The following is a 62,167-nucleotide window of genomic DNA, read 5'->3' on the forward strand; positions in this document are numbered from 1 at the left end:
TTTAACTTTGGTCACTTCACCTGGAAGCAGATCATCATTATAAGAAACTTTGGCTAAAATTAACACGCCAACCGAATTCCTCCAATGTTCCTTTGTTTCTGTCCCTTAACTCCTTTGTAGGAGTTCCCAGCTAACACGGTTGGGTTTCAGCCTTGATTCATCACTATTGGGCTTGATGAGATTTGCAGTGATCACATACAGAAAACAAATCGAATAAACATACAAATCTCTCTAATTCTGAGGTCCACACAACCGTAGTATTCCAAACAACAGTTGTCAGAACCCTGACAGAAGTCAATAAGGAATTAGAAAGGTGTGACTAATTCAACGACTTGGGGATTATACTCTCTAGTAGTGCTAAATTTGATGTCATGTCCTTAACAGCACTAGCAAAGAATTCGAAACACTAGGATTTATCAAAAGGAACACCTATAAGTTTAAAAACTATAGATATGGTGCTATCTTATATAAAACCATAGTACTGACAATCCAGGAATTCAGCTCACCCATCTGGAATCCTTATACCAAGAGTCTACTTAACAAAACTGAAGCAGCTCAAAAATCAACTTTCATGCTCCTTCTAGACAAGTCAGGAATCTCACAGAGTGAAAAAAAACCCATTAAAGTTCCTCGCGTCATCGACGGGATTCGAACCTGAGCTTTTTGTGGGGAAGACAGTGACGATACCACTGCTACGGCGCTAACTGACTATTTTGACCATTCTCAACCCTTGATGTACTCCATGCAGAAGTATGCCTCATCTCCTGGACTGAGGCCCTGGTGAGTTGGTAAAACACAGTTGGTAGAATCGCCGTCCTCCCCACATGGGGTGGAAAAGACCGAGTTCGAGTCCCGTCGATGATATGAGGAATTTTTATGGGCCTTTTTCACAACGTAGCTGAATTATTCAGTCTCAGGCGAGGGTAGCATGGTTTTTTCTCCCGGAAACTCTGGTTTTTCGTCCTGCAAACAAAAAGTCGACCACAGAACACACGCAATTTACAGATAATAGGAGCAATATGACTGATGCTCCTAAAATCCTACAACAACAACAACTTCCTGGACTGGAAAATGATTAATTCTCATTCAATCGTTGTGGTTTATTATTTATTTATTTAATTTTTTTAAATTTTTTATGTTTTTCTTTTATTTTCTTTTATTTTATTTCCATATTTTTTTCTTCTACCGGTAATTAAACTTTCTGTAGACGTCTTTTTGTTCATATGATTTTAATGAACAATATGATGGAATATAATTTGTATATATGTATTACAAATCATACATATTTTGTATGTATGATTTGAATCTATTTTAATGGTTTATTTTACTTTTGGATTTCCCTGTTATGATTGCTTTCAAGTCTGTTGTTCTATTCTCAGATACACTGTAAATGTATTTGAGAATAGAATGTTTATATTTAATTTAAAATTAAATTTTAAATTAAATATAATTAGAAATTATATTTAATTTCCTAGGTTGGGTTTCCTACAATATAATTAAGAAGGCTGGCTTAATGAAATTATAACAAGCATCTAATCTTTCTCAAAAAAGTAAATCTGAAAACCAGAGAACAGTAAAAACTGAAATCCAAAAAGTCGTTTTTCGAAAAGTCAGTAACTTAAGTGAAAAAGCAATCGTAAGATAATTGTATAGAGTGAGATGTAATTTTGGGAGAAAGGTCCAGCACGTGATGCAAGAGGGCTAACATGGGGCAACGTGTTCAATCATCGGTTTTGCAATTTGCTGTCCCTGTAGAGAGAAAGACTCGATCATGAAGGATATATATATGATGTCAGAGACAGAAATCCAACCCGCGACCTTGGGAAAGGAGTCTTCTTTTGCAAGAAATAACAGCGGTTCAAAAGTACTGTAAGTTTGTCTAAATAATTTGATTAATTATTCTGTATCTTTTGGCTACAGACATTATTTATTTTTAACTAAAATCTCCGTAAGATAAAATTCAATTGCTTGAAGACAATAAAATTCTACGAGGAAAAATTTCTCACATACACCCGGAAAACGTCCCTAATATGGCGACTTCAAGTACAATCTTGTATACGCACGCCTGCTCACAGGTCAGTTCAGAGAAACCGCTTTCTCCGAATGGATGGACGTAAATAATTGGCTAAACCACCTTGCTGAAACCAAACGCACCATAAATTTTCTTTATATATTTAAGCTTATACATGGTAGAAGCTACAATAAGAATAATCTATTATTAGTTCGATACCAAAAGACACTTGACTTTTGCTTTTTGTGGCAACATATTTCTTGCAGGAAGTTTGGCATCTTAATGTCACTTACAAGGAATGCTGCCTAGCCTGTTTTCGTACTGAAATAACACATCCTCTTACTGCAAATGGCATGTATTCTTTGATAGCCTTGTTTTTTTAAGGGATATAAACTGAGTTGGTTTTCTATAATCAAACCCCTCTTGTGTAAGAATGGGCTGGTCTGTGACGCTGGTGAAGACTCAAAGTCAAGAACGGCTGATATATTTTAGTTCGCACACAGTTTTCGAGTGTCTGGGAGAAAGAATGGGTCGGCATTCGAATTCGGTATTCGAACGTGGAATGATTGTGGGAGCAAGACATACAGGTGCCAGTATCTCACTCCTCCAGTTGTGTGGTGTCACGAGTCTACCGGGACTGGATCAACAGCGGTCAAACAACCAGCTAAAGATCACACATGAGACGTTCAGCGTGGAACAGCCACGTATGGTCGCCGCCCGTGGCGCATCATAGTGTGTTTTGTCTCGTTAGCATTAGCAAGGACACAGGATGCAAGAAAGCAAGCTTATATAGCATCAGCCAAAAAAAAAAAACCTTATTTCACCCATCCCCTCGCTCCAAATGTTTGTCAAGTTCTGCTTTGAATCTATTTAAGCTATCAACTTCTACAACGACAGATGGAAGTTTGTTCCAGCAATCAACCACCCGCTGGCTAAAGGCAAACTTCTGCACATCTATCCTACAACCGTCTTTCCTCAATTTGAATTTATGCCCTCTCATGCGATTATTCTGAGCAAGAGGAAGAATCCCATCAGCATTGAACATGCTTAAACCATTCAAGGCTTTATACACCTCAATCAGATCATTTCGTAACAGAGCAATGACGCGTTACAGTATCCCAGCTAACCGCCCAGTACAACGTACGAATATCAAGACCAATATCCACATGGACCATACGCAGGACATTAGCTCGTATAGGCTGTGGCAGCCGAAGAGTATCCATGCTCACTGCTAGACACAAGAAACTGCGACTGGCATGGGCACGTCAGTACTAACTCTGGACCACTGACATCTGGAAATCTGTCGCCTGGTCTGATGAATCCCTTTTCCAACCGTATTATGCTGATGGGCCTATCCTCATTTGAAGAAAGCTACATGAGGCCATGTACCTGAATGCACTGTTGGCGTTGGGAAGGCTGTAGACGGTGGCGCTGTAATTTAGGAACTGATTTCGTGGCATGCCCTGGGTACTCTGATCACCGTTAATCAACAACTCGATGAACACCTATCGTATTCTATCGTCGCCGACCAAGTACACCCCTTCATGATTACAGCATGTCCAGACAACTCCGTCTCTTGTTGTTTTAATGTTTTAGGCCATATTACTATTTACGCAATTTATATTACCTGTAAAATTGCGTGTGTTCTTTGGTCTATTGCTGTTGTGGACGAGAAACCCGAGTTTCCGGGAGAAAAAAACATGTTGTGAAAAGGCCTATAAAAATTCCTCACCTTATCGACAGGATGCGAACAGATCTTTTCCACCCGGTATGGGAAGGAAAAGACTGTACTACCAACTGCTATATGCTACATACCAACTATATGCACAGTTGATAGCACAGTGACAATGAATTCACTGTCCTCCCATGCCTGCCCAACTCACCCAACTGAGTACGTTTGGGACCTACTGGAAAAGGATAGTTGATGTTACGACCAGTCACCTGACAATGTGGGTGTATTACTGGGCATATTAATCTAGAAATAACTCCATGGGTAGCACTACTACAGGACACTCTCCCTATGGAGTCCATGACTTATACGAGCTGAATTACGAGCAAAAGGTGGCCCCGCGAGATATTAGATCAGTGTTGCTAATGCAAAGACAACTTAGTGTAAATCCCGGACTAGCTTTTCCTTAGAAAAATCCAAGTAGCTGTTGCCCAAGACAAATTACCTTGTTTAACCTCGCAATTTAAATATTTATTGCCTACAAAGGCAGATCATTGATTGGCTTAATCATTGATTTCTAATTCTTTTATTTCACTTGAAGTAATTTTAGAGGTTGCCAAAAAACAGTGGGATCCAATGCATCGTAGTCGAAGTACGATGCCTCGGATCCATTATTGAAACGGACTGAAGTTATCTTAAAATTGATCTTTTAAATGCAATGGAATAAAATCACTACTTTTTTTTCACTGCTGCATGGTTTTTATTTCGTGAACAAGAGCAGAATTAAATTGAAATAAATCAATGCTGTATCTCAAGCGTAATTCCATTCGAAGGTTTCAAGTGGACTCTGTTGCTCTGATTTAATCAGCCTATACATGATCATGGTGGAGTCGCCATTCTCTCTCTCTCTCTCTCTCTCTCTCTCTCTCTCTCTCTCTCTCTCTCTCTCTCTCTCTCTCCACAACGTGGTAGGGTTAGTCGGTCTCAGGCGAGAACAGGATTGTTTTTTCTCCCGGAAACTTGGGTTTTTCGTCCAGCAAACAGAAAATCGACCACAGCACACACACGCAGTTTATAGACAGTATACACGAAGCAATATGGCCTCAGTCGCTGATGCTCCTAAAACCCTACAACAACAACAACTTTGCTTAAAAGTATATTTCGTCGACCGCTGCTTAGTTTAAACAGCCCTTGAAGCGAAATTGGTGAGAAGAAGATGAGCTCTTACATTCCTTTGGCATCAAATAATCGAAAATAAGTTGAGAATTGATACCATACCTAGAAACCACAATGTTTCAAAAATAAATAATACTAGCATTATGCACAAAAAACAAAAATGTCCTCTACAGTATATGTTAATAATGATCTAATGCAGACTTTTCCAGGAAAACTTAAAGTGCACTGTACTCTTAATACAAGGAATTATTAAATCCTGTTAGAAATGTCCAGATGCAATTCTTTGTAATGCGCACAAAACAGACAGCTCAGATTTAAATCACGTGGATGTGACGTTATGATAAATGTTGAAAGATCATGACATCACGCTTGTGTTTCTAAACAATTTGAAGTGGAATAAAGCATGCAAGGATCCCCCGTCCCTTGATAACAAGCATCGCTGGAAATTTTCAAGTCTACGTATAGTTCACGTGGTATAGTGAGTCTGAACTATTTTTAATTTTTAAAAATAGTTCAGACTCATTGAATCCAACTAAATTTCTTTTGTCATTTAAAGACTATTGATGTAATACGAGGACTGAATTAATGATGAGGCTTCTGGCTCCTTGGATGGATATTCTTCGAAATTCTCTCCTTGAGGCAGTATACACCGATTCTATCACTTTAGCAACTTTTGGAAGAATTACGTTGGAACTGTTAACAGTTACTGTGTCGCGTTCTGAATAAATTACCACGAATCATTGCAAATCTGTGACATTTCAAAGGGAAACAAAAACTATCACAGGAAGCTAAATCTGGTGAGTATTGCTGATGGGAAACAACAGTGATTGCACCGAGAGTGTAGGAGCGTTGTCACAAACCTTCGTGGGTAGCATAGTTGATAGGATCGCCGTCCACCCCCACACCGGATGGAAAATACCTGAGTTCGAGTCCCATCGATGACAAGAGGAATTTTTATGGGCCTTTTTCACAAAGTGGCTGAGTTAGCCGGTCTAGGCGAGTGTAGCGTGGTCTTTTTCTCCCGGAAACTCAGGTTTTTCGTCCAGCAGAACAGAACAGAAAATTGACTATAGAACATACGAAATTTATAGCCAATATATATGGAGTAATATGACCTTAGTCGTTGATGTTCCAAAAAACATAACTAAACAACAACAACAACGTTGTTATAAACCCCGAAGCTCACTTCGCTGGCAACTTTCTCCGCAATCGCCATTGAACTGTTTTTCAATGTTCCTGATTCACTGTTTGAACCAGGAACACTGCAATTGGACAAATGCGGAACAAATTCAAAATGATCAGCAGTAGCACATTGAGTCTGTGTGGTAGCATTGTGATATCGTCACCCTCCTCCCCACACCGGGTGGAAAAGGCCCGGGTTCGATTCCCGTCGATGACACGAGGAATTTTGGTGGGCTTTTTCCACTCGGTGGCTGAGTTAGTCGGTCTAAGGCGTAGATAGCAAGGTTTTTTTGTCCAGCAAACAAACAAATCGACCATAGAACACACGCAATTAACAAACATGAGACACACAGCACGGCAGATTAATTTAATTATTCGGGTGGCCTAAAGATAATAATAGTACTGTAGTAGTACGTTTACGAAGATCCTAACAAGTGAGAACTAGCCGATCTTCTGTGATCATTAGTGTGGAGATGTAAAGTACAAATGTGGCTGAAATTCGACGCAATCCCAAATCTTACGTTAAGATTGGTTGACGTGTCCCTAAGAAATGACTTGCCCCAATTTCTCTAGCAACTTCACGGTTAGTAAACTCCTCTGATCAGATCGCGAATCCGAAAGACTGAATCATTAGATTTTGCAATTAAAGAGTGGCCAGAGTGAGGATCATATTCGATAGACAAGTACTCTTTAAATTTTACGAACCACTGGAAATTTTACGGAACTCTCAACATATTTTCCATTTCATGCGTTTCTGTTGCACATTTCCTAAATCTGAAACAAAATTTAATCAAAATTTCATATTCAGATTGACTGCAGATAAATGGATTATTTGTATGTATCTAGATGAATCACCAAACATGTTACTATAAGTCGCAACTCGGTATGACGCGCAGTTTCAAGATACAAAGGCCGTCCCCGAATGTTTTGGTCATACCTCATACTATACGCTAATTCATAGTGGATTCGCATTGCATTAGCATTTATCGAAGATGAGAAAAAATCTTTTAAATAAATTATTTTAAATCATTAAAATCATGAAAAACATTAAAGTCTATTTAAATTATTAAATATAATCATGTGCCAAACCGTTGGACTACGTGCTTAATAGCATATTGGACCGCTTTTCGCCGTGATGACACGTTTGCATCTTGCGTGGTATCGACTCCACGAGACCTCGGAAGTTGCCCTCAGGCATCGTGACTAGCTGGACAGAATGCCCCGGAATTCAGCAATGGAACAAGACACTGGCGTGGACTGGGGAATGCTACGTTCCATAGCACCCCACAAATGTTCGATGGGATTGATGTCGGGGAAATTTGGAGGCGAGGAGAGCATACGAAATGCTTGAACATAATCTTCGAACCATTCCTGCACAATGCGGGCTTTGTGGCATGGGCATTATTCTGTTGAAAGTGCCAGCTGGATATAAGGAAACCATTTAGGGCAAAACTTGGTCCGAAACAATGCCGATAGGATCTGGTCGTGCAGGTGTGTTCAATAGGCATGAGGAGACCCATAGATGTCCACGAATACATATCGAAACCGTGATACCACCGCTGCCGGCCTATTTTTGCCCGAAATGCTGTTTGGGTACAGATATTCATCTGCTCGCTGTCGAATACGCACCCGTACATTGGCATGATGAAGCTGGAACCTTCCTTCATCAGGCCAAGCAACTCTTTTTCAGTCAAATGTCCAGAACGGTTCTCTTGTGCCCACTGCAGACAGAGATGTTCATGTTGGTGCCCATGTTGATGTTAATATGGGCACATGAACAGGTCGTCTACTCGGTAGAGTATCCGCAAGGGAGTTCACTGGATGGTGTGTTCGGAAATTTTTCTATCTACTCCCTGATTGTAATCTGCCATTAATTGAGGGATCTTGGCCCGTCTGTTGTCCCCGACACCACATCCCAAGCGCCATTCACTTCGACTGCCAACTAGTGGTGGTCTCCCCTTCCCGGCACGTTGAGTGGTTATGTGTCCCTCATCGGACCATTCCGATGAGGGACACACTACGTTTTCCCTTAACTACGTTGGCCCTCGAGCAGCTGACAATGCCTGAGGTTGTTGTGATGCTAGCTCTCGCCTTCCTAGCGTCGCAAATCATTCTCCGCTCAAACTAAGTCAGGTCCTTCCCTTTTCCCATCGCATACGCTTCGTATTGACGAACTGATAGGCACCACCGTGCCGCCACTGTATATGCTTCGCCAGTCAGTGACGTCACTCATAGGGCTGTGCAGTGTGGTTACTCTTGGAGACAGGGTGGTCATGTTTTGGTTCATGAGTGTAGATAAAAATAAGTACTCAAGTACATTTAAGCATTATTCAGTGTTGCACTTGAAACAAACAACCCCTCAAGAGAGATGTATGTTTTTTAACGCGGTTCTATATCCCTGGTAGCCGTTCATCATTGCAATGGTTATTGCCTTCTCATCGGTTACTATCGTTTTATCTTTTAAGTGATCAGAGATCAGAATTTAGAATGAGGAAGCTTCAGAGACCTGATTTACCTTGTTGTATTTTTACAAACAGACATAATGGAGCTATGTGGAGGTTTTCATTTTAATAATGATGTAAAATTTCATTAGTTTCAAATTTATGTTTTTATTTAAATAGACAGAGATAATATGCCAGAGATGCGAGCCATTGTCATATCTGCTGGGTGTTGTTAGCGATTCTAATTGGTGAGCAAAGTTCAACTGGATTCCACTTAAGTCTTCAAAATTTCATCCAACAGGTGAACAGGAAGTCGTGTCATATTCATGCGGATATAATAAGCACTGAGTGAATGGGTGGGAAGAGAATGACATCATCATAAACACACATACTGTTATCTTCCTTTTCCAGCGAAAAGGCGGTAAATCAACTTTAAATAACACTTACTCCATCATTTGGTCATTGAAATAGTAGTACTTTCTCTTTCTGCTTCTCCACCTTGTAGAATGTCATTTCTCTTGCCTTTCGTCCCTGACCTTCAGGGGGGTAGCCCAGTAATCAGTGATCTGCATTGGCTCTCCTTTAAACTATGGATTTACCGCGATACGATGGTGCAAATAATCTCAGCCACCCCTCACGGCTAGTTTTCCAGAACCGGTTTAAAGCAAAGTCGTCTTCTAATATAAAAGATGAGCAGAGGGAGGAAGAAGTTCACTGTGTTTCGAGTTTTCTTAGTCACTATCATTAGGGTATTACCAGGAAGGTGAAATCGGGTATGTAATTCTACTTTCTTCTTCTTCTTCTTTAATTTGTTGTCATAAGTTCATTCGGTGTTTGTGATACTTTGCGACCTTTGTTTTCTATTTATTGAAGTATGAAGTTTTACTTCGGTTGACTTAGACCACAACAATTTAAACCTATTGGCGGTGAATCTCAACGAGGGCTGGAGCCTGCCGTACTCCACAAATACTCTCTCCACATTTTCAGTTGGCAGGCATATCGTAAGGAGCGAGTGATCATTCTGAGATTCGAACGACGAAAAATATGTGGCAGGTGCCCTTGTCCAATATTCGTTACTTCAGGTCAATGATTCCGAATGAGGATAGTTTGCATTTCTAAAATTAAATTAGTTAATTATACGCAGATGTTCTTTTTCTTTTTTTTTTTACAGTGGCATGGCTTAAAATAGAAGGACCCGTGGCAAAGTTTCACTAATGGGACTCATATCTTTGAAGAATATAGTTGTGGGGACCCAAAGTTATCCCAGTCTCATTTTGCCACGATTGCCACCCTATTGTTATGCTACTACCACCTTTCAAAAATTGGTCTTGGCGCATTATAGCCTTAGAAGCTAATGCGCCAATAAAATTCAATCAAACAACCAACCAACCAACCTTTCAAAAACTTAAAAAAAAAAAAAAAATTGAAGAATCACATGGATAAAATCATTACAGGTAAATGTAATATTTAAATATTCGTTATTCACGTCTGAGATTAATTCGTGAAATTTTCGACAAGATTTATTTTATTATTTTATTTTTTTCAAAGAATATAAGAAGACAGGATACTGAACCACAACTTTTTTTTAGAGTGCAGAGTACGCAGGATTTTTTTTTTTTTTTTTTTTTTTTTGGGGGGAAAAGCTAAAGATCAGAGCAGCTGCTGACCTTGAGAAAAGTGCTCGGTCTTTTTGTTTGTTTTTTCGTTTTAATCAAGAGGTGAGGCTGAAATGCAAAAGCCCACCCTTCCGGTGCACTCCCACTTTTAGAGGCCATTGCGTTTTAATTATAGGAGCATGAATACTTTCTCAATATCCATGATATGCGAGCGTGAAAAGCGAATCGCGCAAATTGCGACCCAATTGATCTACACGTCTGGCCAATTTATTAAGACCGTAAGCTAATAGCTCGTTGAACTGCCGTTGACTCCAGTTACTCCTTCGACACGATGTTACGTGTTGGAGTACTGATTCAGTTACTCTTGTCACTTTTAACACGGCGTTGAAAAATGACACGAGTAATACTGGAATTCATGTTACAAAACTGTCCTCAATTCCTGACGTGATGGGCACCTCTGTCATCACACCAGGAATTCAAGAGAGTTTTAATGAACATGCCTTCTAGTTCATAACACAGATGTTCAATTGGATTGAGATCCGAGAATTGGGCTAACCAGGGCAGATGCTTAAATTCTTCCTAATGGTCCTGAAATTACTCTTTCCAACCTTTGGCCACTATGGATCGCTGCAGTGTCATCTTGAAATTACCCATATCCACGATGTAAACATGAAAAATTATCGGGCGTACTTGATCCACAACGATGTTCACATATGCTCAGCCGTTCATCGGGCATTCCAGTAGAACATGAGAGAAAAGAGTGCTCCATGAAAACGCTCTGGAACATGGCAATTGATCCCGATGGTTGTTGTGCTAATAAAAAATAGTTCTCGATCCTTCAGAAAGTAAACGTTTCTCCAAATGCAGATTTCCTGATGAACGCAAATACAGCTCAGGTTTCTTTTTGTAAGTCAGTAACTGCTATTTAGATCTGGAGAATTCGTTGGATGTGGACTCAATGATTGCTTTCTTCAGTTCGCAGTTTCATTTCAGGGGAGGGGGGCAAGGTGATCTCAAGTGTATTCGGAGCTCTAGGCGAGTCGTGAGATGTGTGCTCCTGGTAAGTTTAATAAGTTCATTAGAAGTAATAAAGTGTTTTCTGAAAGGGTCTTCCCGGGTAGTACACTCGATGTAATCACCGTCCATCCCACACCGGATGAAACCTGCAAGTTGTTTTTCCTGCTATTTTCCACAGAGAAAATACTCAGATTGGTTTCTTGTCATTTCACTAGTTATCAGTTCTTCCACTTCCTATGTATTTTCCTCCATAACAACAGTTGCTGGATAGCCCAGAATTTCTGCATTATCCAAGCGGATAACAGATCTGTTCTCCACTTTGTCCTCTATTACAGTTCCATGTGTTAACAAACTTTAAGAAAATTTGAAGCAGCTACTATACTCTCAAGCCTTCCCCTGAAAATGGAAATTTTTCATCTTTGAAAAACCGACCATAAATTATAAATCACAATAAATTACAGGTATTCACCTTAAATTTATAAACCGTTGATGCCTGATAGCTTTAGTTGCTATTGGGTATAGTTTATGAACTATCTGAAAACATAAATAAATAATTTTTTACATTCATTCTTTCTGGGCAATATGGGTGTTTACTAAATAGTCTTCGTATACTGTTTTAAATAAACAAAAATTCATCTCAAAAAGGTGTAACCAATTTTAAATGTTTGTAACAAATGTAATTTTAATGATAGAAACACAAAACCTGCGCTAAATGTGAGAAAAACAGTTGAAGATTTTACTGACATTCAACATGAGCACTACTTGTCACACGAACAATATCTAATCGGTAATAAAGTTCATCCCATGTTTTTTCAAGGATGTCACGCTTAATCATGGTAATTGCATTTGTAATCCTGCGCTTTAAGTTTGCGATGGCTGCAACTGGGGTCTTGTAGACTGTGTCTTTGATGACTCCCCATAAGAAGAAATCACAAGGGAATAAATCTGGTGAACGTGGTGGCCACGCAATGGGAACATCACGTCCAATCCAACGGCCAGGAAACGTCATCAAGAGACCTCGTCACACTCAAAGCCCAATGTGGCGGCGCTCCATCCTGTTGGAAAATAACCCCATTTGACAGTTTCCAATTAAGGATACATATAAAGCTCAAGCATGTCCTGGTAATTATCTGCTCTCACAGTCGCTTCTTGAAAGAAAAAGGGTCCAATAACACGATCAACCATGATGCCACACCACACATTCACCTTTAGGCTATCTCGTTGATACTCCTGCGCGCAGTGTGAGTTTTCAGTCTCTCAAATTCTGACATTTTGCTTACTCACCTTTCCCGAAACATGAAATGTGCACTCGTCCGTGAAACAAATCTGTGTCATTACACGTTCATCTTGAATTTTCTCCAACATGTCTTCTGCGAATTGTTTACGTTTCACACGGTCATCCTGGGTTATGTGCTGGAGAATCTGCAGTTTACAAGGGTGCATTTTCAATTTTCTTTGCAACACTCTATGCACTGAAGTCTTGGGGATGGCCTGTTGCTATTCTGCTGTTCTAACGGATTTTCGAGGACTACGAACGAATGCGTCTCTCACAACTTCCACTCTTTCCTGCATCAATGCTGGTCGACCAGGGCTTTTCTTAGGATGGACGCTACCTGTTTCCTTGAATAGCTGATACCACTTTCTGATGCTGTTACGGGTTGGTGGCTTTATCCCGTATTTACTTCTCAAATTACGCTGAACCTGCGTTTCAAACCGGGTTTCAATAAACCACTCCACTACCTGTGCTTTGGTCACGGGATCCATTTGTTACCTCTCTACTTCAGGACAATCGTCACAATCTGCAAAAGAAAAGAACGGATTATTGGAACGGATTATTGAAGTAAAAACTTCAACTGTTTTTCTCACATTTAGCGCAGGTTTTGTATTTCTATCATTAAAATTACATTTGTTACAAACATTTAAAATTGGTTACACCTTTTTGGGACACCCTGTATTTTGTATGTTACATTCAAGGTTTACCTCTTACAAGTCAGACTTTTCAACAGGATTTGTGGTTTTTCCTTCTCGATGACCTTGCCATTTTGGCACGCTAAGACACGCAGTTTCCTGATAGAAACGTGTGACGTGAGAAGTTACTCCTTGTGTCAGGGTCAATAAACAAACTGCCTATCTTCGTTACAGTTGAAACCATGCCAGTTAAAACAATTTGGAACAGGACGTTCTAATATTATTTATACTTACCTTCCTTTTTTTTTTTTCTACAAGCCCAGTAGTGCTTTAGCTTCATTGAGGTTGTGAAGTTCTCGTGTAACAGAACTTTGAACGAAGTCTCCTTGCCATTCACTTCAATAAATTCATGTTCAGTGTTGCGCATAATACTGCGTAACACGAACACATTTTTGTAAACAGAGTGAACAACAGCTTGGAGAACAATAGTAACAGAGAAAAACTAAAAGGCAAAGTTTCACAGCTATTTTATTATTGTCTTGGCTATCACTGGGTCAGGGAACTAAATCGAAGGCATCAGTGAATCGTGTGTGTAAATAGATTGTATATATGGTCGGGTTTGTTTTACTGCATGAGAAAACCGTTTGAAGGGGAAAATCATGTGCTCCCTCTCCGAGACCGACTAACTCTGCCACGATGTGAAAGGCTAAGAGTTCTCTCAACCCCACGGTGTTGAGGGAACACCATCTAAAAGCTAAAAGTGAACAAAGTTGATAAAATCTACCAAATTTTATTAAAAATTCAGCAAAAGAGTTAGTTAAAATTTAACCCTAATAAGGAGAACATATTTAGATTCAAGAGAAGTCCCTATAAATTTGAGATTTGCAAAGCTTCTCATATTCTCCTATTCAAATTTCCATCATGCATATCCTACTCTCTTGTTCAAACTTTTGCATCATGCATCTCCTGTTCTCCAACTCAAATTTCTGCATCACCAACGCGGATAATTCTGCTCTTCACTTTTCCCTTGGTTACACTTCTCTATGTAAACAAACAATAGGCAAATAACCAAAACTTGCGCATCTATTACTATATATAAACTCTTACACCATCCCCTGAAAATCAGAATTTTTTCATCTATGAAAACAACTAAACCGACCATAAATTATAATAAATTGCAGGTATTCATCTGCAATTTACATTGGTTCAAAGGGCGAAATGGATAACTACAGATCTCTAAGTTTGACTTCTGTGCTATGGAAACTAATGAAATCTGTGGTTACAGAAAGAATGCAAGATCATCTTGATAGGATGTGTAACCACAAGGCAAATGCAGTGTGCATTTGTTAACAGTAGATCAATCTCATTAACTATCATGAAGTGTCACAGAAGAACTGAATGCAAAGAACAGTTTTGATAGCATATACTTAGATTTCAGAAAAGACCTAATGCTGTTCCACACGTACAGCTGTTGTCTAAATCGATGCAATGTAGCATCAGGGGGAAGTTTATGGATAAAAGGATGGTTAAGTTAGTAGCTAAAGACTGGTTATGAATAGCCACTGTTCTTCACGAACTAAGGTGATGAGTACGGTACTGCATGGGCCAGTGTTGTGCTCTTATTGTTTTTAATATGTATTAATGATATTGATCTAAGTATTTGAAGTTTGATGTCAAAGTTTTCTGACGATACAAAGGTGTACCAAATTCAAGGTGGTTGATAAAGAAAAAGATCGAAGAGTAATTTTACAGTCTGATATGAAATTCTCTGTGCTAGAACAGCCCATGGGGTTCTGTTAATGATATACAGGAGCTTTTCCAGAAGGAAAAAGAGGTGATCCTCTGAAAGAGTAGTTTCCTAAAAGCGTTAAGACCAATAAGATTAGTTGTGGCACAAAAGGATATTCTTACCAAGAAAGACTGGTTTTTTTTTCTTGCATTGCAATTTCCAGAGATTACAATTTAAATTGCAATCTCTGGAAACTAAGCATCTGCGTGGTGATTTAATTGAAGTGTATAAGGCTTTAAAAGAGTCACGTAAACTATATGCTGATGGCAGCTCTACCTTTTCTGGTGAAACACAAAGGACACAGATTTAAATTCGAAAAGGTTGGTTGAAGAATAGATGCACGGATATTTGCATTCGGCCGAAGAGTAAATGACTGTTCAAATAAACTTTCACCTATAATTGTGCACTGTATAATAAATTTAAAGCAGGTTTAAATAAATTATTAGCAGTAACGGAAAATCCCCCCCACTTCCCGGTGCTGTATACAAGTCTTGTTCCCTTGCATCATTTAGATTGCCATCACTAATATGTACCAACAAATTATTGTTTTGTTTTGTTTTTTTCGAATTGAAAAGCCAACGTTTCTGTAATAAAATTTTTCTCCCAAAAAAACTCCACATCTTCTCCTGGCGCTATTTAATTAGAGTTCCCAGCGAAAAATTAAAAAAAAAAACATAGAGTATTGAGCCCTGAAGACTATTGGAAGCTGTTGAGCCAGTAATAATTAATTATCATTAGGCTAATAATTAAATTATTGTTAAAATTATTTAACTGATAGATATCTGTTAGTTTTTAACTGTGTCAGTATTAGGTATTAGCCATATAGTGCCAGGAAGCTAGAGGCATTTGTTTCACCGGTCAAAAAAGAAAAAAAGTAAAGTAGATAAGATACAAATTATGCGCTTCCTTCCTCACGTAGATAACTATCTGGTTGACCTTTGGATTTTTTTAAACTGTTAGCTACCTACGCAGATAGTCTTTCAACTACCTGCGAAGGCAGCTTCTTCCAGTAATCAACAACCGGCTGGCTAAAAGAAAACTTCCTACAACCTAATCTAAACTTCTTCCCCTGTAATTTGAATTTATGGCCCCTAGTTCTGGAATTCTTTATAACAACAGAAGAGCCTTGTAAACCTCAATCAGATCCCCTTCTAAGGTGACTGGTTGCCAAGGTCTCTAGCTCACAAAAGCAGTCTTTCCTGGTACGGTCATCCTTTTTCCAACACTGGTGTGCAAAATTTAAGGACCAGTCAGGTTTTCATCTGTAGTTTCTCATAGGAGCGGCCTGTATATGGGAAAAGCATACCAAAGGAACCTCGTGAAGTACATAAATGATGAAGGAAACAACACCACCGACACAACAACGGAAACAAAACTGTACAGAGGGACTTTATTCGAAAATGGCAACATAGCACTGGCTGCCATGATACAGATGCATCACTGCCAAAGATGGAACAAATGGAAGAAGTGATCCTCAGTAGAAGATATGGCCACCCCTAATGTTGATGCAGGCTTTGCACAGCCTGTCCATACTTAGAACAATGTTGTTGAAAAGTTCTTGCGGTAACATCGTCCATTCCTCTGTCAGCGCCATCTTCAGCTAGTGAACATTATCTGGTGGGCGTGGACGTGCCGCTAGGTGTCTCCCCAGAGCATCCCATATGTGTTCGATGGGATTTAGATCGAAGGAAACGGACAGGCCAATCTATACGAACAATGTCCTCACTTTCCAAAAGCATATCAACAGCTGCAGTGCGATGGGGAGTGGCATTATCATCCATAAACACGAACTAGGGGCCAATGGCACGTCGGAACAGACGCACATGGGAAAGGATTACATACCAAGTGGCTGGAACAATTCCGGGAATCGTTCCAACCACTTGGTATGTAGTCTCGCCCTGTAAGTTGTCATATCGGTCTCCAGCTTCGTTATTTCGTAGTATGCTTGCATGATGTACGTATTTATTTCGTTGCTCCACTTCATGCGTTGGCGTTTTCTCCCCTCCTGGGTAGTCACTAGCGCAGTTGCGCAGGAAGCACTTCCAGTTGACAGGGTGGATGGTCTTGCCCTTCTCTTGTGGTAGCCATACGGCGGATAGCGCCACTTGCTCCACTGTCTACCTCGGGAGACCGTCTCTGATTTTTCGAACCGATCCCTCTGCCTAAGGCCTGAACGCGAGTGACTTTATTCGGCGCCACACTGGATGCAGTATGATTAATATTTCTCTATTTTTTCTGATTAATAATAATATTATTATTATTATTATTATTATTATGGTTGCTCTTATATTATTTCTCCCTGATTGGGGGATTCCACTCCGTGACGAGTACTGCTACCAAGTACACAGGGTGGTTGTAATGTCTGGTGTTACTGTTGATCGAGGAAATCTCTGACTATCTATCCTACAGGTGTTCAGGATTGCGACTTTCTGGAGTTCCTTGTAAGTGTTCTCTGGGAGACCTATTGCCGCTAGGCTGCTATGTAGAGTCTTTGGTACCATATCGGTGGTTGATACGATGATCTGGATGATCGATACTTCTTGCATATGCCACATCTCCTTGACCTCATGTCTCAGGTTCGTGTACTTCCTAATTTTTTCCTCTTGGGTTTTCTGGACGTTGCTAGTGTTGGGCACCGCTATGTCAATCAGATAGGTAGCCTTTTCCATCTTGTCCACAAGGGTTATGTCCGGTCTGTTGTGCTGGATGGTCTTATCCGTTATTATGGCGCGGTCCCAGTACAGCTTGTGGGTTCTGGTCTCTAGTACTGCCTGGGGTTCGTACTTGTAGTATGATACACTTTCTTTTGTCAACTGGTATTTCCTCGCTAGCTTCTGATGTATTATTATTATTATTATTATTATTGGTAGTAGTAGTAGTAGTAGTGATAAATAATGCAAGTAAACAAGCTTATATAACATCATTGAAAAAAAAAAAAAAAGCCACCCACCTCATTTATCCATCCCCTGTGATTATGCGTTTAATTCTTCCTTAAACTTATTTAAACTACCTACTTCCATAACATTGGATGGTAATTTTTTCCAACAATCAACACTCTGACTGAAAGCAAATTCTCGCATATCTGTCCTGCAGCCATCCTTTTCCAATTTCACAATTCCAGTTTATGACCCCTGCGTGCATTGTCTGAGAAAAGTTTAGTACATATTATCGTCACTATACTCAATCCATTTAAAGCCTTACCCATTTCATTCAGATCTCCACGGAAGTGCCTAGTTTCCAAGCGCTCCAATTTGTAGAACCGAAGTCTTTCCTGGTAAGTGCACCGTTCTCTTCCCTCTCAGTAATTTCGTTACTCTTCTCTGCACCATTCCAACAGATCCACATCGTTCCTAAAATGATGCTTTCAGACCTGCATGAAATATTCATGATGTGACCTAACCATTTCCTCATACAACGAGATAATCACCTCCTTATCCCTACTGGAAAAAATTCCCGTATATCATTTATAGAACCCAATGAGCTGTTCTAGCAGCCTGGCTGAACTATTCAGAGAAGTTCACGTCGGACTGTACAATTATTCATAGGTCTCTCTCTTTCTTCACCACTTTGAGCGCGGTATCTCTTAATTGGTATGTTAATGTGGGATCTAATGAGGTGTAATTGGTACCTTGCATTTACCAATGCTACACCTCAATTAACACCTCTCAGCTCATCGGCCTAATTTGTCTACATCTCGTTGTAGTAGCATATCCTGATTACTGTGATTAATTACCAACCTTCATATCATCTGCAAAGTTAGACATTAAGTCTGATACACCTTCATCAGCATCATTAGTAAATACTGTAAATTGAACCCTGAAGGATTACACTAATAATATTATTCCTTAAAGAGAAGTGCCCATTTATAACCACCCTCTGTCTTCTACCACTCAACCATCCCTTTATCCATAGCAGTAACTTGTTCTTGACATGCTTGCTGCAATTTGTACAGCAGCCTTTCTTGCAAAATTTTACAAGCTTTAATGAAATCCAAATATAATGCCATCAAACCAAAGATTTTCAATTTATGAAGAAAACTGAAAAAAAAATTGCCTTTTTCTATGAACTTTTTTTAAAAAAAGTGCCAGTACGAACAATCTGCTAAAAAAAAACTGTAATAGCATGCCATTCCCAATTTTTCCGAGCTAGACTTCATACAGGAAAAGGATTGTGAATTACTGGTTTGAAGAATACTCCAAATATCTTCCAACTCCCGGCCCAAATCTATTTATTGATCTATCTAATATCTTGGTGTGGCAATATATTTTTTATGTTATTTGAAAGTAAATTTAACCTTTTCAGAGAATTTTTCAATAACAGTTTCATTAGATTTAAAATCTAATAAAATTACGCGTGAAGAAAGGGATTTAAGTTCACTTAGACAACAAAAAAGAAACTAAAAGTACCAATATGACTTTGAACACTTTTAACTCGCTCAACATTGACCTATGGTCTACTGACAAGTCATATCGCGATGACACCTTGGCTGATCTTACTGTATGTAAAGGATAGGTGTGCAGGCCGGTCCTAGTATGCTGATGTCATTTTATGTTATGCCGAATTTGTAGTCTTGTTTGTTTTTATTAGGATTAATTCTCTATTTTGATATTTTGTTTTCAATGGCTATTTTGTAGAATAACTTTGTGTTTCTGTGCTTGGTGAACATGCTTGTATAGTCATTGTTTTGTAAGATTCCTCTGGTTATCTCTGCATGGAATCACAAATGTATACGATTTAACTTATTAACTAATTTTATTATTATTATTATTAATATACAGTATATGGAAAGCCTATGTGATATATGAATATAGGTATAGGTATGTTGAGGGTCTAATGGCTCCTGGGATTTCTCCCATCTCTGCGTATGTTCTGTATATCGAGTGACAGTACCCTGTCAAAGCCAGAGATTTTAAAAGTGTATGGATCATGTAACATGTAGTGTGTCGTGCCTATTATTCATCCGGTCTGTTAGCCGCCGGGCCCCAACTTTACCATACCCAGCCACGGGGAGGCCGACCGGGTGTACCATTAAGACAAATCTACTCTGGCAGGTCCTGCCACCTACTTTCCTGAGATTTCAGTGGCTAGGACCTAAGAAATAAAAGATGAACGCGATCTATTCTTGGGGGAGGAAAAGGAAGTAAGGGGCCGATAGAGTAGATGGTCCCTGCAAGCAGTGGAGCATGCCCGTGCCCCACCAGAAGGAAGATGGGAGAGGGGGTGAGGGGAACAAGTTCCTCTCCCTCCGCCAGGGGAATTGGTTAAAAGGTACCTCGCTAGTGCTGGGTAGAGAGCGCCAAATGGCCTTCTATACGTCGCTTAACTTGATAGTGTGTCATGTCCAGTATTTGGGTCCAAAGGGTGGGCCCCTACTCCTATTATGGTGTGTAATTTACTTTAGGGAGGTAAAAGGGTTCTTCGTCTTGTAAACAGCAGCTGGACAAAGTGGGTGAAGGCCCTGTAGTTGTCCTGCTCCTGTAAAATGACGTGATCTTCATTTCTAAGTAGTGAGTGGATAGTCGTGTGTAGTTGTCCCCGCAGGTCCTCGAAGAGGTCTCACTCATGGAGGAGGTGCTCCCAGGATTCTTCTTGGCCACAGGTACAGTAACAGAGGTGTCTGTGAGACCAAATTCGTGCAGCTTTCTTCTAAAGGAGCCATGCCCAGTCAGTAAAAATGTGATGTATAGTCCAGGAGATAGTCATGCCGGGGAGAGTGAATACACACTGCTGATATCTGGGAGGAACTTCTTGGTAATAATTCTTTTGGTGGATAAATTCCATCGGTTCTGCCAGGTGTCTTTTAGGTATTCTGTAAGCCTTTTGTGTTGTACGGTTTTGCTGATTGCTGGATTAACAGTGAAATTCATGTGAGTTACCGCTCTTCCTTTCGAGAATTGGTACAGCAGCCCACAGCGCAAAACTTCCTCCAGGTCCAGGGGGAAGGGATCCAGCTAGGACCTGCAGTGCGTGGGTGCTGACAGTGCAACAAGCTCTGGTAGTCGTAAGTAATATGGAGCGTTGAATGAATTCAAGATTTTTTTTGTTCACTGCCGAATTTTGCCACATCCCCTCAGCATATGTTACGGCTGGGATGAAGACTGACTTATATAAGAGGGAGAAGGACCTATTTTTAAGCCTCAGTCTTTGCGGGTTATTCTGGCTATAAGTGCCGATAGTTTTCTAATTTTTGTTCTAAGATGCTCCAGGTGTAGGGTGTAGTAAAGGTTTTTATCTAGTAAAAAGTAAAGTAAAGTGCAGCCATTATCAACCCACTGCAGGATGGAAGACTCCTCAACAATTCATGCTGACTTTATCTAGTACAATCCCCAAGTACTTCAGTTTTAACTGCAATTTGATAGGCGCTCCATTGACTTTGATTTGCCGAGGCTGTCGAGTATCAAGGGTTCCTTTTAGTGGATGGAACTTGTCTTGGCTGTTGAGATGGTTAGATGGTGCAGTTTGGTCCGTTCCTGGAGTATATTAATTGTGCGATTTGCATTTAGTTCCAGCTGTGCCCTGCTGTCAGCCTTAGTCAGCAGCACAAGGGAATCCAGATTGAGGAATCCATCCAGAACCATGTTCCCCAGGAGCGGCCCCAGGACAGAACCCTGGGGGCAGCCCCTGTGAACCGGTCTGGTAACGTGGCAGTAAGGAGTGGTGACGGATACTCTTCTATTTTGGAGGTAAGATTGTAAGCATCGATACAGGTTGTTCTGGATTGTTGCTTGTCGGAGTCTTTCCAGCACGTGACATCATAAAATCCAAGGCACCAGCAAAATCCACTGAGATAAGGAGAAAGTATTTATTATTACAGTGTTTGGCGGCCTCCGCAATTCTTTCTAGTGCGTCAACGGTGGATAGGTCTTTTCTGACCCCGAATTGGTTCTGTGACAAATAAGAATTGCCGGATTTCTATTTTTTCAATTTCAATGAAATTTTGAATGGTTCGCCAAATCGCAAAGCTCATTTTTCATTTCATTTTTTATTTAATTTTGTTTTGTTTTATTTAGTTAGTTACTTTTTTTGTTTATGCGTGTGCTATAAATGCGCCATTAAGGGTTAAATATACTTAATGATTTTAGGGGTTTTGTAAGATTCTTAAATACCCTTAATGGTATTTAACCTCTAATAGCACATTTAAATGTCATTTAAGGTTAAGCAGTTAAATCCATTTCCCTTAATGGCACATTTACATATGGGTGTTGCAAAAGCAAGGCACAGGCTTTCTAAATTCGTCATGTCGAAGTAGCAGTCTGGGGCCCCGGCGCACATACTTTTAGAGCCCTTAAAATAAGGTTGTGGAGAAAGGCAAGGTCCTTGGACCAATAGTAATCCTGCTAATCTAGGGGCTCCACCCTTGGGCACCACAGCAACTGCCCTACTGCACCTCGCTAAATCCGACCTTTACTGTCGTAGTGTTTCTCAGCCTATGGGCGACACGAAATTTGAGATGGACTCCAAACCAATATATTGTACTGTGCAGTCAGTTCCAGAGCCAAAGTCCAATTTCGATATTTTTTTTCAGTGAGTCCAAATCTCTTGATCCTCTCCACATATCAACTGATGATTTGGAGCTTTTGATAACTATAACATTATGTGTTAAATGTAGTAAATAAATATGGAAATATAATCCTCCCCCTCCGCAATAAGAAAATACAGTGGGAGCTCTATATAACGATCACTCACAGAGAATGAGAAAACGGTCGTTATATAGGAAGGGCTTTATATCGATTGTTCATAAAATAGCATTAGGTTAATGAAAAATTGGCGGGGACCAACTACATAGGACGTTATAACGTGTGGGACGTTAAAAAGAGGGTCGCCATAAAGAGCTTCGACTGTAAAACATATTGAGACAGTAATTTTCGTGAGGTCCAGTGCTGATGCCTAACGAAGACTGGCCAATTGTATTAAGCCGAACAGGACACCAGATTTACATATAAGCTAAACAAGTTACAGCTTAGGGCCTCACATTACAAGGCGCCTCGCTCATCTTAAAAAAAATACTTTTTAATATTGTCACAGGCAGCGGAGTGCCTAGGGAATGTGGCGCCCGGATGCAAATCGCAATTTGGCACTCCCTTTAAAATATTCTTGATATGTATATGTAAGTTTCAGGTTTTCAGCCGCCCCTTGAACGTTTTCGTCCTGTTGCAGTGCACCCCTTGCACCCTTGGTACCGGGGCGCCCCTTGTCACAAGAGAAACAATAAACATCATACAAAAGGATGACAATACTTTTTATGGTTTTGACTATCATTGTTAATCGGTAATCGGTTGCTACTTCAAGCGTCCTCTTGATGACAACAGTAAAACGATAAAACCAGAACGTTTTTTCTTTTTCTATCTACAAAAACCAAAGAATAATTTTTGCGATATACACATACATATAATTTATAGATAATAATTTTAAATTATATTATTTAATTTTGTTATTTATTTAACATAAGTTAATAAAGAATATGCCCAAATGTAACTTGCCGTTTTATAATATACATTACTTAAAAATAAATAAATGCACAAGGCATAATACTTTAAGAGTTTGGTATCTATATAATATCGGTGTTTAGATACACCATAGATAACTCTTAATAAACTACAAAGTAGTTGTTGTAGGCATCATTTGCTGTTTCTCATATTGTGCTCTGCCTTCACGACGAGTTGCCATGATATTGCACTACTTCGAATAAGTAACTCTTCACTAATAGAGAAGACTATTGTTACTTATTCTCAGTTGAGTACCACCACCCAGACAGCACTGTTTCACGGCTATTGGCCGCTCATCAGTGGGTGGGCAGGTACCCTGGTAATGCAGACATGACGACCCAGTTGTGAAGTTAATCACACAATATGAGAGATGCCAAGAGGTGTAGATGTCAATATTTAAAATAAATAAATGCACAAGGCATAATACTTTAAGAGTTTGGTATCTATATAATATAATATAAAAACCCACCCACTGATGAGCGGCCAATAGCCGTGAAACAGTGCTGTCTGGGTGGTGGTACTCAACTGAGAATAAGTAACAATAGTCTTCTCTATTAGTGAAGAGTTACTTATTCGAAGTAGTGCAATATCATGGCAACTCGTCGTGAAGGCAGAGCACAATATGAGAAACAGCAAATGATGCCTACAACAACTACTTTGTAGTTTATTAAGAGTTATCTATGGTGTATCTAAACACCGATATTATATAAATATACATTACATACCTATCGAAGCCTGTTTATACAGCCCATTTAATTTATTTTCAATTTAAAAAAATTTAATTTATTATTATTTAGTCTGGAGGGAATGGGCTTTAGCTTAGAGTCACAAGTTTAAATGCGGCCCTGAAGTCAAATGATTTCATTGACAGAGAAGATTAAAAACTAATTCAGATATCACGTACGTGAAAATGTTTGATGTGAAATTAAATTTGTATATTACGTACATACTATTTTTGTGATCGATTATTATAGTCTCCTACAGTAGTTCATGAATGATTATCGTATACAGTATAATACATATACAATTATAATAATTATTTTTTGATTAATTATTGTAAACCGTATAATAATTATTTTTTGATTAATTATTGTAAACCGTATAATAATTATTTTTTGATTGTATCGTGCACAGTAGTTAGTGCTATTTATAAAGTTTGGTCCACAAAATAAAATTCATTTCCAATGTGAACTTCGTCTCAAGATTTTACTTTTATTTTCAGACGACATAAGTGACAATGCGACACTCCGTTCTATGGATAGTCGTTGTCCTTGGTATGTATCAATCAAATTAACTTTTATTCCAATTACAAAAAAAAATATATATATATATAAAATTTTATATATATATATAATAATATAATAAGATATATATATATAATAAAATATAATAAGATATATATATAATAAAATATAATAATGTTATATATTTTAATATATATTTTTTAATTCGAAAATTGTAGATCTCTTAAAGTACCATTTATAATTGACACAATATAATAGCGTAGCTTAATTTAATTTATTAAATTAAGCTACGCTATTATATATATTTTTTATTATTACAACGAAATAATCCTATTTATTACGGATTGTTATGAATGTGCTATTGCTACATTTAACGATTCTAATTGTACGCACATGATTTAACTTAAAATTTTTGCATTGGATCCTATATATACAGCATATCTTTGCATTGGATCCTAGGATAAAATTTAAAAAAATTATCTGCGCTGTTTGTCCCGGTTAGGGGTTAGCGACATGGATGGAACACTTGTCGTTTCTCCATGTTGATATGCCCAGCCGAAGTTTTACACGCTGGCTGGCCAAGCCTGACGCTCTTGGTTTTATTTCTTCCCTAGGATTTTGGGTCCGATACGTGATGCATCATATATTCTATATGCAAAAACGGGACTTTTTTTTCGAAGGTTTCATGAAAATCAGCTAGAGAGAGAAACATTACCAGCGAAGCACAGTTTTGGAGTAGCTCTAGCAAAAATGGTCCTGACCTTGAAGATTCATGTCAGTAATACAAGTTTGTTCTTGAACGTTGTTGTCTTACGGTTTTAGGAGCATCAACGACTACGGCTATATTCCTTCACGCATACTGTCTGTAAATTGTGTGTTCTGCAGTCGATTTTCTGTTTGCTGGACGAAAAACCCGATTTTCCGGGAGTAAAAGTCATGCTACTCTCGCATGAAATCGACTAAATCAGCCGTTGGAAAAAGACCCATAACAATTCTTCCTGTCAATGATGGGATTCGAACTCAGGTCTCTTCCAACCGGTGTGGGGAGGACGGTAGTCATACAACTGTGCGACCGACGAGGGCAGTTCTTGAATATTTAAATAAAATCGTAAAAGCAGGACATGCCTGTAGTTGCATGGTAATCCGCTAGTTGATTAAAAGCTGCAGATTGTATGTACTGCGAAGACCATTAAAAATTTCCTTCGAATTTTTAAATCAGGTGTTGTTAAGAATTTTCTCGCTCTCCCTTTCTCCCTTTAGCTTGAAAAATCTAACGTTTTGAAAATAGTTCCCTTTTGACCGGTACGAAATGATCTCGTAAAGGAGAAATTGCATTGCACTACCTTTAGATTGCTAAATGTGTGATGCAACTCAAAGAATATCCGACTGCGTGAGAATGTTTTGCTTGAAAAATTTGTCTGTGGAACAATTTGGCTTATTTCTTCAAATTGTTTAACTTTCTACAGACTAACCTTGCGAGTTAACTATACGAAGATATAAAGATAATCAAAAGTATGCGTGAAAAAAAAAAAAAAAAAATACCGGTATCTCAGTTGTGGAACGCCTGTTTAGTCTTTAACCCTTTTTCAAATTATATCTTTACCACAATGCAACAAATTTTCATTTTAATAAAAACTAAAATAAGCTGGCACTTTAGCCGGAACAGAAGTTATTTCTAATAACTTATTTCTTATTTTAGAAGGTTTAAGATAATTTATTTTAGAAAATTATGGGATAACTAGTATCCCATAATTTTCAATGGTTCCTTATTTGTTGTTTTGATGACTCCACGAATCGCATTTTAAAATAAATTTCTACTCTCCATAATTTTTCAAAGCAATTGAAATTATATTTAAAAAAAATTCAAAACTTGTTATTATGAATTTTAAATATACTGTATATTTTCATTTTTCAGGACTACTGGAAAGTTCATTCGCAGCTCGAGTAAGTTGAACAAAAAAAAAAAATGAATCTTTATTTACTTACTGTGTAAACATTTATTGAGTTCTCGTATAAATTTCAATTATTCGAATTTTTTTTAGAAAATTTTCGCTTTTATTTTCTACTTCCCCAAATTCTACTCAAAGAAATTGACCCTTCATCAGTGGGTGGGCCATTTCCATTTTTTTTTCCATTTATTTATACACACAATTCTTTACAGATTATATACAAAAACTTACAGAGAAGATATATATACATTTTATATACATTAGCATTCTCATTATACATATAAAAAAAAATATATATATACTGTATTATATACGAACACGTGTGTGTGTGTGTGTGTGTGTGTGTGTGTGTGTGTGTGTGTGTGTGTGTGTGTGTGTGTGTGTGTGTTTTACCTGTATCAAGGGTGGCTCCTAGGCCTTAGCCCATCTCCACCTTGCACGTCTGTGTTGGTGCAGAAACTCTGCAAAGCTTTTTATCGCTTGTGTACGTCCACTTTGCCACCAGGGAGCAGCCAACACCTATGCAGCCGCTGCCTGCCCCCAGGCACAAGCAGCTTGCCTGGGTCTACTATTACCTTTAGCGCCTTGGGCACAAATCCCGCACCCACCGGAGATAGTGCAATACCGGTGGGTGCATCAGTGGGTAGGCAGATACCCTGGTATTGCAGACATGACAATCCAGTTCTTCACAACTGCCCACCCACCGATGAAGGCCCAACAAGCCTTGAACCGGCGCCGTCTGAGTGGTGGTGCCCACTGAGAATGAGTAACAATAGTCTTCTCTTTTAGTGAAGCGTTACTTATTCGAGGTAGTGCAATACATGGCAACTCGTTGTGAAGGATGAGCACAATATGAGATACAGATAAAATGATGCCCTTTCACACTACAGACAGTTTTTTCATTTAAGAGTTTTCTATGGTGTATGTACACCAATATTACATAGATTATTTATACTCTTAAACATATGATGCCTTGCTGCAATGATTTCGACTTAAATATAATTATGATTATATCGTAAGATGGCTGCCTTGTGGGTAGTAGTCATTCGTGTAACTACAGGTAGAGGCGCATCGATCGAATGCCTAGAATTCCATCTGCCGGTGGTTGCCACCACGACTGAAAGGGACCGACAGTTACTGTCATAGGCCTTTAACATCAGTTCAGCAATATGTTGCGTATCAGTAGTTGATCAATAGTCTGCAGTCGGTATTTGTTGTGTGTGCTTGTCGATTGTCGCCTACACACACTTGAAAGTTTTTATTTTATAATTTTAAAAGTTTTAAGTCTCAAAATTTAAAATATCGAAAAGGAAAAATTGCACATTTACCGAAAACCTTCAAAAAGAATTCAAATTTATTAAACTGGATAATTGGTATAGTGATAAATTGTGATGTTCATTTTTCTGTTGCTTATGGAGGTAGGAGTGACATTAACCAACATCTACCTAGTCAGAAACATAAGGATGCTGAGTAAACTTTGAATTCGATTCAAAGGATCAGCTCGTTCATCGTAAGACATGATGATGAAGAAAGTGATAAAATCGCAGCATGCGAAGCTCTTCTTGCCTATCATGCCGTGCACCACAGTCAAGTTTTCGTACAAATGACTGCTTGTCAAAATTGATAGAAAAGATTTATCAAACAAAATTTTCTCCCGCACATACAAAATCGAAGCAATAATTACTAACGTTTTATCACCATATATACGGGATGAAGTAAGAATGGATTTGAATGAAACTAACTGTCTTACTGTCGTTAACAACCCTGCCAACCTTTGTATCATCTACAAACTTGGACATCAAATCTGATATACCCTCATCAACATCATTGATAAATATACAAAACAACAATTGGCCCAACACTGAACCCTGGGAAACTCGACTAACAACATCTGTCCACGAAGAGCAGCGTCCATTGATTACTATTCTCTGTCGTCTCCCACTCAACCATCCCTTTATCCATTGTAGCAATTTACCCTTAATGCCATATCTCTCCAATTTGTACAGCTGTCTTCCATGTGCAACAGTATCAAAAGCTTTCCTAAAATCCAAAAAAAGTATATGATATCAAACTTATTTATGGCATTCAGTTCCTTTGTGACCACATCATAGTATCCAATCAAATTGGTCAGACAAGACCTCCCTTTAACAAACCCATGCTGTGTCTTAACTATTACTGCAGGCTTGTCTAGATGATCCTGCAATGTTTCTTTAACCAGTGATTCCATTATTTTCCCCGGAACACAAGTTAAACTAACAGGTCTGTAATTACTTGTGTCACCTTTTGAACCCCCTTGTGAATTGGTGATACATTTGCGCACTTCCAGTCCATGGGGACCTCCTTTAAGTCCAAGGAAGCTCTCATGATTATGTGCTAAGAGTTTGCTTACTTCCTTTGCTGCCTCCTTTAATATAACTGGATATATCCCATCCACCCCAGGTGCCTTCCTTATGTTTAACCTCAAAAATATCTCCTCCACTTTGCTCTCAGTTATTACAAAATCACTTAGCTCCGTGTTAGCGTTTGATAAACTTCTGGCACTCCACTCATTGAATGACTCCTCATGTGCAAATGTAGATGCAAAATACTCATTCAGTTTGTCAGCTACCTGAGCATATTCATCAATATTCAATCCATCTATGTTAAGTGGTCTGTGATTCATCCCTTTCCTTCTAGAGTTTACGTAAGTAAAGAACTCTTTGCTGTTTATTTGCATCCTTTGCCAAAGATTTCTCGTAATATTATTATGCCATATTATTCACCATATTATTCACCTTAGCTATATTATTCACAATTGTCTCCAGTGTGTTGTCGACTGTCTACTAATCGATACTGATTGTTTTGCAGTTAAAATATACAAATACTTTTTTATATAGACAGTCAGAGTCGAAGAACTTAAAAACTTTTGTGAATTTGCAGGAGACAATTATGTTATGCAAAATTATTAGAACATGGAAATACAAGATTTTTGTCCTTAGGCCCATCAATTGATAGAATTTTAAGCATGTTTGACGGATTTCGGTCATATTTCCTTTCTCAAGAGAAAGGAAATATGACCGAAAAAATATGTTGAAAAATTATTTGAAGATCCCTGTTTGAAATTATAGCTACCATTCACAAGAGATCACGTTTCAACATTCCAAACATATATTAGTTTTATTGAAAAAGATAATATTTCAGCTACAGAAGTAGCTATGAATATTGAAAATCTTACAAACATATTAGAAACCAGAAAAAACGAAATTTTCATAACAACAGATGTTAAAAATAAATTAAAAATGTTAAATAGACGGAGGTGAAATTAGTGAGGTCAAGTTTTTTGAAGCAGTTAAGAACTTTAACGAACCCAGCTTAGAATATGTAAACAAGTGGAAATGCAGCTTGGAAATACTGAAAAATTTAAATGGGTTTACTGAGAAAGATACCTAAATGAAAAGAAATATAGGAGAGTTTCAACGAGGAGCTTATTACACGAACAAAAGTATATTTGATCAGTGATAAAAGCAATAGCTGTCAGGCAGTTGGACACATGGAATAAAGAAAACATTTCTATATCTGATAGATGATTCAAATATTTTCTGAAATTAGTGAAAAATGTCTAGCTATCCAGGATTTTATAATGTTGTGGAATTTGTTCTTTGCCTGTCTGGAAGTACAGCTTCTGTGGAAGCAATATTTTCCATAATGAATAGCATGTGGTCGAAATAGAAATCCAGATTAAGTGTTGCAACCGTGAAAGCCACGCTAATTATAAAGTAAAATTGTAATATGGAGTGCGATAAGTTTTACGACAAGATCTTAAAAGAACCAAATTTTTTACGCAAAATACGTTCATCCGAAAAATATTCTTGGTATGAACTTGATGTAGTCCCCCTCCACATCGACCTAAAACCATTTTGTTGAATATTTTTTTCTGCTCTTTCCGAACACCAGTTTTTTTCTCTCTCGGTTCCGTTTTGTTCTCAAAGAATTATGATCAATTCGATTTTCTTTGAAACCAGTACTGCACTTTGTTAAATGCAATGCAAAGCAGTGTAACAAAGTACCGGTTTAAAAGAAAATCGACGTAAAAATATATAGCCACTGTGCAGTTTGTATTTGTAGGCAGAGTTTAATTAAAACTATTCTTTGTTTTCAGGTTAAAAGATGGAAAGATGATGGGCACGGAGGCCATGATGATGGAAGTTATCGTAAGGAACATCAGGGAGGTGAAGACAGTGATGACGGTAGCTATCGTGAGGAACATCACGGAGGTCATGGTAGCGATGATGGAAGCTATCGCGGGGGACATCACGGTAGTCACGATGGTGGTGACCACGGAGGATGGAAAACAGGGTCTATTAGAGGCACTGCAGGCGTTGATTATCCCAACTACCGCGAAATTCCTATAACCGGCTTTAAATGTAACGATCAGCTATATGCAGGATTGTATGCAGACGTTGCTACACAATGTCAAGTAAGTAAATTAGGCATCAGTTAAAAACCATAAATTAAGATAACTCTAAATAATTGGCATGCAGATATTAGAATTAGAATCAGCATTAGTAGAGGCATACGATGCAAGAAAGCAAGCTTATGTAGCATCAGTCAAAAAAAAAAAAAACCCTCCCATTTCACTCCTCCATTCGTTCCAAATGCCTGTTCAGCTCAGCCTTAAATTTATTTAAGCTATCAACTTCCACAACAAAAGATGGAAGTCTGTTCCACCAATAAACTACCTGCTGGCTAAAGGCAAATTTCTGAACATCTATTCTGCAACTGTCTTTCCTCAATTTGAATCTGTGCCCCCTGGGTTCTTAATCTGAGCAAGAGGAAGAACCCATCAGCATTCAGCTTGCTCAACCCATTCAAGGCTTTACACACCTCAATCAGATCACCACGCAGGTGCCTACTCTCCAGGACTTAAGTCTCTTCTGTTAACAAGCACAGACCACGCCGAAAAAAATTCTACGCTATGAGCATTGCAGAGTCTCTTCAAGGCCGAATTGATTGACAAAGTCCTCAATATGTTTCCCTTTTATCCCGTCTTGGCCGGATTACAGACACTTTCAAATTTAATACAAACTCCTTTTTCCTGTACTTGTTAATTAAATCCTCAGATCTACTTTTAATATCGTTAATAGTAAAGTGTAAATTATTTGATGTCTAATGGCCCCAGGGGTTTCTCCAACTCCGTGTTATGTACTCTGTTCGTAACAGAGTACATAACAGGCAGTACTCTGGCAGGCCCTCCCACCAAGTTTCTGAAGATTTCAGTGGCAAAGGCCTATATATATATATATATATAAAAAAAAAACTTTTGAACTTTGGAATTTTGATTAATTTAAGGTTTAAGTTAAGGTGAAGGGTTACAATTGATAGTTTTGTTAGAGTTAAGATTACATTTAAGATTAGAAACACGCGAGGTAAGTTAGAGTAGGGGTAAAGATTGAAGGAGGGGGGGGACAGATAGAAGTATGGCGATGATAGGGACGGCAACCCCAAAAGGAGTCAGCAGGGACAGGTCCCACCAGGAACCAGTGGGGCCCGCTACCACCAGACGAAAAGATGGGGGAGGGGAATTATTTATTTATTATTATTGTCTTTGGTGGCCCCTAGACATTTGTCCAAATCCACCTAATATCCCTTATTTTATTATCCTTATACAGGACTTATACAACCACCAGAGAGCAGTCATCGCCTAGGATAACTGCTACCTGATGCTCGTCCTTATGAACTAGAAAAAAACCACTTGTTCAATTTAAAACATGAAAAAGAAACATTTGGAATAAAACGTCTTGTGACCGCACCAGTAATACTATCCGTCCATCTGGCTTGCCAGATTTCCATTAACTTCTCATATTTTCTTTTCTTTTCAACCTTAGGGTTGAAAATTAGGGTTGAGAATGTTAAGGTCACACAATGTTGATGCACGTGAAATTCTTATGCTTCCTAATATGGTAACAGAAAGCTCTATATATTATAAAAAGATCTAACGGCATGTGGCCCGCTAATACCTGCAGGGCATTTGTTGACACTGTTCTGCAGGCCCTCTGAATTGCCAACAGCGTTGTCCTTTGCACAGAATTTAACTTGGCTTTAAACTTAATCTTATTCACACAAGTTACCAACACTGATGATACATAGTCACTATTGGCAGAAAAACTGCGGTATAATAAAGATTTAAAACTAATCTACGTAGCCCCCACTCTAATCTATAAATCCGCATTACTGCTGCACTAAAACGCTTAATTTTATTCATCAAATAATTCAGATGTGGAACAAAAGTTAACCTAGCATCTAATAAAACACCTAGATACTTAGTTTGGGTAACAAATTTAATTTGCTTACAATTTAACAAAATTTTTGGTGGTCGATTGATATGAAGGTGACCTTTAATTAACATCATGACTGTTTTTTCTTCTGAAACTGTTAATTTATTTACCCATGACGTTAGACTCTGAAGAACCATTGCAGCCTTCTCTTCACTATCCCTTCTTGAGTTACCAGGCACACAGATAAGCAGATCATCCGCAAATGCTATTTTATGGCAAACTGTCTGTCTCAATTTAAGCCATTGTTTCAGAACCAAATTCCAAAATAGGGGACCCAACACAGATCCCTGTGGGCATCCCCTAGACACTAATTTCCTATAAGTTAAATGCTGTGCCTTGAAGTTAAATAGCTTATTACAACCAGGTATATTTTCCTTGGGCAATGGAGCTGTCTTAACGAGTAAAGAATACTCTCATGCCAGACTGAATCAAAAGCTCCTGCAAAGTCAATGAACAGAGCAAGAACATATTTACTGTCTGCATTTTTAACATAAAGCACTAAATCATTAATCGCGTCCTCAGTAGATTTAGATTTTCTAAAACCATACTGAAACGGCAACTCAATGTGCTGTAAATTCATGAATTCACTTAATTGTTGGAAAATCAATCTCTCAAACAACTTGCCTAGGTTAGGTAACAGCGATAAAAGCTCCTGGAGCTTGTTTTTTCTTTACCTGGTTTTTGCAACAATTTCAGAAGGGCACATTTCCAGAAAACGTGCCTTCCAATAGACATTTGTTATACATATTAAGCAGAACTGGAGGGTATATCTCTAATAACTTACTGATACTGTTTTTCTCAATTAAATCAATCCCCGGAGTCTTATCAACATTTATCTGTTTACTGACTACAGTAACTCCTCTGCTGTAAAAAGAGATATTCTCATCGTTGACATAATCTCTATTATCTGCTCTTATCTCACACTGTTCAAGAGTATCATTACTCACACAAATCTTACTACTCTTGGATGAGGTTTGCAGTTACAAGAAAACATACCAATATATAACTCTTCTCATGCTGTAATGCATATGGCTCCTGCAAACAAAGTCTATCACACCGGTTTTCCATTGCATATATTCTAATTTCATTCATTACCATGCGAGACCTTTGTCCATTCAATTGAACTATGTTTAATATCCGATTATTATCACTATTATGTGCTAACCAAAACTGTTTAATACAATCGTTATTATCATTATCCATAATTTATGCGCGTACTTGCTAATTCAAGGGCTTTACATATTCTGGACATTTTACATCTTTTACAGAGTGTTCATAGTCACGACCTCTACGCTTACAGTTAACACAATTTGGACGTTGGTCCCTGCGCTGACAGTCAGAATAAACATGCCCCCCCCCAACGCAATGACCACATGACATTGTTTTATGACTACAGTACTGGCAGAGTGGCCATATCCCAAACATTTAAAACATTTGGTCACAACTGTGAATTTTCTAAACTGATAGGAGGAAAACCCCAAAAATATTCTGTCTCTCAGAAACAAACATTTTAACAACTCTGAGGCCACCCCAATAACCCAGTTAGTCAATTCAAATTTAACTTGTTTCCACTATTAAATCTAAATACAACTCCATTCTTTACCTCTTCGAGATCGTAACATAGTCCTTCACATTCTTTAGATATAAGTCCTCAACTATTTCATCCCTCGTAATATCGTACACCAGTATGGAAGGATTATTTGTTTTCAACTTATCATAATTAATACCCTTACTAACTAAAGTCTCTGAACCTATTATTTTGTTCAAATCATCTTTGTTGTCTGTTTCTATCAAAACACCTTTATTTCGTATCGTTCGCAGGTTCTCACTTTAATTTCATTAAAATCATCCTTTAAGGCATTTAATACCACTTCTTGACCTCCTGACTACTCGTAAACTGTGCGTTAACATTTGCCCTTAATATTAAAGTGTTCACCTGTTTCTCCTTATTACTTCCTCCCCCCCCTCCACACACACATCTATTACCAATTTTACCGTCTTCATTACCATCACTTATTTTCCTTAACTACACTACTGTATCAACTCAAATTTGCTGTTCTTCCTGAGCAGGAGGCAATGGTTGGCCCCTCACAATTTCACCAAAAAAGAGCAACTCTAACTTCCATCTCTTCTAATTTTGCTTTTAGTCTTTCATTATCAATCAGCACAGCTGTTGCAATAACTTAAATGTCAATCCACTTATCTAATATAAAGTTTGATGCCGTCTTTGTTATCTTGCTCGACTCACTTGTAGTGTAGTTTACTACTTGTTTCTTTAACTTAGTGATTAACTCATACATAGTTGACACGTCATAACATAACCTCTGTTCTTGAATATTTGACACAATGATGTCACTTTCACGAACATTGGTTCCTGATTTCTTCTTGCAATATCTCCATATAAGCTATCAAAATCACCATCTACATTAAGATCTGTAAAATCATCAAACCCAACCTCTGCCAAATCTTGAATATCAACATCTAGTTCATCACTTATTTGCACCCCCTGTTCAGTTGTCACACTTGTAATTTCTCCAACTACTTCTACCTGAACCGTATTTTGCTGGGAAACATCACTTGTTCCTTGCAAACCATCCAAATTTGACACTGTATTCACAACTTTAGTACTTTTTCCCTTGAGATATTTACCTTCTAACTTCTTAATTTGTTCTGAATTCAATCTGGGAACTCTAGAGGGGGGGAAAGCAGAAGCCTCATCCCCCAGTTCGTAATGATTTTCTCGTCGATTTCCCCTCCATGCTGCAGTGTAGGGGAAAATAATATCCGAAGTAATCGCATATAATGTAGCCAAGAAGATCGATTCTATTAACTATCAACTTTAGCAATAAACACTATCTACAAATCAGTCGTCAGTAACTTAATACTGCGTTATTGCTTTTTTCTTTTTTTCACTGTAATTACATTGCAATTTCACCAGGTTAAGGAAATAACTATTTGATTAGTAAATAACTCTGATTAAATATTAATATAATTTTGAGAACACAAAATAAACGATGACGATGGGATTAAACTCACTAAATTAGCACAGCAATCAACAGCCTGCAGAGCTAAGGCAAACACGTCCAACCAGCTAGCCTTCAACCCATAATCCCTTAACTATAAAGATTGAAGGAGGGGAGACAGATAGAAGTATGGCAATGATAGGGACGGCAACCCCAAAAGGAGTCAACAAGGGTAGGTCCCACCAGGAACCAGTGGGCCCGCCCTCACCAGACGAAAAGAGGGGGAAGAGGAGAGGACAGGAAACCGTCCCCTCCCCCCACCAAGGGAAAGAGGGTTGAAAGTGAGCCAGATTAGAGTACTCAGCTCAGATCGCCAATGGGCACCATTCTGGTGTCTCCATCTTACCCCATGTACCCAGTGGCTGCTGGATTGGCCACTCTGTCCTAGATTCAGATCATGTGGTGGTTCAGTCTGGAAAGTGTTGCGCTTGGACCCATTGTCCGTCCTTGTAGGAGTAGTCGAATCAAGTGGTGGCTAGATGCAGCTATCAGTCCGTCCAAGTTGTGTTTTTTGTTATTGGTTAGTTCCCATCAATTTAGCATTTACGATGAGCAAGTTGATCATGGATAGTCTCTCATAGGAAGGGTCCCGTCCAATAAAAGTCACTTGATTTCATTGTTATGTTTTTAAGGCTGCTTCCAGATGTTCACATTATGTTATGTCACGTAAGATATGCTACACTCTGGTTTGGAGCCCAGTATCAAAAGAGGAGGGTGACAATAGTAATAGTATTCGCTATAGTGCAGGGAAGCCATATGCTTTTGCTGTACTGGTAAAAAAAAACAGAAAGAAAAACCATCAACGACTCGCTGGCTAAAAGAAAACTTCCTACAATCTGATCTAAACCTCAACATCAGCTATTGCTGGTTGATAGACGTTCTGGAATAGGATCATGATCTGTGCTGGTTATTCCAACCTTGAACCACTTATGGCATCTAAGTACTGTGGACATGGGTGCTGCAGATTCCCTTAAGTTTGTGAAAACTGATATTGTTTTGTTCAATAGCGTACAGAATTTCACAATGGTTTGTTGTTCGTTCATTATTTTTCTTGTAGTATGTTCTCTTTTTCCGAGTTTGGTGATTTTTCAAGGATTATTTTGAATCAACACATAAAAATATATGTACGAATATGTTAGGGATAAATATCACATAAGTTTAAATATATGTAGTTTTCATTAATAATCGTCTACATTCTGTGTAGTAAAATTAGTTTTAGTATTTTTCGTTATCCCTCATACTTAAAAGAATTAATTATATGGAATCATAATTATCTTCTTTTACCTCTGTAGGTGTACCACGTTTGCCACCTTGGAAGAAAAGAAAGCTTTCTCTGTGGAGAAGGTACAATTTTTAATCAACAGATCCTGGCCTGTGACTACTGGTACAGCGCAGACTGTGAATCTGCCCCCAACTATTATTATCTTAATGCGGAGATTGGAAACACTTTAGATCAGCAGCCTGTTTCTGGAAGTTATCAGCCGGTTGGGCCCAGTGGTCAGCTTCCACAGGGTTTTCGCTATCCACAGGGTGGTCGACCAGCACAACCTGGGTTACAACAGCCATATGGTCAACCTCAGCCTTCACCTGGATCTCAGCAGCCTGGAAAGCCACAAAAACCTTACAGACCAGGACAAGGACCAGGACACCAGCCAAGCCCTCAGCCTGGTGGAGGTCCAGGCCCAGGATATCAGCCTGGTGGAGGACCAGGATATCAGCCTGGTGGAGGCCCAGGATACCAGCCTGGTGGCGGCCCAGGATACCAGACAGGTCCTCAACCTAGTGGAGGAAGAGGGCAAGGATTTAAGCCAGGTAAACAAGGACCAGGCACTCAACCCGGAGGAGGATCGGGACATCAGCCAGGCAGACAAGGACCAGGTCCTCAGCCTGGAGGACCAAGTTACCAGCCAGGCAGACAAGTATCAGGTCCTCAGCCTGGAGGACCAGGTTACCAGCCAGGTACAGGACAAGGTCCTCAACCAGGAGGAGGAGGATTGGGACACCAACCAGGCAGACAAGGACCAGGTTCTCAGCCTGGAGGACCAGGTTACCAGCCAGGTACAGGACAAGGTCCTCAGCCTGGAGGACCAGGTTACCAGCCAGGTACAGGACAAGGTCCTCAGCCTGGAGGACCAGGTTACCAGCCAGGTAGTACAGGACAAGGTCCTCAACCCGGAGGAGGATTGGGACACCAGCCAGGCAGAGAAGGAACAGGTCCTCAGCCTGGAGGACCAGGTTACCAGCCAGGTACAGGACAAGGTCCTCAACCAGGAGGAGGATTGGGACACCAACCAGGCAGACAAGGAGCAGGTTCTCAGCCTGGAGGACCAGGTTACCAGCCAGGTACAGGACAAGGTCCTCAACCAGGAGGAGGAGGATTGGGACACCAACCAGGCAGACAAGGACCAGGTTCTCAGCCTGGAGGACCAGGTTACCAGCCAGGAAGACAAGGACCAGGTCCTCAGCCAGGAGGACCAGGTTACCAACCAGGTACAGGACCAGGCCCCAAAGTAGGAGGTGGACAAGGTTATCAGCCAAATAGGCAAGGTCCTGGATACCAGCCAGCTGGAGGGGTGCCAGCAACACACGGTGGTCCACAAGCAACTGGCTACCAACCTGGTGGAGGAGCACCAGGTGCACATGGTGCACCACAAGGACCGGGATTTCAGCCTGCTGGTCAAGGATCTCAAGCACAGCCAAGTGGTCCATGGACATTACCAGGAGGAATGATGATGATGGGAGGGCCTGGAGATCGTTAAGAGTTTGCAGATGTGAAGAAATATAGATTGAGAAGTTCCTTGAATTAATTGTGACGAGCTAGTCACCACAGACATTGAAGTGATTAAGAAGTGGCCATTTTCTTCTCGTAGTTAATTCGTTTCAACTCAGCTTCCCTCGTTCTTAAGACTTTTGTTGGACTGTATAAAATGAATAAATATATTAATTAATGTTATCCTCGTTATCCATCTCTCAATAACCATATATTCTACAGCACGTATTCTATAAACACAAACGACACTGATTTTGTATTTAAAAGTTATTAGATGGTTATCAATTTTTAAAGAAAACATTCCCCATAATTTCACTGTAAAGGATTAATGGCGCATGCTGAAATGAAGAAATCATTTTTATTTTGTATAAGAATTAAAGTGTGAGAGATTTTTCTCAACTATATAACTTTAGCGGAGAACTAACACTAAAAACTGTAATTTTATAATAAAATCGTAGTGATTCTTTTCCCATAAACCATGTGATAGTTATAATAATGAGATAGAAATAAAACTCCAAAAGTCCAGGCTTATCCATGTTCCTGGCATATGTTTCCTCATGGAGAGAGAGAGAGAGAGAGAGAGAGAGAGAGAGAGAGAGAGAGAGAGAGAGAGAGAGAGAGGCGCTGAATCAGAATGGAAAAGATCTGTCCAATAAAAGAAGGATCGAGTATTCGAGGATTGGTGTGCACCAGTCCAGTACTCGAAGTGGACTGGCGCGTACCAATCTAGTTCGAGTATTAAACATAATCAGGAAGTGCCATTCCTATTGATACAGGAATGACACAGCTTTAACATGAAATATCATTCCTGTTAACAAGTTTACTTTTTAAAATTAATCTCAAAGCGTTCTGATTGTTAAATTTATCAAATATTCGTAGCTTATGAAATGAAATAGTCTGTCTGACACGTAAACAAATTCACTTACAACTTGCTACAATAAGTAAATTAGAGAACTAGATAAAAAAACATAACCTGCTTTCAGTCAGTCCCAACCCAAGATGACCGTTACTGGTCCTGACGACAATGCGCCATAGAGATTTCACAGGATGGTGACTTGCTGGATCTGGAAGAAGGCTTCTGTGCTGATGCACAGAAGCCTATAGAAAGTGTGATATTTAAAAACGAAGACCAGCTGTGTGAGTTTCCTTGATCCCTATACACAGAGCAGGGCTAGCATGAATTGATTATGACAGCGTGTCAGCTGTGCCCAGAAGCAATATCCATCGTGCTGTTCATTAATTAGTCAAGTAGAGTCTTTAATTGAATGGTTCTCAAAGCATTTTCATATGGAAGAGACCACATTCCATCCGACTAACATGGAACCAAGATACACATTTGGTTGAATGGTGTGGGCTGGAATCACAATAAAAGTTAGAACAGGTCTCCATTTGTTCCCAAGAAAAACTTCACAGTTATATGGTATTGAGATCAGATCACATTCATCCTTGTTTCCTATTTTGTAGGAACAGTTGGCCCAAACTTTTTTTAATGGACAAAAACGCATATCGTAATACCCTCAGTGAACCTTTGAAGGGAGAGCATTACCTATGCCGTGGCCAGCTGGATTTCAAGACAATCCAACACATCATACTTTCAAAGCCCTTCGCAAGTTTACCAGTCACAGTCACGCTCCCACCTCCTAAGAAACCTAATTGCATTTACGTAAAACTGTATAAAGGAATTTGTATTTGTAGTAGCAAATAAATAAATAACATTAAAAAAAAACCTACCCAAATCATTTTTCCATCTCCTATAAAAATTTGTTCAAACTACCGTTCACATAATGATGGAAGTTTGAATAAAAATAGTCCTCGTTCTTCCTACAGGAAATTTGTGCACATCTATCCTGCAAACATCCTTCTTCAGTTTAAATTATTATTGTCATTATCACTAGCCATATACTGCAAGGAAGCCTGACGCTTATGCGGCACCAGCTAAAAAAAAATGCGAGTTACCCTGAGAGAGAGAGAGAGTCAGAAGTAGAAGGGAATCACCAAAAAAGAGAAGAATGATGTCCAGCTCAGGATCCAAGCCAAGTGGTGAGTATGGGTGTGCCAAGCCCATACTCACCAGATGTGAGCCCCGTCCGAGAAGAGCGAATTGTTGTTGGGTTTTAAGAGCATCAGTGACCAAGGCCATATTGCTCCTTGTATATGTCTATAAATTTCGTATGTTCTGAGATCAATTTTCTGTTTTGCTGGACGAAAAACAAGAGTTCCACGAGAAAAACCATGATACCCTCAACTGAGACCAACTCAAGCATGTTGTCAACATGCTTGAGTTGGTCTTGAGATGGGACTTGAACTCAGGTCTTTCTACCCGGGTGGGGTGGACGGCAATCCAACCAATTCTGCTACAAATGACGGCTAAGAGGAGTAATGAGTGAGACAAACACATCCCACATCAGTCGCTCAACTGTTCACTGTTCCGTAAGATCAATGATTATCGATAGATGTCTATCGTTACTCGGTGAAGGCTTACCCAGGAGAATGAAGTGTCGTAGCAGTTGAGAAGATCCAACAACCTACTTAAGTCAGTGACAGTCCAATGTGAAACCGTGTATCTGTATACTTTTAAAATGGAAGTACTGTATATTTGTATTAGAAATTTTTGATCTTAGGGAAAAAAAAAGCACTCTTTCGAATTTTGGAAAAATACTGAAGCAAAGGCAACTTCTGAAGAATAAAACGTTTGTGCAAACATGATAAATTTTCAACTACGATTGAAAAAAACATTAAGAACACGGAAGCATTTTTAAAAAGCTTTTAGAGGTGATTTTTTGGGAGGGGGAGGAGCAGTACAACGTTATGATTGTAGGTTTTCATGAACGGTGAGGTGCTGGAGTGACGCCACCGTAAGAATATTCTTAGTGGGTCGGCTGGAGCTGGTTCACATTAAATTTTCAAGAATTTTTCGAGCTGGTTGTTAAACCGACAATGGCTATAAACTGTAGAGTGGCACGCACTTTAATCCACAATGGCTAGGAGCATTTGGACAATAAGCTTGTATCATTGAAAATCCAGCTGCGGTATACTTATTTCAGCACCCCTTGTGCTTCCCCCCCCCCCCCCCGTGAAGAGATTATTCCTGGTAGCAAATTTACAGAAATATCATTTCCAACACTCATCTGAAATAAAGATAATAACATTCCTATGCTGGACGTCTGTAAAAGATTTCGCGTTTCTAGAATTGTCGCGATATTGATAAGGTCATTACCCTAAGAAGCAGCGGCTCAGGAAAAATTAAACACATTGGCATGCAAATCCATTTGTCAAATCATGGTTGAAACGCAACAATAAAATTGGCTACGGATACAAGATCTTGGCACAAAAGTCAACGAAAACATTTTGTGAGAAACAATTGGCTATATGGAAATTACAATAAAAAAATGAATATTTTATTGTTTGAAATTTTTGTATTCCGAATTGTAAATCAGTAAAACTTACAATATATTAGCATTATCATTAGCAATAGTAGGGGCATATGATGCAAGAAGGCAAGCTTATGCAGAATCAGCGAAAAAAAAAAAAACCCCCATTTCACTCCTCCATTCATTCCAAATGCCAATTTCAGAGCAATCATTGCCTCTTCTTTCCTATTAACATGTGTGAAGTCACTAAAATGCCCATTGTTCTTATCCTTACCCTGAAAAACAGTTCGGCATGATTACCATAGAACAACCTTCCTCTAAGATGCAGCTAAAATATGAAAATAAAACACTTGGCATATATATCATTCCTATGAAATGCTGCACCTAATTCTGATGTTTGTTTGTTTGCAAATGTCTGATTGCTTTTCCTGCCATACCACTTGAAATTGAAAAATCCAATTTACATATAGTATATAACAAAAACATCAACCTTTCTAGATTTTACAATGCATTGAAAATCTAGTTTATGTCTTCTGAAATTGTTAATTGACATCTAAAAAAAATTAATTAGCTTCACACACAACACAAGTATAATGAAACAACCCACGCTACACAGATACTCATGCTAATGAACATTTTTATTTTGCATTTTAGATTAGCCCACCTGATAGCCAATTCATTAAAAATAAGCTGCACCTAATCAGACAAAAAAAATAGAAATTCTCCATCGTAACATTGAGTTAGAAACTATAACAACAGGATGAGAGGCTTAGAGCCAGTGAAAGATTACTATACCTTGGCCTCACAACACACATATTTCTTTCTTTTAAATTTTTATCCAAGCAGACTTCGGACCTATGAAATTTTGCACTGAAACATTCAGAATTTATACAAGTGCAAAGATCATCATTATAGATCTCAAATTATGAACTACTCTAAGCAGCTTTCCCAAAAGAGGAGTATATTGCTACTTATTTTCAGCAGAGTATAATAGTTCAATGTCATTTCAGAAATTATGGTCTTCTCTCAAATAGTGACTAGGCACTCTAAGTATAAGAGCTAACAATCTAATCGTTTTATTAATACCAATGATTTTATTACTCCATACAGCATGTCTCTCCCCCCCCCCCAATTGAATACACCGTGAATTGTCAAACTAATAGAGTAAGCTTATCTGTGAAAAGATCTAAAGCTCCAAAACACAGCGAGGTTTAGATCTGTTAACAGGAGGGACTGCTTCTACAGGGATGGGATACACTTAAATAGAAAGGGTGCAAGAATATTTGCTGATGCTATCGAGACAGTGTTAGGTGGGTCGGAAAACTCCTATCTTGGGGAGGATACAAGGATTAATAGATTAACAGTAGCCACTGGCAGACGTGAAAGTGATTCTTGCACTGCTTCTATTAGAATGAGCAGCAGCCTGGAAAACAAGTTGCAGGGTGTTACAGAGACTGCTGGGAGTAATTGCGGTACAAGAAAACACATGGGCTGTGTTAGGGTAGCTAAGAAGAGGAACAGGGGCATGTATACTTGCATGTACACCAATCCTAGGAGTTTAGTAAATAAATTTGATGAATTTGAGATATTGCTCAAAACATCAAAGGCAGAGATATTGTTAGGATTTCAGAGACGTGGTGTCACACAGATATAAGTAATGCGGAACTGGAATTTGGGGAGTACAGTGTGTACAGGAAGGGTTATGCTATTAGTTAAGAAACACATAAAATCCAAGGAAGTAAAGCCAGTCGACATCGATGGACAGTGCAGTGTCGAGTCAGTTTGGTGACATAAGCATTGGGAGATCAAAATTGAGAGTGGAAATTATAGGCCTAATGACTCTGATGAGTATAAAAAGAACCTCTACATGGAAATAGAGTTAGCCAGTAAATCAGAGAGTCTTATAATGGGAGATTTTAATTTCCCAGATATTGACTGGAATTTGAGGGCTGATCACTCACACACTAGCAAGGCTTTTGTGGATTTATTGGATGATTGTTTTCTGCATCAGTATGTTCTGGAGGTAACTAGACGGAGTAATACTCTTGATCTGATTATCAGTAGGGATTCTTAATGCATTAAGAATCTGCAGATAAAGGAACCACTAGGTGGCAGTTATCACAGTGTGCTGAAGTGGGATTTACTCAAAGAGGTAACTACCATTAGGGGTAAAGGGAAGGGATATTGCTTTCCTAAAGGCGACTACGGTGGTCTGAGACAGTATTTAAATTCTATACGGTGGGACCAACAGCAAATTCAAAATGGGAAGCATTCAAGGAATTTATCCAGGAAGTTACTAGGCTTTACATACCAATTAAGGAATATTGTTGAAGGTTTAGGCCCAAATGGATGTCAGATGAACTAATGAGACATATGGCAGAGAAGAAAAATGCATGAGATACATATAAATTAATGGGTGACATGGAAGCCTATGATAGATATAAGCTGGTCTGTAAGAAGTCACAAAGGAGATTAGGCAGGCAAAGACAGATTATGAGAAATTCTTGGCAAAATATTGCAAAGAAAAACAACACAGTTCTTTACCTATGTAAACTCTAGAAGGAAAGCGATGAATCAGATTGGTCCACTGAATATTTATAGTTCAACTGTTGATGATCCTTCAGTCGGATAACAAACTAAATGAGTATTTTGCATCTACATTCAACCATGAGGAGTTATTCAGGGGGAATTCCAGAGGTGAGTTAAACTCTGGCAGTGAGCTAGAGTAAGCTTATCTGCGAAAAGATCTAAGCCTCCAAAACACAGTGAGGTTTAGATCTGTTAACATTTTTGTACAAAATTCAAAGAGGAAAGTGGAGGAGAAATTGTTGAAGATAAACATAAAAAAAAGTACCCTGGGTTGATGGGATCTATCCAGTTATATTAAAGGAGGCACAAAGGAAGTAAGCAAACTCTTAGCCATAATTATGAGAGCTTCGTGGGACTCATCCATGGACTGGAGATGTAACCCCAATTCACAAAGGAGGATCAAAGGGCGACACAAGTAATTATAGACCTGTTCGTTTAACTTCTGTTCCAGAAAAATTAATGGAGGCACTGGTTAAAGCAGCACTGCAGGATCATCTAGACAAGACTTCAGTTATAGCTCGTACACAGCTTGGTTTTGTTAAGGGAAAGTCTTGCCTGACCAATTTGATTGGATACTATGATGTGGTCACAAAGGAACTGTGAGAGCTTCCTTGAACTCAGGGGAGGTACCCATAGACTGGAAATGTGCAAATGTGACCCCAATTCACAAAGGAGGATCAAAGGCTGACACAAGTAATTATAGACCTGTGAGCTTAACTTCTCTTCCAGGAAAATTAATGGAGGCACTGGTTAAAGAAGCACTGCAGGATCATTTAGACAAGACTTCAGTTATAGCTCGGACACAGCATGGTTTTGTTAAGGGGAAGTCTTGCCTGACCAATTTGATTGGATATTATGATGCAGTCACAAAAGAACTGGATGCAGGGAATAGCTTTGATATTATATACTTGGATCTTAGAAAGGCTTTTGATACTGTTGCACATGGAAGACTGCTACACAAATTGGAGCAGTGTGACATTGGAGGCAAATTGCTGCTATGGATAAAGGGGTGGTTGAGGGGGAGAAGACAGAGAGTGGTAATCAATGGGCACTGCTCATCGTAGACTAATATTATTAGTGGAGTCCCTCAGGGCTCAGTGTTGGGTCCATTATTGTTTTCTGTATTTATAAATGATATTGATGATGGTATATCAAACTTAATGTCCAAGTTTGCAGACGATACAAAGGTTGGCAGTGTTGTCAAGGACACTACTGACACTATGCTGCTGCAACAGGATCTGTAAAGGTTGAGCAGATGGGCTGAGAGGTGGCAAATGAAGTTTAACATTGACAAATGTAAAGTACTACACATGGGAAACAGCAACCCCAGAGCAACGTATCAACTCTGTGGTACTACACTGACAGTGGTAGAGAAAGAAAGGGACTTGGGGGTGGTTGTGCACGCAGATTTGAAGTTCTCTGAGCAGTGCAGACGGGCTGCAAGAGTAGCTCATGGAGTATTGTCAATGATATACAGGAATTTTTCCAGCAGGGATAAGGAGGTGATTATTCCCTTGTATAAGGCAATGGTCAGGCCACACCTAGAGTACTGTATACAGGTCTGGAGGCCTCATTTCAAGAAGGATGTAGAGCTGCTGGAACGAGTACAGAGAAGGGCAACAAGATTAGTGAATGGAACAAAGGGGTGCTCTTACGAAGAAAGGCTTAAATTTTGCAAATTACGGTGTCTGGAGACTAGGCACCAGAGAGGTGATCTGATAGAGGTGTATAAAGCCTTGAATGGTTTGAGCATGCTCAATGCTGATGGGATTCTTCCTCTAGCTCAGAATAATCACCTGAGAGGGCATAAATTCAAATTGAGGAAAGACAGATGTAGGATAGACGTGTGGAAATTTGCCTTTAGCCAGCGGGTGGTTGGTTGGTGGAACAGACTTCCATCCCTTATGGTGAAGGTTGATAGCCTAAATAAGTTTAAGGCTCAGCTGGACAGGTATTTTGAACGAACAGAGGGGTGAAGTGGAAGTGGGTTTTTTTTTTTTTTTTGGCTGATGCTGCATAAGCTTGCTTTCTTGCATCAAATGCCTCTACTAATGCTAAACTGATGCAGGGAATAACTTTGATATCAAATATTTGGATCTTAGCAAGACTTTTGATACTGTTGCACATGGAAGACTGCTGAACAAATTGGAGCAGTGTGGCATTGGGCAATTTGCTGCTATGGATAAAGGGATGGTTGAGTGGGAGAAGGCAGAGTGGTAACCAATAGACACTGCTCATCGTGGACTAATGTTATTAGTGGAGTCCCTTAGGGTTCAGTGTTAGGTCCATTGTTGTTTTCTGCCTTAATAAATGATATTGATATTGATATTGATAAAGCTTAATGTCCAAGTTTGAAGACGAAGAGAAGGATGGAGAAGGTTGGCAGGGTTATTAAGGACACTGATGACAGTACGCTGCTGCAACAGGATCTAGAAAAGTGAGCACATGGGCTGAGAGGTGGCAAATAAATTTTAACATAGCAAATGTAAAGTACTACATATGGGAAGCAATAACCCCAAAGTGACGTATCAACTCTGCGGTACTTCACTGACAGTGGTAGAGAACAAAAAGGACCTGCGGGTTATTATGCAGGCAGATATGAAGTTTTCTGAGCAATGCAGACAGTCTGCAAGAGTCTGGCACTAAAGATCATAATAGTAGAGCAGGTCCGGCTCCACGTGCCGGGGACGGGCATCACTTAGCAGCTGTGGATGACAGCTGCTTCCTGATGGCAAAGTGACCTGACATTAACAACACACTATACACACAAACACTTCTTTAATACAATTTTAACCTTTCCTATACAAAATTCAGTTATTAGTTTTAGATCATTGTTCAAAATTGAATCCATCTCAAAATTTTCTTCTTTTGAATATTCTATTTCTTAGCTATAATTCAGGCCCACTTTACAGTTTTTCTGTTAAAATGTTTTAGGTGAAGATGGGCACATGCCTAGGTACCACCCCGACACCACACACACACACACACACACACACACACACACACACACACACACACACACACACACACACACACACACACACACACACACACACACACACACACACACACACACACACACACACACACACACACACACACACACACACACACACACACACACACACACACACACACACACACACACACACACACACACACACACACACACACACACACACACAGTCTGCAAGAGTGTCTGCGTGGGTAGCACAGTGGTACCGCCACCGTCCTCCCCACACCGGGTGGAAAAGGCCCGGGTTCGAATCCCGTCGATGACGGGAGGAACTTTAGTGGGCTTTTTTCACTCCGTGGCTGAGTTAGTCGGTCTCAGGCGTAGATAGCAAGGTTTTTTCCCTCAGAAACAGTGGTTTTTTCGTCCAGTAAAACAGGCAAATCGACCAGAGAACACATGCAATTTACAGACACGAATACAGGTTAATGTAATTTCATTTACGGGTAACCCTAATACAGTAATTTTTTTTTAAAGTCTGCAAGAGTAGGACTCGGTGGATAGCTTTAAAGTGCTAAAGTCATGTTAAAATGTGCTCCCGTGTTTTGGATTTATTTGTGCGTTTTTAATAGCCCCTGAATTGAGAAAATAGGTGTCAGTCAAAATATTAAGTGTGGTGAGTTTAAGTGTTAAGTTTTGGTGGTCGGGGTTGTATTTTTGGCAAGATATACTCGATTTTATTTTTTACAGGTTTCCAGATTGTCTTTCCTATAGTAATACACAGTCCCATAGAGTTAACATTATTCATATAGCATTGTGAAATTTCCCATAGGATTAACATTGCCCCATAGACTTTATAAGGGACAATATGGCTACCTAGATATAAACTTTGTTTGTGTATCCAGGGATATCTCACAACAAGCCTAGCGACATCAATTTGTGATATTTGCCTAATATTAACTGAATTATATTGGAAAATATTTGAATATCTAATGATTTTCTATGGAGAAACATTTTCCCATAAGTTAACATTGGATTTACTGTGGGCTGGTGTTGGGCTATAATTGTGAAAGATTTTAATAATTAATATCTTCTTACCTATTAGGATTGAGGTACTCATCCTTGGTGGGTGAATCTTAAGGAGATTAATTATTTTCTAAGATTTTTTCCAGCCCCATCTGGTGATTAGGAGCTGAGATACAGAAACTGAGTTTAGTGAAAATCAAAACTTTAATGCAGATTTTCATCCATTACATAACATAGGAAAAATATATATATATTGAATTTGATTTTTTCTTTAGAAGTGAGGTAAGTGTAAGTAATAACAGGACAGTCAAGAAGAAGAGGATTTCATAAATAAAGATATTTTATTACAGGAAGAAGAGGATAACCCTGGCACTAGCATGCCGTGACGGGACTAATTGTATGTCTATCATTGCTGCAATTAAAGATATTTAGCATTAGCATTAGCATTAGCATTAGTAGAGGCATATGATGCAAGAAAGCAAGCTTATTCAGCATCAGCCAAAAAAAAAAAAAAAAAAAAAAAACCCAACCACTACTCCCATTTCACCCCACCGTTCGTTCGAAATACCTGTCCAGCTGAGCCTTAAATTTGTTTAGGCTATCAACTTCAACAACAAGCGATGGGAGTCTATTCCACAAACCAACTGCCCGCTGGCTAAAGGCAAATTTCCGCACATCTATCCGACATCCGTCCTTCCTCAATTTGAATTTATGCCCTCTCAGGTGATTATTCTGAGCAAGAGGAAGAATCCCATCGGCATTGAGCATGCTCAAGCCATTCAAAGCCTTATACACCTCTATCAGATCACCTCGCCGATGCCTAGGCTCCAGGCTCTGTAATTTGCAAAACTTAAGCCTTTCTTCGTAAGAGCAACCCTTTGTTCCATTCACTAATCTTGTTGCCCTTCTCTGTACTCGTTCCAGCAGCTCTACATCCTTCTTGAAATGAGGCCTCCAGACCTGTGTGGCCTGACCATTGCCTTATACAAGGGAATAATCACCTACTTATCCCTGCTAGAAAAAATCCTGTATATCATTGACAAGACACCATGAGCTACTCTTGCAGCTCGTCTGCACTGCTCAGAGAACTTCATATCTGCCTGCACAATTACCCCCAGGTCCTTTTCATTCTCTACCACTGTCAGCATAGTGCCACAGAGTTGATACGTTGATCTGGGGTTACTGTTTCCCATATGTAGTACTTTACATTTGTCAATGTTAAACTTCATTTGCCACCTCTCAGCCCATCTGCTCAACCTTTCCAGATCCTGTTGCAGCAGCATAGTATCAGTAGTGTCCTTAACAACCCTGCCAACCTTGGTATCGTCTCCAAACTTGGACATTAAGCCTGATACACCATCATCAATATCATTTATAAATACAGAAAACAACAATGGACCCAACACTGAACCCTGAGGAACTCCACTAATAACATTAGTCCACGTTGAGCAGTGTCCATTGATTACCACTCTCTGTCTTCTGCCACTCAACCATCCCTTTATCCATAGCAGCAATTTGCCTCCAATGCCACACTTCTCCAATTTGTGCAGCAGTCTTCCATGCGCAACAGTATCAAAAGCCTTTCTAAGATCCAAATATATAATATCAAAGTTATTCCCTGCATCCAGTTCTTTTGTGACTACATCATAGTATCCAATCAAATTGGTCAGACAAGACCTGCCCTTAACAAAACCATGCTGTGTCTGAGCTATAACTGAATTCTTGTCCAGATGATCCTGCAGTGCTTCTTTAACCAGTGTCTCCATTAATTTTCCTGGAACCGAAGTTAAACTAACAGGTCTATAATTACTTGTGTCAGCCTTTGATCCTCCTTTGTGAATTGGGGTTACATTTGCACATCTCCAGTCCATGGGTACCTCCCCTGAGTCCAAAGAAGCTCTCATAATTATGGCTAGGGGTTTGCTTACTTCCTTTGCTGCCTCCTTTAATATAACTGGATAGATCCCATCCACCCCGGGTGCCTTTTTTATGTTTATCCTCAACAATCTCTCCTCCACTTTCCTCTCAGTTATTACAAAATCATCTAGCTCACTGTCAATGTCTACTTTACCTACGACATTCCCCTTCCTGAATAACTCCTCATGTGTGAATGTAGATGCAAAATACTCGTTTAGATTGTTAGCCACCTGAGCTGGATCCTCAACTGTTGAACCATCAACATCCAGTGGACCAATCTGATTCATCCCTTTCCTTCTTGAGTTTAAATAGGTAAAGAACTCTTTTCTGTTTTTCTTTGCATCCTTTGCCAAGGATTTCTCATAATCTGCCTTTGCCTGCTTAATCTCCTTTGTGACTTGGTTACAGACCAACTTATATCTATCATAGGCTTCCATGTCACCCATTAATTTGTATGTATCCCATGCATTTTTCTTCTCTGCCATATGTCTCATTAGTTCATCTGACAACCATTTAGGCCTGAATCTTGAACAATATTTCTTGGTTGGTATGTAAAGCCTGGTAGCTTCCAAGATTAGTTCCTTGAATGCTTCCCATTTTGAATTTGCTGTTGGTAACATCATCAGTTGGTCCCACTGTATAGAATTTAAATACTGTCTCAGACCATCATAGTCGCCTTTACGAAAGCAAAAACCCTTCCCTTTACCTCTGATGGTAGTTACCTCCTTGAGTAAATCCCACTTCAGCACACTGTGATCACTGCCACCCAGTGGTTCCTTTATCTGCAGATTCCTAATGCATGAAGAATCACTACTGATAATCAGATCAAGAGTATTCTCCCTCTAGTTGCCTCCCGAACGTGCTGGTGTAGAAAACAATCATCCAATAAATCCACAAAAGCCTTGCTAGTGTGTGAGTGACCAGCCCCCAAATTCCTGTCAATATCTGGGAAATTAAAGTCCCCCATTATAAGACTCTCTGATTTACTGGCCCTTTCTATTTCCCTGTACAGTATCTTATTATACTCATCAGAGTCATTAGGCCTATAGCACACTCCTACTCTCAATTTTGATCTCCCAATGCTTATGTCACACCAAACTGACTCGACACTGCACTGTCCATCAATGTCGACTGGCTTCACTTCCTTGGATTTTATGTGTTTTTTAACTAATAGCATAACCCCTCCTCCCCTCCTGTCCTGTCTATCCTTTCTATACACATTGTACTCCCCAAATTCCAGTTCTGCATTCCTTATATCTGTGTGACACCACGTCTCTGAAATCCCAATAATATCTGCCTTTGATGTTTTGAGCAATACCTCAAATTCATCAAATTTATTTACTAAACTCCTAGCATTGGTGTACACGCAAGTATACATGCACCTGTTTCTATTCTTAGCTACCCTAACACAACCCATGTTAGAACTTAAGGAAAATTTTTGGTACTGTTTTCTTTAAATTTAAACACATTATGGACACAGAATTTAATAGAGAGACTGTACGGGATTCGGATGCAGAGGGGGTCTTCTCGGGTGAGTCTGGGGATAAACCAGAACCCCCTAAGAAACATAAGTGTAAAAATGCAGTCAAATCGCTTAAGGGAAATTCTAAGGGTGATAAGAGTAAGAACAAACGCAAAAAATTTGTTTCTACTGAAAAGGATCAAAGTAAAAATGATTCTGAGGGAGGTACCTCTTCTGACTCGGAGTCATCTTTGATTAAATCTCCTGAGGTGTTTAAAACATTAAAAGGTCGTAAGGTTCCCTTGACTCCTAGGGTTGTGGTTCATGGAGACAAAGATAAAAATAGTAATACAGACAGAGACAATGTGGTTTGCCCCCCGAAGCTTCTTGTGGAATCATCCGCTTCAGTGGAGCTTGAGGAGGTTGCAGTGTGTGCTTCTTTGAAATCGCCTGCATCTGAAAAGAATCGGGGTGTGGGAGCGAATCAGAGATGGGAATCGATATTGAGTTCCCCATTTGATGATGATCTTGTTTCATGACAGGTTTTGGAGGTCTTGGGAATATGTTCCGCGGTATCTAAAGTTAAAAAGCTCTCACAGATTTTTTTGTTTTCTGAATCCTGTGGGGTCACGGGAGCTGCTTCTAGTCGTATCTTGGGTTTCTGGGCGGACTTGGAGGCTGTGACCACCACTTTACTTGTAGATAATGAACGTTTGAAGGTTCGCTCTGCGGAGCTTGAGATTCGTGTTGATCTTTTTAACAATTTGGTGAAGACGCAAACTGTGGCTGGAAGTTTGAATCCTAGGTATAAAACGTTTGAAGGCTGTTGGAGGTGGTTTGTCTGTGGCGGATGAACAGGTTTTGTTGAAGACAGCAGGGGATCGTGAGAGTACTCGCGGACCTGCTCGTAGAATTCCTGAATCTCAGTCTGATCCTAATAATATTGTTATTTTTCGTCCAACCGAGGGTTCTGAGATTGACTCGAGTCAGAGCGTAAAATCGACAGTGACTAAGGAGATTAAAAAAGAATATAAAAACATGAAAATTAAAAGTACAAATTTGTATTCGTCTCTTGCGAAATAAAGCAGTACTTTTGGAGACAACTTGCCAAGAAGATGTAAGTAAGATAACTGAGAATTTAACTTTTAAACATGCAGGTTTGTCGGTTGAGAAACCAAAATTTTCCAATCCAACTGTCTTAATTTATTGAGTTCCCAAGGACTTTACTAAACAGGATGTTTTGAAGGATTTGTATTACAAAAACTTTCAGGATTATAATGTCACTCAGGAGGAGGTTAATCAAGAAGTTTCCTTTCGGTTTAGTTCGGGCTCTGGAACTAATGTCATAAACTGGATCATTGGATTCAGCCCACGTCTTTATAAATGTTTGTTTGAGAACAACAGAATCTTTTTGGGCTTTGGATCACACCGTTTTAGAAAATTTACTGTGGTTGGGAAGTGTTTTCGCTGCCTTGGCTATGGTCACTCTTCGCAGAATTGTTCACATAATGCAGTGACATGTGGCCACTGTGCTAATAGTGGTCATATTTATGCCGTGTCCCAACAAGGATAGTCCCCCTAAATGTATCAACTGTAAAAGGAGAGGTAGAGGATATGATCACTCAGTGCGAGATAGTAAATGTCCAGAATACAAATTTGTATATCAGAGTTGTAGAGATGACAGACAGAAGAACATATAATGAGTAGTAATAATTATTTGCAATCTAACACAGAGATCTTAAATTATCGTAAAGGTTTAAAAGTTTTACAGATAAATGGACAGCGGTCTCGTGCTGTAGCTGACGAAATTCGAGTTGCAGCTTTTGAGGGTAATTTTGATTTAGTGTGCATACAGGAGCCTTATTATACGGCCCAAGTGGGAGGACTTGTATATAAGGTTGTGGGATATCCGTCATCATGCAGAGTTCTTGCTACTTCGGATGCTCCTCCAAAGTCAGCAATTGTAGTTCTAAATCGGGATATTGTGTTGACTGTTATTACTAGTGAATGTTCTGCAGATATAGTATGTACAATTGTGGCGTTGAGGGACTTTTCTTTTTGTTTGATCTCTGCGTATTGTTCTCCTCTGGCAGATAACTTTCTGGTTTGTTTGTATCGTCTGGAAAGGATTTGCTCGAGATATGCTGAAGGTGGATTGGTATTGACTGCGGATTTGAATGCTAAATCTCATTTTTGGCATAGCGGTGTAGTTGATTCTCTTGGATCTCTTTTGGAAGATTTGATCCTATCACATAATTTAAGCGTACAGAATTTGCCTGATAAGCCTTTTACATTCTCTACCTGTCATGGACAGTCTAATATAGATACAACTATTGTTTCTTCCGGGTATGCTGAGAGAATATTGAATTGGGACGTGCATTCTGATCTGGTAAACAGCGATCATAACGCTATTACTTTTTGTATTGCTCCTAACCCTGTGCAGAGGGATTTTGGAATTGGTAATTTGAGAAGATTTTCTATGAAAAGAGTTAAATGGGATAAATTCGGTAATTATTTAAAATCAGTATATAATGATGATTTTGTATTATCTTTAAATAACTTGAATGCGGATGAGTTGGTAGCTCATGTTGAATACCATTTATTTCAAGCTATGCTACATAGTGCTAAAAGAAAACAGTCTAAAGTGGTCCCGGTGCCTTGGTGGTCAGTAGAATTGTCTGCTTCGAGGTCTAGGGTGATGAGGGCTAGAAAAATGTTGCAGCGAGGCAGGCATTTGTCTGGACAGGATGTAGAGTTGCTTGCTGAGAGTTATCATTCTTTAAGACGACAGTATCATTAGCATTAGCATTAGCATTAGTAGAGGCATTTGATGCAAGAAAGCAAGCTTATGCAGCATCAGCCAAAAAAAAAAAACCCACTTCCACTTCACCCCTCCGTTCGTTCAAAATACCTGTCCAGCTGAGCCTTAAACTTATTTAGGCTATCAACCTCCACCACAAGGGATGGAAGTCTGTTCCACCAACCAACCACCCGCTGGCTAAAGGCAAATTTCCGCACGTCTATCCTACATCTATCTTTCCTCAATTTGAATTTATGCCCTCTCAGGTGATTTTTCTGAGCTAGAGGAAGAATCCCATCAGCATTGAGCATGCTTAAACCATTCAAGGCTTTATACACCTCTATCAGATCACCTCACTGGTGCCTAGTCTCCAGACACTGTAATTTACAAAACTTAAGCCTTTCTTCGTAAGAGCACCCCTTTGTTCCATTCACTAATCTTGTTGCCCTTCTCTGTACTTGTTCCAGCAGCTCTACATCCTTCTTGAAATGAGGCCTCCAGACCTGTATACACCAGGTGTGGCCTGACCATCGCCTTATACAATGGAATAATCACCTCCTTATCCCTGCTGGAAAAATTCCTGTATATCATTGACAATACTCCATCAGCTACTCTTGCAGCCCGTCTGCACTGCTCAGAGAACTTCATATCTGCCTGCACAACCACCCCCAAGTCCCTTTCATTCTCTACCACTGTCAGTGTAGTACCACAGAGTTGATACGTTGCTCTGGGGTTGCTGTTTCCCATGTGTAGTACTTTACATTTGTCAATGTTAAACTTCATTTGCCACCTCTCAGCCCATCTGCTCAACCTTTCCAGATCCTGTTGCAGTAGCATAGTGTCAGTAGTGTCCTTGACAACCCTGCCAACCTTTGTATCGTCTGCAAACTTGGACATTAAGCCCGATATACCATCATCAATATCATTTATAAATACAGAAAACAATAATGGACCGAACACTGAGCCCTGAGGGACTCCACTAATAACATCAGTCCACGATGAGCAGTGTCCATTGATTACCACTCTCTGTCTTCTCCCCCTCAACCACCCCTTTATCCATAGCAGCAATTTGCCTCCAATGTCACACTTCTCCAATTTGTGTAGCAGTCTTCCATGTGCAACAGTATCAAAAGCCTTTCTAAGATCCAAGTATATAATATCAAAGTTATTCCCTGCATCCAGTTCCTTTGTGACTGCATCATAGTATCCAATCAAGTTGGTCAGGCAAGACTTCCCCTTAACAAAACCATGCTGTGTCTGAGCTATAACTGAAGTCTTGTCTAAATGATCCTGCAGTGCTTCTTTAACCAGTGCCTCCATTAATTTTCCTGGAACAGCAGTTAAGCTCACAGGTCTATAATTACTTGTGTCAGCCTTTGATCCTCCTTTGTGAATTGGGGTCACATTTGCACATTTCCAGTTTATGGGTACCTCCCCTGAGTCCAAGGAAGCTCTCATAATTATGGCTAAGGGTTTGCTTACTTCCTTTGCTGCCTCCTTTAATATAACTGGATAGATCCCATCCACCCCGGGTGCCTTTCTTGTGTTTATCTTCAACAGTTTCTCCTCCACTTTACTCCCAGTTATTTCAAGATTCTGTAGCTTACTGCTAGAGTTGAATACACCTCTGGCATTCCCCTCGCTGAATAATTCCTCATGTGTGAATGTCGATGCAAAATATTCATTTAGTTTGTTAGCTACCTGAGCAGGATCATCAACACTTGACCCATCAACATCAAGTGGACCAATCTGATTCATCCCCTTCCTTCTAGAGTTTACATAAGTAAAGAACTCTTTGCTGTTTTTCTTTGCATCCCTTGTCAAGGATTTCTCGTAATCTGCCTTCGCCTGCCTAACCTCCTTTGTAACTTGGTTGCATATCAACTTGTATCTATCATAGGCTTCTGTGTCATGTGTTAATTTGTATGTATCCCATGCATTTTTCTTCTCTGCCATATGCCTCATTAGTTCATCTGACATCCATTTTGGCCTAAACCTTGAACAATATTTCTTAGTTGGTATGTAAAGCCTAGTAGCTTCCAAGATAAGTTCTTTGAATGCTTCCCATTTTGAATTTTCTGTTGGTAACATCATCAGTTGGTCCCACTGTATAGAATTTAAATACTGTCTCAGTCCATCGTAGTCGCCTTTACGGAAGCAATAACCCTTCCCTTTACCCCTAATGGTAGTTACCTCTTTGAGTAAATCCCACTTCAGCACACTGTGATCACTGCCACCTAGTGGTTCATTTATCTGCAGATTCTTAATGCATGAAGAATCACTGCTGATAATCAAATCAAGAGTATTACTCCCTCTAGTTGCCTCCCGAACATGCTGATGTAGAAAACAATCATCCAATAAATCCACAAAAGCCCTGCTAGTGTGTGAGTAACCAGCCCCCAAATTCCAGTCAATATCTGGGAAATTAAAATCTCCCATTATAAGACTCTCTGATTTACTGGCCCACTCTATTTCCCTGTACAGTTCCTTATTATACTCATCAGAGTCATTAGGCCTATAGCACACTCCTACTCTCAATTTTGATCTCCCAATCATAGAGAAATTGCTCGCGCCAAGATGGAATGCTGGCAGAAATTGATAAAGGAGGTGGGTAATTCGGACCCTTGGGGTCTGATTTACAGATTATCACGGGATAAGTTAGTACATGGTGAAATCTACAATACCGTGGTGACTCACGGGGAAGAGACTGATGATTGGTATACTACTGTTCAGCGGATAGTTGGGGAGCTTTTTCCTGAAGATGAGCCAGAGTTTGATACAGATGATCAGGCTAGAATACGTCGGAATAATTTGGAAAATGATGGTTCGTCGGAGATAGGTTTGTTTTCGAGGTTGGAGCTCGGTATAGCTATTGCGAGGTTGAATACTAAAAAATGTCCAGGTTTGGATTTGCTAGAAAACAAAATACTATTGAAGTTTTTCGAGATTTGCCCAGATGTCTTGTTAAATATGTTTAATAAATGTTTGTTGGAGCGCGTATTTCCGAGATCGTGGAAAGTAGCTCTTCTCAAGATTTTACACAAGCCGGGTAAGCCTCGTGAGAGTCCTCGAGCTTAGAGGCCAATTTATCTTCTGTCTAACCTGGGTAAGCTGTTTGAGAGGTTATTGCTTCCTAGAATAGTTGAGGTCCTGACTGCTGGTCATGCTATGTCGGATTTTCAGTTTGGCTTTAAGAAGGGTCATTCAACCGAGGAGGCGATATTGACGTTAATTAATTATGTGAGGTCTTCTCCTGAGAAGTATGTTTTGGTTGTGTTTGTGGATTTTGAAGGTGCTTTTGATACTGTGTGGTGGGAGAGCGTTTTGAATGTTTTGAGGAGGTCCGGTTGTGACAGTTATTTATACGGAGTTATACGTTTATACTTTAGGGACAGACTGGTTAAAGTATGTGCGAAGCACTTGATGTACAGTAAATACGTAGGTCGTGGATGTCCACAGGGATCAGTTCTGGGTCCGATATTTTGGAATGCCGTGCTGGACCAGTGGTTAAATAAGGCTCAAGCTATAAACTGCATACAAGTGGCATATGCGGACAATTTGATTGTGGGGGTCCCAGGTGGATCTAGAATCGTGTTGGAGCACAGAATACAGGATGTCCTGGAGGTTCTCTCTAATTGGGCTACTCTGAACCAATTGAAAATTTCATCTACTAAAACCAAATTCCTGGTGTTTAAAAACCATTTTGATTATAACCGCACACCTAGAGTTGTGTTAAACGGGAAACAAATTCCTTTTGTGTCTAATATCAAATATTTAGGGACAATTCTGGATGACAGGATGGGTTTTCATCTGCACGTTTCACACCTTAACGATAAAATTAAGAAGTTTATCTGTTCAGTTATAAGAATTTCAAGGCGAGAATGGGGACTTAGCAAAAAAACTGAGCTTGTATTACAAAACGATCTTTCTGCCAGTTATCGCTTATGCTGCTGGCGTGTGGGTGGAGGCTGTGTTTAAGATCAAAACTCAACGTAAGTTAATGTTGCTGCCGCGATCAATGATGCTGACTTATTTGAATGTGCCACGGACTGTGTCTACAGTTGCCTACAAGTGATAGCTGGCTTGTTACCTCTGTATTTATATGTGGTTTACCGAGGATGTTGTACGCGATGAGGAAGGGCATCCCTGCCCAATATCTAGGGATGTCTTTAAATCTGACGGCTACCGTTAAGAGAAACTTCGAATTTGGACTGGTTTGGTTGGAATATGGAGAGCCCGATGGAGTTCTTCTGAGGTGGGAGTGATAACTAGAAAGATTATTCCAGAGGCAGATTTCGCTATTTCTAAACCAGTGTCGTCGTGGTTTTGCCCCACTATGTATACCAGTTTTCTGCTAACAGGGCACGGTTCGTTCCGGGATAAATTGTATTCTAGGGGGTTGGAGCCAGATCCATGATGTTTTGTGGAGCGGTAGAGACTTGGCAACACATTCTATTTTCTTGTCCTTACTATAATGTTGAAAGGCGTCTTTTGGAAGAACAGATATCTAATCTTGATGAAGATAATGTACATACATTGGTGCAAGGAGTTAACAACTTTCAGGCCTTACAGGTGTATGCAAATGCTGTGTTTTCCAGAAGATCTATAATAAGAAACCTTGCGGACATTGAATTGGCTGTTTACAACCAGAATCTTCATTGATTGCATCTGGGCTTGGGAGCTTCAGACCTGGAAGCCTTTGGTCGGGTCTGGGGCTCTGGACCACTGCAGTGGTTTTTTTTTTTTTTTTTTTTTGTTCAGTTCTTGGGTTTGGGCTGCCCAAGTCTGGACAGCTGGCACTCAATAGTATTGCACTTTCTCTGTTGAGTGTTGAATTGTGCTTCGGCGCTCCAGCTTTTAAATATAGTACCAGGTCCGGGCATCAGATTGCAGTTGAAAAGTCCAGCTGCTTTCTGATGGCAAAGTGACCTGACATAAACAACACACTACACTCACAAACATATCTCTTATATATACTTTTATTCTTTCCTATACAAAAATTATGTATACACTTGACTTAGCTTACGAACTTAACTTAAATTTTTTTTTTCCCTCCCATTCCTCTTCAAAATTCTGCTTTTAGGCTCTTATTTCTTAGCTATCTTTTTATTTATCAGGTCCACTTTACAGATTTTCTGTTTAAAATGATTTAGGTGGAGATGGGCTTTTGCCTGGGAACCACCCTGACACAGTACACACACAGTCTGCAATAGTAGCTCATAGTGTCTTGTCAATGATATACAGGAATTTTTCTAGCAGGGATAAGTAGGTGATTAGCCCCTTGTATAAGACAATGGTCAGGCCACACCTTGAGTACTGTATACAGGTCTGTAGGCCTCATTTTAAGGATGTAGAGCTGTTGGAACGAGTACAGAGGTCAACAAGATTAGTGAATTGAACAAAGGGTTGCTCTTATGAAGAAAGGCTTATATTTTGCAAAAAGGTACACACAGGGTCCTTAGCTGGATATCATCATTCTTCTCTTTCTTGGTGATTCCCTTCTACTTTCCTTTCTATTCTCTCTCTCTCTCTTTTTCAGGGTAACTCGGGAACTTCTGTTTTGGGTGGTGCAGCATAATAATAATAATAATAATAATAATAAATTACAGCGTCTGGAGACTAAGCACCTGCGAAGTGATCTGATTGAGGTGTATTAAGCTTTGAATGGTTTGAGCATGCTCAATGCTGATGGGATTCTTCCTCTTGCTCAGAACGATCACCTGAGAGGGCATAAATTCAAATTGAGGAAAGACAGATGTAGGATAGATGTGTGGAAGTTTGCCTTTAGCCAGGAGGTAGTTGGTTGGTGGAACAGACTTCCAACCTTTGTTGTGGAAGTTGATAGCCTAAATAAATTTAAGGCTGAGCTGGACAGGTATTTGAAATGAAGGGAGTGGTGAAATGGGGGTTTTTTTTTTTTTTTTCATTTGATGCTGCATAAGCTTGTTTTCTTGCATCATATGCCTCTACTAATGCTATTACTTCCTAGTTCACTTCACAAATATACGTATATGTGGTCTGAATTCTAATCTCAACAATATCCATTTCCACTTGCAGTCTGCCAAACCCCATGTATCTTTCTAACCGAATCTCACTTATCAATTGCTTCAACTACTGCTCATCTCAGTTGCCCAAATTATTTGCTGTAATTCCTTTCGCTTCAAAGGTGGTACTTGTACATATGTCCATTCTGAAATTCCCTGTCAGAGACTTGGTAATTTGGAATCTCCTCTTTTCGAGCTTCTCTGGCTTAAAATCTCTCTAGCTCATTGTGTCAAGTTCATCTGTTCTCTACCATTCTTCCAACTCCACTAATCACTTGGAGCTCTTGGGCTTCCTCTCTTTGCAACGTCTTTTTCCAGTCCAACCTTCCTAACAGTGAGGTAATTTTCCTTGGTGATTTTAATGTTCATAACTCCAGCTGTTCGAGATGCTGAATATTTTGCAATTACTAATGATCTTGCACAGATTATTCATTTACTTAGCATTCTGGTCTCTTGCCAAAACTATAGGCCACAACTTTTGTCCATCTCTGCTGCCACCTCTGTCAAAACCATGTGGTTCTGTTGTCACTTCGGCCAAGGATAAAGCTGACCTGCTAGCATCCCATTTTTCTTCAAACTCATGTATTAATAATCTTGGTAAAACACCTCCCACCATTCCTAGCATGCTCCATTCATTGCCTCCTGTGGTCTTCCATCAAAAGGATTTTGACAAATCTTGATGCTAAGAAAGCCCAAGGTCCTGATGGTATTTCTCCACTTGTTCTCAAAACCTGTGCTCCTGAACTACATTTTTTCACTTTATTCCAAAGGTGTTTTTCCTTCTGCTTGGAAATTTGTTCACATCCAGCCAGTTCCTAAAAAGGGTGACAAATCCCTCCCATCCAATTATCCCAACAGTATGGATTCCGTCAGTGTCAATCCACTGGTGATATTCTGGCTTACGCTACCAATTTATGGACAAATTCAATGGAAAAGTTCAGTAAAACACAAGCATAAAGGTCTAAACAAGCTTCCATCTTATTGTTTGCCAACTGTTTTTTGTAACTGGTTATCCAGTTTTCTCTCTGATCCCTCACTGGGAGTCATGGTAGATGGCTGTCTTCTGACTTCTCCACTAATGCTGGTGGTCCCCAAGGTTCAGTTCTCTCTCCCCCACTCTTTTCCTCTTGTATATTAATGACCTTCTTCCATTGACTGGAAATTCTATCCATAATTTTTACCGACAACAGCACATTGCATTCCACTTTCCATTTTGAGAATCCTAGCCCTGCTCAATCAGCTTCAACTTCTCGAATATCCGCTACCAATTCCTTAAATGCCAATCTCCAGTGGGGCAAAGACAACTTAGTTGATTTCAACCCTTCTAAAACTCAGTCTTGTCTTATATCTCACAAAAAGGATTCTTCTGTTCCTATGCTTATCTTTGGTGACCCTCTGATTTCTAGGCAA

General features: G+C 39.5%; 1 protein-coding gene across 10 annotated transcripts; it reads left to right on the forward strand.

Moving 5' to 3' along the window:
- The first annotated feature begins 9,115 nt into the window (after nt 1-9,115).
- LOC150075745 (uncharacterized) lies at nt 9,116-38,778 on the forward strand. Of its 10 annotated transcripts, none has more exons than XM_090388198.1 (6): nt 9,116-9,252; nt 24,518-24,569; nt 26,455-26,483; nt 30,627-30,944; nt 37,118-38,168; nt 38,316-38,778. In XM_090388198.1, exons 2-6 carry the CDS (start codon nt 24,533-24,535, stop codon nt 38,582-38,584), a joined length of 1,704 nt encoding a protein of 567 aa, XP_090244324.1. In that variant the 5' UTR covers nt 9,116-9,252; nt 24,518-24,532; the 3' UTR covers nt 38,585-38,778. The 10 variants fall into 10 exon arrangements, with proteins under 10 accessions (XP_090244324.1, XP_090244320.1, XP_090244322.1 ...); XM_090388194.1 differs by having other exon boundaries at nt 37,118-37,895; nt 37,962-38,778; XM_090388196.1 differs by having other exon boundaries at nt 37,118-37,895; nt 37,989-38,778.
- The last annotated feature ends 23,389 nt before the right edge of the window (nt 38,779-62,167 follow it).

Source organism: Mastigoproctus giganteus, chromosome 13 (genome assembly GCF_048544385.1).
Source record: "Mastigoproctus giganteus isolate SK-2022 chromosome 13, ASM4854438v1, whole genome shotgun sequence".
Lineage (NCBI taxonomy): Eukaryota > Metazoa > Arthropoda > Arachnida > Uropygi > Thelyphonidae > Mastigoproctus > Mastigoproctus giganteus.

Excerpts from the sequence above, each read along its gene's own strand:
- LOC150075745 (XM_090388189.1), top strand. The coding sequence starts at position 24,533 with ATGCGACACTCCGTTCTATGGATAGTCGTTGTCCTTG. Across the intron at positions 24,570-26,454 it reads ATGGATAGTCGTTGTCCTTG|GACTACTGGAAAGTTCATTC; the intron begins GTATGTATCAAT and ends TTCATTTTTCAG. Across the intron at positions 30,945-37,117 it reads ACGTTGCTACACAATGTCAA|GTGTACCACGTTTGCCACCT; the intron begins GTAAGTAAATTA and ends TTACCTCTGTAG.